The sequence below is a fragment of the Danio aesculapii genome, chromosome 18 (assembly GCF_903798145.1).
Source record: "Danio aesculapii chromosome 18, fDanAes4.1, whole genome shotgun sequence".
Taxonomy (NCBI): Eukaryota; Metazoa; Chordata; class Actinopteri; order Cypriniformes; family Danionidae; genus Danio; species Danio aesculapii.
The window spans coordinates 52,696,498-52,757,950 of NC_079452.1; the positions used below are offsets into that span (position 1 = coordinate 52,696,498).

A 61,453-nucleotide genomic window follows, 5' to 3' on the forward strand; every position below is an offset into this window, starting at 1 on the left:
CAGGAATTACCTTGACAGGAAAAGCAGACAAACGCCGCCGAAGTGAGGATGATATAGAGCCAACTGTGCTACGAGCTACAGATCTCAAAGCTTCAGGCTTCACCTCTGACACCTAGGAGGCATAAGTGGTTTAACAGAAGACTTGTGGTCTTTTTACTGTCATATACTGTACATCCATGTAGTGTGGAACTAGTGAAAACTGACCTCCAGTTCAGAAGGGACAGTGGAATAGCTGTGATGCACAGTCTCCACTGAATGATGGCTGTCGTCGCTGTCATAATCAATACCTGACATCGCATCCATTTCTGACTGAACGGAAACACCGCTATCCAAATACTTTTCAGCCCAGCACTTCACCAGGGCCAGAGTGTCATCTTCATTAGTAAAACTTAAAATAATAATAATAATAATAATAGCTTCTTTAGAAAATTATATATTACAAAATATCCACAGGCGTAAACAAACCAACTTTGTTTACTCTGTAATTGTACCTTGACAGAAAAATACACAGAGTATACAATAGAGAACATGATTACCTGCTCTGATTCATTGTACTCTGTCGAATCGGTTTCATTTTTCTGGGAAGAACTTCATTTCTTGGCGAGAGCTAAAAAAAAAAAATTAAATTAAAAGCTAATATTTTAAATGAGGTATTGTGGTGTGTATTATAATGAATTCCAGACATAGTGGTGTATTCCTGCATGACAGAAGTCCAAATATTTGATTATGGTTCAGATGACTGCAGTACTTAATAATAATAATAAAAAAAAAAAATACCAGACACACACAACTAAATATCTACCCGTCTTTTGGTGGAGGCGTTATCCTGGCTCAGAGCAGAGCGTAACCCGTCATTGCTGTCATACAAAGTTTTGTTCATTTCCCTAATGAGAAGCAGAGAAGTCAAAACTTTCATACCTTCCAAGTCAGCCAAAGTCTATTTCTTTCATTAGAACATCTGAGAATTCTGACCATTACAGAGAACAACTGCAGAGACTTACTGGAGCATTTCTATATGGCTGGAATAAGACTGGAACTCCATCACCATCTTCTTGAGGTCATCACTTTCTCTTAAGCATGAACATAAAAAGAATCATAATGCATACAATTTATTCTTTTTTTACTTTCTAGAATTTATATTTCATAAATTATTTTATTTTTTTAATTTTATTTATGATGTACTCTGAGAATTCCCAGTTCAGTCACTGCAGGATTTTGCAGGGACATTTCAATTTTATTAAAAATTAAATTTGTTGATATTTGAGCCTAAAAATTACAGATTTTTTTCAAAACCTATGGCATTCTTTAATTCTTGTGTTGTTCTGCTGTGAAAATATACACACATCGTAAAATGTTTTTTTTTTTTTACAATGTCAAATAGCATTGGACCAGGATTTCTGCAGGTTTCACCAACATTAAGACAGATTTTAGACTCAGAGGGCTAAATGCCAAGGAATTTTTCAAATGGACAAGATTTTATATTTGCCAATTGAATTATTATAAATTTAACATTTAATTAAATTAAAAAAAAAAAAAAAAAAAAGGTTGTATGGATACAAGTTGAGCTTGCTTGTTTTTACACTTTCAAATATTTAGCTTATAAATAAAAAATATTTGAAAGTGTAAAAACAAACTCGACTTGTAACCATACACTTCATCCCCCCCCCCCCCCAACATACACTGTACAATAAATAAAAAATAAATGTTTTAAAAAGTTATATAATTATCTAACTAAATCTATGCACAATGTTATTGTAAGGAAAAAGTAAACCATTACGATAAAGAAATTTAAAATGATAAAGGCTTAAAAATAAGTTAAGTTTTATTGCAATTAACTGCTGGTGTTTGTATGGGTTTTGGCCAGATTGGGTAGCTATACACGAACAAAGGAAAAGACCCGTTTAAATAATAAAAAAAAAAATAATTTACGACTTACAATGCAATATTTTAGTACATTTAAGATTGATATTTAAGACATTAAGACCCCATGGAAACTCTAAACTCGCACAAAATCTAAAAGGGACCACCAGTTTTATGGATTAAATAATCAAAATCCTTTCAAGGAGTTCACAACACTTAGCTGATGTTTGAGAATAAAGAGTGTTTGGCTTGTTGTCCCTGGAGAGAGGTATTAATATTGTTGAGCCCGGGGCTCCCTCCCGTTTGAAAGGTGAGAGGGGAGTTTCAGCTCAGGTAGGTCACAAGAACTCCCCTGCTTGTATTGATAAGAGTTAGGAATTGCTATGAGGGATAACCGATTAAGAGTTAGTCTATGATGCCACTTTGGATTAGTCAATTTAATTATGTTGCATGTCTTTGAACAGTGGGAGGAAACCCATGCAAACACAGTGAGAACATGCAGACTCTGCACAGAAATGCAGACTGGCCTGGTAAGGACTCGAATCAGTGACATTCCTGCAGTGAGGCAACAGTACTAACCACTGGGCTGTGGCGCTGCCCTATTTGGAAAAGGAGGGAGAGGAGTTGGAATGGAAGAGGGGAATTCTTCAAGATGCAGATGACTGAGGTGAGAAACGGGTTATTTGTGGCGGGTTAGGATTCATCTGATTGGCACATGTATTAGCTGATGGAGGACCAGCTGCGATCAATCATAAGCATCCTCTCGAAATGGTTTATAAATAAACTGCACTTAAGTTTCTCAGTATTTTTTTTTTGGTTTGTCAGGATTTGAGACTCATACAAAAATAAGATGTTGCATAAATATTCACTTTTAGATAAAATAAATAATTTTCATGTTGCAATGACTTGTCAACAGTTAAAGTGTTAAAAAAAAAAAAAAAAAAAAAAAAAAAAAAGCCACTATTGTGGTGTTCCTTAAAGCATTTGTAAAGTTTGTTCCATTGCAAAACTATATATTGTCTAAACTTTTTTGGGGGGTTAATTTTGTTTGAGCAGTTTACGTCTAATCAGCACAAACCCAATGAAATGAACTAAAGCATTAGTTCTGACCTCTCATGTTGGAGTTTCTGATCAGTGAAGGCATTCTTTAACCTGTCCAACTCAACCTGAAGAATGGAGACGTTCATCTGAGCTTTCATGAGAGAACCCCTTAGCTCCTCATTCTCCTGCAGAGGAACACACACAAAAAAAAAAAAAAAAAAAAAAAAAAAAAAAAAGTCACAAAAGTTGTTTGGTATTTAGGAGTACAGAATGTAATATACATGGAACAACGTGGAGCAAGATGTGTTGGTGGGTAAGCTGTGGTGCCTCTAATAAATGGTTCATAATATTGTCACTTGCTCGTATACTGCACTTTGCACGATACAGCATTTTACACAAGTTTCACGCCAAGAAACACAAACATGTGAGCTTTAGACAATATCCTATTTTACATATCTTATGATCATAAAATAAAACTTAGAGTGCTGGAATGTAGCATGTTAGGTTGATTACAATTGACTCAGATGCAAGTGTTCTGTTAGTGTGGTTCATTTGAGTAATTGTGAATGCTGCAGTTGGAGCAGAGGTGTTGCTTTAAAATGCATTAAACGGATGCAATTGAATTGACAAACATGAATAAACATTAACCCAAGACGTCTAAACAAACCATGGTGGCACAAGATGCACGTATTAATAATAATAATAAAAAAAACAGAACATGATGCCTAATCATTAAACAATACTACATCTTCTGCCTCCTCAATACTGCCTCCTTTCAGCATATCTTAGATTATAATAATTGCAGGCATCGTTTTGACTCCTTTACACATTTTGCGAGTTCTCAACTGATACAAATACATGCACACATACAGTACAGAGATCAATCAATATAATTCAGCAAATTCTATCAAAAACATTGCCATTGGTTATATGAAAAGATACATGTCAAAATATATATTTTACAAAATAGATGGTCATACAGCTTTGGAATACAACAATAATAATTTCCATCTTAGGGTAAGCTACATTAAAAGGGGGTAAAAATAAAAATAGCATATCTTACCCCACTTTCTCTAACTTTTCAAATATATCTGAAGCACAATGAATGCAGAAGAGATTGGGGAGCAGGAAAACTTTGAATAGACAGAGTCATACCTGCATCAGATCTTTAATCTGGGCTCTTAATTTGACTGAATCTTCTCTGGGGCTGTTTAACTTAGACTCCTCTTGGTATTGCTAAAATGAGACAACAAAAACATGAGAAAATATACTACATATACAACCCTGTATGTAATGATATTAAAAGGGAGAGTCCAAAACTGAAAATGTCCATTTTTCACAAGCCTGCTGTCTGAATTTCTTTCCTCTATTAAAAAAAGATATTCTGAAGAAAGCTGGAAACTGGATAACCATCATCTTCCATAGTATTTGTTTTTCCTACTATGAAGGTCTATGGTTTCCAGCTTTCTTCAAATTACTTTTCTGCAAGAAAAAAAAAAATAAAATAAATAAATTACTAAATAGTTTATTTTTGGACGAACTATCCCTTTAAAAAGTGAATCACATATTTCTCACCTTTGTGAGCCTTTCTATAGTGGTTTGCAGGTCTGCCAGCTCATTCTCATGTTTGATTTGTAGCATAGCAATGGATTCATCCAATTTCTTCTGCTCCTGTATGCACGAAACCCAAGAAGAGTGTTTTCCTTATATGCACAGGCCTAATAAAGAGGCATTTACAAGCGCTCATAGAGAAGTCTTTGTGCACACAGGTCAGACTGGCCTTCTTGTGTAGTTGTGTAGCTAAGCAAAGCTGAACCTGAAATTCCACTTTATTTACAAGACAGAATTCAAATCTCATGATCATTTAGTTCAATTATTGTCAAGATAAAAATTACTAAAAAGCTAATATAAATGAAAAAGCAGAAGGTAAAAAATCATCATCAACCTAAAATTGCATTGGCAAATACTTGCAGTAATCAAAGAAATACATTTGAAAAAAAAAAAAAAAAAAAAAAACTGGCAACTGGACAAACGACAACCATCAAACACGTTACACACTAAAAATTATTATTATTAGGACTTTAATATGGTCCTAATAAAATGTAATATGTAGTAAAGGACCAAAAACACCACATTTGAATAGCCCTAAAATATATTAAATCGGAAATGTTATTGCTTACTATTGAATTAATATGTTGAATTGTTTAACCATTCAAAAACTGTACATAAATATGCCACATCACAATCATAAATCACTAATCAATCTCTACAAACAAATTTGTCTGGCTCACCTCTTCTCTGACCCCTCGTTCTGTGTGGATCAGCTGCTGCTGCAAGTCCTCCTCCATCTCTGCTAGCTGACTGCTGGACACTTCCTCTGTCCTATTCACATCAAAACAAGACTTTCAGAATCAAACTGCAACTTTAAAAAGTCTTTTCATCCAGTAAGCGGTTTAAAACCACTAGTCTTGGTGTTAGGATATCCTTTAAATGCATCTGGGTGCTCCAACACCCAGACCTCCTAAAAAAAGAAAAGAAAAAAAAAAAAAAAAGTTCCCCTGGAGAGATGAATAACTCCTTTAAGCTACACAGTGTTATCGGATTCATCAAGTAGAGTAAACCTCTGACTAAAGGGAAGGGAGGATTGAAGGTAGGGCTCTTGAGAACTGCTACAACCATGTGAAGTGTATCTGAGGTGAAACAAACAGCCTTACGCTAAACACACAGGCCTGGACTGTGTCTCCCTGTGAAAACAGAGCACTGAAATGGCGTCCACACCTATAGAAAGAAATGAATAAATAGTTTCGAGAAATGAGCACAAGCTTAGTAACTAGACCTCCTGTTGTTTCTTTTTTTTCTTCATTATTTCCTCCTTCCATATGAAAAAACGTTTTAGAATCTGAATCCATTAAATGGTTAGAGGAAGAAAAAAATATTTCCTGAATAGGGATAAAAACCAGGCCAGTGAAGCAAGTTAAAAATTAATGCGGGCTCATTAATGCCATTTAGTACAATACAACATTGGCCAGCCCTTTTAATTCAGCAAGAACTTTAAAACTTCCAAAGGGCTATTTAAAAAAAAATAAAAATAAAAAAAAAATAATAATAATAATAATAATAATAAAAAAAAAAATAAATAAATAAAAAAATAATAATAATAATAATAATAATAATAATAATAAATAAAATGCTTAACTGCTAAATAGTTGGTCAAAATACATTTTCATTCCTTTTCTGGGAAATCAGAAATAGACAGATTGAGGTTACAAAATTAAATAAAAGTTTGGTATATTAAAATTATAAAGACATGACCAAATAAAATCTAATGTTCAGAAACACTTTATGAGAGACACTGGTGAGCATGAAATGAATGGCAAACAGGAACTTTTTTAAATATTACTAGTAGTAAAAAGCAATTGGTAGTTCATTCCACTGTGGCAACCCCCGATAAATCAGGGACTGTGGCTGCATTTCAGTCAAATTGTTTTATGTCTTTCACTCGCTAACTTCCCTCAGTCAATTAACCCTTCAGCACTTGGGAACTACTGTTGGGACATCACAATTGCATTGCATTCTGGGTCAAAATCGAGGGCATGTCCACATAAGATTCACTTATTCAATTGATGAAGTGGAATGCACTTTAAAAATGGCAGAGGGGATTCCCAGAGGGAACAAGGGAAGGGAAGTTCACAAGTGTGTCTAAATGTAGACTGGAACACAGCCTAAGCTGAACCGAAGTGAGTGAGTAAAGCAAATACATTTAGGGGAAACAAATCTGCACTTTCATTCTACAAGTATATAAAAACAACAGCTGAAACATCTGATCATGCACAAGACCTGAAATTCCCTGACATGTCAATAGGTAAGGTTTACCCTCATGAAGGTTACCTATATGTACATTATTTGATTTTGACAGCAAAAGAAAATAAACCCCAGCTCTTTTATGGGAAGCAAATGTCTATTTAACAGAATAATACACATCTACAGGCTTTTACAGACAAACTAAATTGGTGACAAGGTACAATGAATACCTGAAAATTTGTATATACAGCCCCTTTAATCAGATGCAAACTTAAAATCTACTTCATCTACTTGTGGTCTTCGTTCCATTCAACAGAACTCCTGCAGAAATCATTCAGGGACAAGCTAAAGTATTCAAAACTTACGGTAGCTTGAAGCAAAAGTTGAAAGCTATCAAAACAAGACCACTGAAGCAATTGCTGATGAGAGACGAGTATAATGTGGCACCACAGCAGCAGAGGTTTCATTACGAAATCGACCTTTTCATGATCATGTGCGGAGCAGCTGCATTGTTTTATCATTCAAAATACATTTTAGAGTTCTGTTATAACGCTGCTGTGGTCTAATATTATGCACTCTAGTGTTTCTCCATTTTCTATAAAGCCAAACAAGAAATCAAGGGTATAAGTTATTAGTATGACAACACAGGACATGGTTAGTGTCATGAGCTAAAATAGCTTTTTTTTTTCCACTGGATTAAACATTCTTCTAAACACCTGTGGTAACACAAGTGTATAAGTCAGCAAAATGTTTAACAATGTTCTAGTAGTTTTTGGAGATATATATATATATATATATATATATATATATATAAATAACAATTTGATTTAACGGCATCCGCCCTTAAATTCTCCCCTCACCTTCGCAGACTGGTCTCAAGCTGTTCACTCTCCATTCTCTGCTCTCTGATCTCAGTCACAAGAGCCCTGATGAGATCCTCAAACTGCTGCAGTAACAGCTCATCTGATGTGGAGTGGATCCCTTCATACAACTCACTCAGTGCATCCCACTGTCTGCAGACATGAGAATAAATAAGGCTGAATCAGATACTTATCAGATCATGTCTTGGCACAATTTCAAAAAAACTTTTTTGGATCCACTTTAAATGTTGACTAATGTACACACTGCATACATTTGAGGAAAAAAAAAACACACACACCACAACTCATTAACGGGAACTGCTCAGAGGTAAATTAAAAAATAAAATAAATAATAAAAAAAAAAAAAAAAAACTCGTACTGTAGCTATTGGCCTTTTTTTCCCCACTGGCATTGTTAAACATTGACAATTCTTCTAAGAACAATGTGTAGCTAAATATGTAAACGTGCCCAGCACTTTCCTTTCAATAACGAAAATGACATGGATGTCTCTGAACAAGCTCTGCAATTTCCTGATCCAATGTCAAGGGGTGAGGTTTTTAAATCTTCCTTATGACAGCTCGTTTAAAACGCTTAGACTTTAGAATTATGTAGATATAGCTTTACCTGAGACACATTGATATTACTGTACAGAATAGCTTTCTCATATAAAATATATAGTTTAAGTGTGTAGTATAAATCATGTAGTTGATTTAGTTTGCCAAAAAAAAAAAAAGTGAAATTATAAAACTCGATTTTTAGAAAATCTGACATCATAACCTTGTTTTTCAATGCTCAAGGTAAACATTAACTTCACTAAAATAATTGTGTTCACTTATTAACTAAGCAATTTGAATAAACATTAAAATAAAGACAAAAAGTGTGCATGTCTACAATAATATACTTTAGGAAGTTTGCCTTAAATGTTTAAAACTGAACTATCCCCATTGACCCAGTTAGATTGCTAAGAAAACTTATCCATTTTGTTAGTAAACGTTTACCACAATTGGGATTTTGAACTTTACAAGTGAACACATACCTTCCCAAATAAAAGGCCACATCTCCGTCCAGCGTGTTTTCAAACTCATCCCAAGCTCTTCTCTGACTATGCAAACCGTTTGCCAAAGAAGCCAGGTTGAGGGCTTCGGAAACTTCCTGAAAGCTTGATGAAAAGTCGTTAAAATTGATATAGCCGTCTCCGTCCAGGTCAAACTTGTTGAATAAAGTCCTAATCTCGTCCGCGGGGACATTAAGCTCTCGGCAAACAGTAGTGAAGTCCTCATACTCGACTCTTCCTGACTGATTCCCATCACATGCTGCGAAGAGCCTTCTGAGCTCAGCGTGGTTCATCTTTCCACTCGACGAGGACAAAAGATTGGAAAAAAAAAAAAGAAGTTATTCACACCCGTGTTTAAAGATACCGCTCCAGATAGAACAGGCTGAAGTGATAAAACAACAAAAAGAAAAGACAAAAGTGCGAAGAGGAATGAAGGCGAAAGTATTGTGGTCCGACATGTACATCACCAACAGGTGCGCCGAAAGCTGAAGCTAAAACCCGACGCAGGTTAGTTGAAGGCTAAAGTGATTGGATGATCGCTCATTAGCTATCTCACCGTGTTACAAGGTGAACTCCAGTTAGTGTTATTGGATAGCAGTGGAGGAGGTAGGCGTGCGGTATGAGTAACCAGCCCATAACAATTGTCTCTCAGTCTGACCAAGTGAACAAATATATTATGTCAAACAAGTCCACATACTGTAACCTATAAATTAGCTATTAGGATAATCTTGGAATTCTAAAAATGATAGTATAATGCATAAGGGGATACACATAAACTTGTGAGTAATTTGTGTAGCTTTGCATAAATAGTGCTGGTACAACTGACATGCTGAAAACTCTATAGTTAACAAAAACTTTATAAAACGAATATGGATGAGTTTTAGATACTTTTGACTTGCTTACTTATGTTATTAAAATCATAGATTTCAAACAAATTGCTATGCAGGATGGCACATGGCCATTCTAGTTAATATTCAAAGCTAAATAGATAAATAATAAATAAATAATTAGACATTTATTCCCACTGCCATGGTCTTTTTTTTAAAAATTTGATTTTTTTAAAGTAATGTGTAGTTATGCTTTGTTGTTTGTGTGTGAGACTATGTCTAAAGACAATTTTCTAACCCCTGTAGGATAGACAGTACAGTTTATTGAATTGAATTAGGTAGACTTCAAAATTTATGAGGAAAACATTATAAACATTTTGGTGAGAAAATTCTGTAATGAAGTGAAACATGTACATGTACAGTGATCAGTTATTAATAACTAAAAGCAAAACAAAATATGAATTTAACTTCAAGTAACTGAAAATGCTAAATGGTAAAAACTTGATTCGAGTATTTTTTAAATAATTTCCTGTTTTTTCCTTATGAATTATGTGGAATATTTACAACATAGTTTTTAGGTTGCATCTGATGTTGTTAGATTAGTGTTTGTTCTATTGGTGTGAGGTGTTTCTATAATGATGTTGAGCTGTGTGGAAAAAAAAAAAATGGGGGGATTCTTTTGGTTCATTGTCAACACAAAATTATTTTACAATGTAAAAGAGTCCTCTCCGCTAACATTGCATTGCACCTTTGGTAAATATGAGTTAAGAATTCTGTGAAAAATGCTTTACTATACCTTTGCTATACCTTTTGATCTTTTGCTCCAAATACTGAAAAAAAACATGATGTTGTTTATGGAGAGTAGAGGCTTTTTAGTATGAAAGCCTTCCCAAGAGTTTGTGGTGATGTAGGTGATGACAGATTGTATTGGAGGCTTTCTGACCGCAAGACTCGAATAACTTGTGCAGTTGCAACTGTCCACTTGAACCCTCCTCCTAACAGTTTGTCGGGACAAATAAAAATGGACATATAAAATGTATGACTGACTGTAATTTCTTAACTTTTTCCCTGATGGTGTAATTGGACATTTTGAGTGTTTTATTTTTATTACAGCCAGTTCCCATGTGAAGCCCAACAACCTTTTGCTATATTTGTATCTACTGTGATAAGTGAGTTTGGCCTGTGACATTTGCTTTGCTAGTCACCCAGTTTTTATTTTATTATACTTTATTTCTTTTTTTATCTATGGGATTATGCTTTTAAAATAATTCACATAAATTGAAAATTACAATAATTATGGCACATATATTTATTTATTTACTTATTTGTAATTGTTTACTCAAATGATAGCTTCCCTCACTCATGAAAAAAACCCCAAGTTACTTGAACTCCTCCACCTGGGGTAAGGACTTTCCTCCAACCTGGAGATGGCTACCTCTACCTTTTTCCGGTGGAGCACCATGGTCTCAGACTTGAAGGTGCAGTTTCTCATCTCAGCCGAATAACAGGGATGAAATGCAGTAATGTGGCCGATGTATTGGTCCGTTGTGGTAAAGAAGGAGCTGAGCTGAAAGACAAAGCTCTTGATTTACCGGTCAATCTACGTTCCTACTCCCACCTATGGTCATGAGCTTTGGGTCATGACCGAAAGGACAAGATCTCGGATACAAGTGGCAGGACGCTTCCTTATAGATAGGGTGAGGAGCTCGAAGTAGAGCCGCTGCTCCTCCACATCGAGAGAAGTCAGATGAGGTGGCTCAGGCATCCGTTTTGGATGCTTCTTGAGTGTTGAACAAATACCTAGGGAGGTGTTCCAGCCATGTCCCACCTGGAGGAGGCTCCAGGGAAGACCCAGGACACGCTGGAGGGAACATGTCTCTCAGCGGGCCTAGGAACACCTCGGGATCCCACTGGAGAAGCTGGAGGAAGTGTCTGGGGAGAGGGAAGTCTGAGGTTCTGCTGCTAAGACTGCTGCCCCTGCGACCCGGCCCTGGAAAAGCAGACAAAAATGAGATAAGATGAGATAATAATAATAATAATAATAATAATAATAATAATAATAATAATAATAATAATAATAATAAAACCATTTTGCAGTGTTGGGTTGCAGTTGGAAGGGCATCTGCTGCGTAAAACATATGCTGGACAAGTTAGTGGTTCATTCTGCTGTGGTGATCCCAGAATAATAAAGGGACTAAGCTGAAAAGAAAATGAATGAATGAATGAATGAATGAATGAATGAATAATATAACCATTAATAATCATTATTTGGTAATATATATTCTTAAAATTGAGTATAACCAAAATGACATCACTGGCTGCAGTCATGCTGACGTACAGTAGTGTGTGCAGTGGTTTCATTTTGTCAATTGTGCTGATACTTTATTTCCCTTCCGGGTGTGGACTGTTCTTTGTCTGCTTAAGGACATTTACCTGCCTTTGTTTGGTAATGTCCACACCACAAATTAGGCCAAACCCATCTTCCACACAACTCAAGGATTTTGTAAAAAATCTGGAAGGCAGACAGATTGGCATAAATAATAACAGTAAAGAAACTTAAAAAGTAAACAAATAACCTAAAGGCATTCCTTTCTGATTTATACCGATTGTTATTTTTATATCTCTCTGTCTGTGTCATTGTGTAAACAGTGCACCGCACCTACGTCTTAACTCAAGTGTTTACAGGATTCAGTCATAGTCACTTTTAGCTGCGTCAGATAGCACAAGTATTGACTTTATCATAATTGTATATGAGCATTGCGTTGATGTAACTATGACAATTAGTGTTTGTTTTTTTATTTAATCTGGATGAAACATGATCACAACAATTGTGGCCTGATTGTGGAGTAATAGAAGAGGACGCTTGTGTTTATTGATAGGTGTTTGGAAAGAGGAATTGTTTTTGTTTTGGACTTATTTTAAAATGATGGCAGTATTCTGGAATATTTCTGGAATTTATGACATTGTATATTTTATCTCTGCCAGCCAAATCCTTCAATTGTGTTATAAAGAGCTTGTCACCAAGTTATGTGCATTTATTTAAAATGTTTCTTTACTTTAATGAGAGGAAATCGATTCTGCCTAAACTTTATTTTGTCTTTTTTTGATAAAAAATGTGTAAAACAGACATGTCAGACGATTGTTAGATTATTCTGTATATACCTCCCCAAGATGTACATTTTTATGAAAGTATTCAAATGAAGAGAGCATTGTTATTACCTGAAAAGTATAGCATATCCAACAAAATGAGAGATGTACATTTCAAGATTTTGCATTATGTATATTCTACAAATTCCCAAATTGCTAATTATTTTGATATATCTAATTTATGTATGTTCTGCAATATACATGAAGAAACTTTATTTCACTTATTCACTCACTTAAACTTCTTTGGAATAACATTATATTTTATTTATCATCCTTGTTTAAAGATGATTTAGGTTTGTCTATAAAAGATTGTGTTTCTCTGGTAATGATCATGCTCTCGATCTTATTGTTACTTTTTTTGTGTTACTCTGTACATTTTTTATACCCAAAAATTAAGTTCCTAAAGGCAATACCTAAATTTAATACTTTCTTGCTAAGAGTTAAATCAATATTGAATCTCTTAAGCTTATTAACAATAATAAGTTTCTTAAAGCTTATGATAATCTTTTTTCTTAATGATTGAGACTTTGTAGTTTGTTTTTTTTTTCTTCTCTCTTTCCTAACTTTTTGTTATTGTATTTTCTTGTATTCAATAAAAAAAAAAAATAGAAGATGACAAAGTCTTTTACCAACAGTTGCCACACGATGGCAGCATTATTAATATACGCTTTTAGAGCTTGCAGTAAGAACATGAAAATTGAGAGTTATGTGTTTGGGAATGTGGAGGAATGTGTTTTAATGTGAAAGGGAGCCCAAGACACCTAATCTGATCATTGTTATCGGTAGATTCAAGAATCTATTTCACAGGCCTACATTTTAAATTTACAGAATTCATTGACTGAAATGTCATTCCTTGTAACGATAAAGTCTACAGTATCATACAAAATATAAAAACATTTACACTACCGAGTCAAAATTTTGGGGTCAGTAGGATTTTTGAATGTTTTAAAATAATCTTCTCCTGCTCACCAAAGCTGCATTTACTTCATCAGAAATACAGCACATTTTGTAAAATTGTGAAATGTTATTGCACTATAAAATAAGTGTTTTAAAAGTAGATTATTATTTAACTTAATCATTTATTCCAGTGATTTCAATGATGAATTTTCAGCTTCAGTCTTCAGAGTCACATGTTCCTTCAGAAATCACTCCAATAATAATAATAATAATAATAATAATAATAATAATAATAATAATTATTATTATTATTATTATTATTATTATTATTATGGTAATATTAATAAAATAAATAATGGAGTAATAATTTAATTTGAAACTACATGCAATAAGTAATAAATAAAATGTAATAATTACATATTTAACAATTTAACATTTTTTTTTTACATTTAATAAATGCTGCCTTGATGAACAGAATACTTTAAAAAAATATATTAAATAAAATTAATAATTAAAAATAAAACTGACCCCAAACTGTTGACCGGTAGTGTATGTAAAAAAAATCTAATTAACATTAAATTGAATACTTAATACATGTGATTTTAAATCTTTTATCTTAAATCTACGAATTTGTCAGCATGACATTTTTAAAAATGTTAAATATATTAAAACTTATTATCATCATTACTTATTATTTTATAGTAGAGCTCAGAATGTTCAGCTGGATGTCAGTGGAACATTATTTTCACCCATATTATGACGCTTTATTTTATTAATAAGATTAATTCTAAGATTAATAATTATGTTTTTTTATTATGATTTTAATTTAATGCACTGAAAATAGAACACCCCATCTTTAACCCATACACAAAAATCAGTGATTTTATGTCTTTTATTTAAAAAAATTAAAATTAAAGTGCTTTTATGTACATTATAATAAAAACAACAAAAAACAGTAGTGATGTATAATACAAAAAATACATTTCACAACGTTTTTTTTTATACATTGGCAGCAAAATGTACAAATACACCTTTACATTAAAGTTTACAAGACATTAACTTACAATAGGTCAGAGCATCTTGGTGCGCCATTATAAAGAATGTATCTGAGGATTGAAGAGTATCCGACCACCGCAGTCCAGCAACTCTTATGTCTGAGTCAGTTCAGCACTGAAATATGTGACTATGACCGTCTATACATGACTAAACCTACTGCTTGTAGATAGCAGCCGATGTACAGTGAAGTTTTCACATTGTCTAATCGGTAAAACGACACTCTAGTGATAATAATCAGATGCTTTAATGGAAAAATGTAATTATTTTTGCATGATATTTTGATAGTGATAATTAAACAGAGGTCTGAGTATATGCATAAAACAGATATAATACAAATGCATTTGATCTTTTTTTGTGCTTTAAATATTTTCTGTAAGGATTTGTGTGTGTGTGTGATTGATATATTTATATATATATATATATAAAATGGGACCTCTGTAGATATTAATCAGCACAGTGGAGACATACCCTCGCAGTGGACTGTTGCACAGATGACCATTCAATATACAGTGGTTTGCGACTTTAAACGTACTAGTTAATTCTATACTGTGTAGTCCACCAGAGCAGACATGCATGTGAGGTTTGCGTTTTCGTTCACGTCTTCGAGTCTACAAGAGTGTGTGCATTTGCTTTCCTGCACAACCTTTGAGTCACAAAATCTAGCTTGGAGGCATTAACAAAACCACTGAGTTTGTACTTTCTGCAGCAACGTCATGGGAATATTCACTCCCAGACACTTTCACATCAGACCCTTCGCCACATTCTGTGCAAATACAACAGAAACCAATTAAATAAAACAACGAAAATGCATTCTGGTTAGAAAGACAAAGCAGAATGTCAAAACTACCTCCCCCATACACATACACATGTACAACTTTGTTTGCAAAGTCCGTCAGATTTGTAAAAGTAAATGTTCTGCTATCAAACATTCAGCATGAATTTAAATAAGACACTGAAAGAATCATTTCGGAACACTTTCAATCAATACGTAACTACATTCACAATACAAATGATCTGTAGAGATCGATGGCGATGAACTATTACACACTCGGGTGGTGCAATATACAATGCTCGTCTTTGGGAATCGTGTTGACTGTGGAAATGCGGTTTGTAAAAAAGTATTATTATAATTATTTTACTCTGTGTGTTCTTAACTATACATGTGTACATGAATCCTTACTGTGTGTGGACGCTATGCTTGCTTACATTTGTGTGTCTTGTTTAGTTTTCATTCCCAAGTAGTGTACTGTTTGAAATCGCACCAGTACGACACTCCTGACTGTTTCATAAACACATTTGTCATCGCTCCCATCCGAAAAACATCTGTTAGCCTGCTCCGACTTAAGGTGTTTTAGTGAACATGGCACTTTTTCATGGAAAAAAAAATCTGCTGGTCACTTTTACACTCTTCAGGAGCATAGATCTAATAGCATAATATTGGCATGTAAAGTCTTCTGTCCGAATGTCTGAGAGAAGTACACTTTCGAGGCAAGAGAACAGAGCTCTTGAAAGATCCGTATTTGTCAAAAATGGTTCACTAAAATCTTTTGGCACAACAACCAATTTAGGTAAACAATATTCAAGACACGTTTGGTCACATCCGTTGACAGCATTTGCATAACTGTAAGTGATAGTCATGCTGAAATAGAAATTTCTGCAATCATTTACTCGCCCTCATGCTGTTCCAAACCTGACTATCTTCCATAGGACACAAAGGGAGATAGTTTGACGATTTCTTTTTTATACAAACTACTAAAATATATGTCCAAAACAAATACACAAACAGTTTGGTACAACATAAAGGAGAGTAAATGATGAGTGATTTGTTTTGTTATTTTTGGGTGAACCTTCCTTTTAATTAAAAACAGTACAGTGGTTCTCAACCAGGGTCCATCAAGACGGCTTAAAATGCTTGAAAGATTAACATTTCATTAGCGTTAAATTAAGGCAATACATACTACAGTAAGAATCAGTTTACAGTGCTCAGCATATTTAAGTACACCCCTCATGAATCTATCTTTTAAATTCATATTGTTAATAGGAAGCTATACAATATTATATTTGTGCATATACATTAGATTAGTCAGTGCAGAAGCCAAATCTGGAGCTTATCTAACAAAATAACATACGATAATAGTCCAAAAACTAGTACAGCCAAATGTATATGTTCTAGAAAAATATTAAATACAAATTTAAAAATCAAGAAAAGCAAAAAAAATGGAAAAACTTAGTGAAAATTTTGTAGGTTGTCATTTATTTTTGCAATATTTTGATTGAATTTAATTGTATTATTTTTCAATTTCTAAATATGTTTGGTGACTAAAATATTATTTTAATAAATATATCTGTTAAATAAATCTGTTTTGTTTAAATGCACCAAAATACATTGCCTTTATTCACTGAGAAACTGATAAAAATATTCATTTTCAAAATGGAGTGTACTCAATTATGCTCAGCACTGTAAATGTATCACAATTAACCCCATTTATATTTTGTCTCCGATCAACCTGAATTCCAAAAATTAAATAAAATAATTAATAAATCTGGAAATGAGAAAGCATTATTTCAGAAAGAGAACTCATGACTCATGAGGTTATGCTGTGGAAAATAGGTACTTAGAAAAATAGTGACTTAGAGACTTTGTTTACACCTGATATTACAGTGGATTTTACATTTCTCTTTATACTCAGCTTTTTAATCTTTTTGAAGTTTATACTTGGATTTTTAAAGTCTATTTTGTCCACTTGTTTCGATTACTTCTGTGGACGGATGTTCTTTTGATCTAATATTTCAAATACGTTTGAGCAATTTACAAATAATGACAATGAAAACAATTGAAAACAATATAGAGAATATCAGCTTTCTGTTTTGCTCCAATAGGTACAAAACTACATCGTTTAAAACAGGACTGGTAAGAGAACGCTGTGCTTTTTTTTTTTTTTTTTTTTTACAAAATCTCAGAGTTAAACTGTAAGTTTTAAATCCAATCTGGTTAGCATTTTTTCAACAAAATGCCCTGTAATGTTTAAAAATTAGTTCATTATGCAAAGAGGAGTTTGTATTGGCTGTTTGAATGCATTTGACCGCTTGAGTGTTCATACTAGAAAAACAATAAATAAGCCTGCAGCTAACTCTCTGCAACTCTCACAAGGTCGTCCACTGAAGCTAACGTTGCTGTTGGAAGGGGTGTTAGTGAGACAAGCAGGGGGCGCTTAATCTGCGGTCTGTGTGGGTCCTAACGCCCCAGTATATTGATGGGGACTCTATACTGCTCAGTGAGCGCCATCTTTTGGCTAAGACATTAAACCTGAGGTCCTGACTCTCTGTGGTCGTTAAAAATCCCAGGATGCCCTTTAAAAAAAGAGTAGGGGTTTAACCCCAGCATACTGGCTGAGTTTGCCCACTGGCCTCTGTCTATCATGGCCTCCTAATCATCCACATATCATAATTGACTTCATCACTCTGTCTCCTCTCCACCCATCAGCTGGTGTGTGGTGTGAGGTCTGGCGCAATATGACTGCTGACGTGTCATGCAGGTGGATGCTGCACATTGGTGATGGATGAAGGGATTCCCCCCAAAAATGTGTAAAGTGCTTTGAGTGTCCAGAAAAGCATTATATACATGTAAGAAATTATTAATAATGGTTGAATGCACGGTTGAAGTGGTCAAAATTCTCATGAGGAAACGTACCATTTTACATATTGTCAGAAAAAAGTCGAAGCAATAAATAAGTAAATAAAAAGTATGATATGAAAAGGAGGTGTGCCACTAAATGTAACCCGCCGGTCCTACACCACCCAACCCGCTCCGATCAAGGATCAAACCGGAGACTTTCCACATAGGTGTCGGTTGCTCTAACAAGGAGGCTAAAGACCATGTCCTCTAGCGTCTGTCGCCAGAGCACCTTTAGAGGTCAGAGGAGGGAGGTTTACCTGCGCAGTACTTCACTAACTGGCCTCAGCTACACAAACCATACCTGCCAACACTCCCGTTTTTCCCGGGAGTCTCCCGTATTTCAGACCCATCTCCCGCCAATCTCCCGTAATGTTCTGTCTCCGGGAAAACTCCCTCAATTCCAACCCAGCAACCCCCCCACTTTTTGGTTCAGTCCCTATGTGCACCGAACCCAACGCGCAACCATCTTCACACCGCTCCCGCTCTTCAGTTCGCGCGCACCTCTCGCCCCGCTTCACTTAGCCCGCACCAATAAACCCCCTCCCCCGTTCTTCACTTCATGCGCACCAGGATAAATTCTCCCAGATTTTATGATCTGAATGTTGGCAGGTATGTACACAAACACCATCCCTAAACCTAGCCCTCATTAAGGGGATGAGCAAATCATACTAAAACTGTACAGATGTGATTGTACAAATTCAAACGAATCAGTCACTAAATTAAAAGATATGAATTATCATTGGTATTTCACATCGTCCACTTGTGATTGGTTTTGCAAAACTGTATCTTAGGTGTAAACATGGCCTTAGAGTCATAATGGCTGAGAACCACTGCTTTAAATGATCTATAACTCTTATTACTGATTGCAATTGATTTCAGTTGGGGGAATAAAGATCAGAAACATTCACATTTCTGTATCATCAGAATGTCATTTTTTGCCTTGGACATACTCCTAGTATTGCTAACATGCCTTCTTTGGAGTCCTCTACACACTGAAACCCCACAGCGGGCTCTTTACACACCTCAATCTCACTTGCATACTTGATTTAACATGTGTGTACCTCTGAGAAGCTGTGTGGAATACTGAGGTCGTGGCATCACTTATTGTACTAGGACAGCTGTGCTGTTTGTTAGCTCTCTACATAATGCTTCTCCTTTAAGTGATTTGCATAGTATGCCTGCTATATGTGCTGAGGTTGTGATGATACACTGCGCTTGAGGTTTGGCATAAATCATCAAAGCTTCACTACACCTCAGAGTATTATGTTGAAATGTCAGCTAATCATCTCACGTCAGGCACTATGTTTAGCACAACTAAAATTGGACTTTTCGTCTTCTCGTTCGCAGGACGGCCAACTCTACGTGGGATGAGATGGGAGCATGACAGGTTAGTGAACCCTGAGGGCATCGTATTGCTTTCACTCAGATGCCACCAGACATTTTGGGACGGACAGGTGCTGGGCGGGACGACTGGAACGGCGTGCCTCGCAAAATGCCCATCGTACTGTACTATATACCTTGCGTCCCGCTCGCCGTGGCTCTGGGTGCTTCACAGACTTGGCAGTGACTGAGAAATGTGAACAGATCACCAAGACAAAATGAGAGGAGACAAAGTGCAAAATAAAACCCAGTGATGGTTACGTTTCCAGTCGATTTTCAGTCTGTCCCTCTCATGGTGCTGTTCAGTTCAGAGGCCACTATTTTTTAACAGTCTTCCCAATATCGACTTAAACAATGGAGTCTTTAATCTCCGAACCTAGTCGTACCCGAGGCCGCGGGCAAGTGGGTGATATCTCCACATGGCTCTCCTTTAAGTTAACAGTCAACAGTCTCTTTTCAGATTCGGAGAAGCTCTTGCTGTTTTCGGGAGAGGAGCACTCGTGGGTTGGAGTGCTACAGATGTAGTTGTCATTAAGAGTCTGGTAGCCCTTGTGGTCAGACACTGAGGGCGGGATGTTGTTGCCGTTTAACGGAAGGCTTTCCGTGTGCTTCCCTGGAATTCGCGGCTTCTTCTGTTGCATGTTAGGACACTCGCCTTCCTTCAACATGGACTTCATCCTATCTCGATTCCTGTACGCCACAAAAAGTGACAGCACCACTAAGGAAAACACAAGTAAGGCACACACAACAATCAGCTCATTCCAGTATGTTTTGGTTTTTTGTGGTGACCACGTTTCGCCAGGTAGAATAATGGCCTCTCCTTGGGTCACCTGCTGTGTTCTGGAACGCCCAGTCAGGGTGGTGCTTTCGTGCTCTGCTTTAACGCAGTAATTGGCCAGAAGTTGCCGATAGTTGCCTTCTTCGGACCAACACGCGTAGTTTTCCTGCTTGTCCACTTGGGCTACAACCACCAGGCCGCCATCAGGACTTGGGTAGACAAAACGTTCGGCGGTATCACTGTACTCCCATCGTCTAGCAGCTAAATTGGATCGCAGTTTGCAGGGTAGAACTGTAAATGTGTTTGCTGGGATTTCTACCACATGGCACGCTGGAACACCTGTGGGTCAGATGGTTTTATTAGTTACTAATAAATCAAACATTTAAACTTGCATGTTTCCAAACCACCGTGCAACCCCTTCAATTACTTGCAGACTAACAGCTTGTTGCGAGAGGCGGTATGTAAATGCCATAGTGCTTTTGTAACAGGCACAGCTTGCCTAAGCCTCATGCACTCGGTGCTACTTTGTGGTTGGTTGAAAACAAAGTCTTCAAATATTGAATCATGCTGAGTTTAGGTGTTCAAAGCATGGCTGTTACTCACGTGGTCTTCCTGAACGGGGACTGGACATTTTGCAAATAGCAGTGTTGGCATCTTCTACATCTTGTTGCCATTGACTAGAAAGTAAGAATCAGAGTTATGGCTCAAATTTAATATTTATAAAAAGAATTACTTCAAAAGATACAAAGGTTTAGGGTTAGTAAGTTTTTTTTTAAATGAACATAATACTTTTATATGGCTAGAATGCATTAATAGCAACATGTTTCATTATCTTTTGGGTTCTCAGCCCAATATTGTGTAAAAAAAAGAGAACAGATCAAATTAATATATAGTTATCTGTATTGGCAAATACCAAAAATGATCTACAAAAAAGTTCTAAAAATGTTCTACAAAAAGTGGTGTTTGTGCATATCTAATTTTAAATAAATTATTTCTATTTAATCTGTAAAAATATATATCTAAATGAAAATTATTAAATCTTAAACTGTCCTGATTATAATAAATATAATTATATGTTAATGCTGTCAAATAGAAATAATATGGTTCATTCAAAATGCAGAGAAAAAAAGCCAGATTTTTTTTTATAGTTTTAAAAATATTTTTAAACATATATTTGTTTCAAAAGTGAAAAAAAAATGATAGATTTGATTAATTCTGTAATAATGATTAAGTTTAACTGTCCTGATTATAATAAATGTAATTATGTTTTAATGCTGTCAAATTGAGGTAATATTGCATTCAAAATTCAAAGAGAAAAAAGCCTGAAAGTCTTAATTAAAAAAATATTTTTAAATATCAGTAAAATTTTCATGTAAATTTGGTTGATATTTAAAATATTACGGTTGAAATCCACGATATTTATAAATGTATTACTTACATTTATATACTCTGATGTTTATTCATTTTTTTTTCATTTCAATTTAAAAATGTTCAATATATGTTAAACATATATTGGTTTCAAAATAATGATAGCCTTTTATTCATTCTGTAAAAAAAAAAAAAAAAAAAAGGCTGAAAATAATTTAAATATTAAAGTGTCCTGATTATGACACAAATAATTATATGTTAATGCTGTCAAATCTAAATAATATGGTGCATCCAAAATGCAGACAGAAACAAGCCTGAAAGTCTTAATTAATGTGTGTCAAGGACAAACAAAAATCTTTTTAAATATCAGTAAAATTTAATGTAAATTTGGTTAATATTTAAAATATTATGTTTAAAATCCATGATATACAGTTGAAGTCAGAATTATTAGCCCCCTTTGAATTTTTTGTTTCTTTTTTTAATATTTCCCAAATAATGTTTAACAGAGCAAGGATTTTTTTTACAGTATTTCCGATAATATTTTTTCTTCTGGAGATTGTCTTATTTGTTTTATTTCGGCTAGAATAAAAGCAGTTTTTAAATTTTTGAAAAATTTTTTTTTTTTTCAATAGTCTACAGAACAAACCATCATTATACAATAACTTGCCTAATTACCCTAACCTGCCTACTTAACCTAATTAACCTAGTTAAGCCTTTAAATGTCACTTTAAGCTGTATAAAAGTGTCTTGAAAAATATCTAGTCAAATATTATGTACTGTCATCATGGCAAAGATAAAATAAATCAGTTATTAGAAATGAGTTATTAAAACTATTATGATAAGAAATGTGTTGAAAAAAAATCTCTCCGCCACAGAAATTATGGAAAAAGATAAAGAGGGGGGCTAATAATTCTGACTTCAACTGTATATAAAATAATAACTTACATTTATATACTCTGAGGTTTATAAATGATTTTTTTCATTTCAATTTTTCTATATTTTTATATATTTATATTATATTTGTTTTAAAATAATATTAGACTCATTAGTAGATTTCCTTTTGTTTTCTTTTTTCCTGTCGTACTTGCATTCATGCATTTTCTAAACTTGTTAATATACTGACTGGTGTGCATGCAGTAGTTCAACAAGTAACATAAATATACTAACCTCTTAGCGGACGCATGCTTGACAATAGAACACTGCTTCCCTGTCCAGGCGCAGTAAGGGTCTCTAGACAGCACGCACTCTCCACAGCTCTGGTAGTTGGAGCAGTTGGCAAGAGGGATTTCCACCAGCCCGGAATAGCTGGACACAAACAACAGTCCCTGTAGGAAATGCAAACACAACAGAAATGAGACACCTTCTTAAAACAAACAATCATACTTCCAGTGCAGAAAGCAGCTTGGTACACATACAGCAAATGCTAATAGATGATAATTGTAGTGACAGCGGTATTAATCCTTTTAAAATAAATCCTACAATGTAACACATAGACAGAGTAGAGTATAGACAGAGCAGACACTGTTTGTTTCCCATCTGTTCGCTTTTCCCAAGAGAGAAAACATGGACGCAATTATCTCCTTTCCAGGCCTCTATATCTCTACAGCTGAAGGGTCTCTTTGTCGGCCACGCAGTCATTTCAGTAAAGCATTACGTTCTCCAGTGTGCATAACAAGTACAAAGAATGTAAATGAGTTTAAGAAGGAAATGAAGTACCTTCTCATCATCTAGTTCGATGTGCTGTACGGATTGAGGCTCAGGGAAAATCACCAGCTCTTCAATGATATACATCTTGTTTTTAACGTTGATGGCTTTGTGGATCCTGCCGTCATCTAAAACATAAGCCAAAGTGATGTGAGATGATGTGCTTGAGGGCTTGGGTCATTTTGTTGACATGCTGCAAGTGGAAAGTGGCTTGTTGCCATTCAGCAAGGCTAAGAAATGAAGTCTAGCTTAGTGGGAAATGAAGAGAACACTTTGAAGCTGGCAAGAAAAACAAGATTCTTTGTACTACGCACTATTTGATGCATACATTTGAAGTCCTCTAAATGATCAATAAGACGCTGAAAATCCGGTTACATAAAATCTACTAATTGGTTTCTGCCCTCTGATACTTTTCAAGCAAGTAAAAGAGCTTTTGATAAACTCTCGTTCTTATTAACTGGAAAAATGTCCACCTTCAGGTCGTGGTTCACTGAGTTTTTAAAAAGTATACCTTTATAAAAAGAATATACAGTGGGTGACACTTTAAAAGGAGCATTACTGCCTTAGTCATACCGCCACCGCACTAAAGGAGTAAAGCCTCTTTCTAGTGCACACGACAAGCGACAGCCCGGAAGTCATTCATTTCCAATGGAAAGTAGTCCAGGAGCTGCATGGAGTTCCGATCATCTCTGTATGCTGAAAATTTGGATCCGAATTGAGCTGCGGATACATTGAAATATTTGAACTCCTGCGAGTAGAACGTATGAGACTGGCCAACCAGATGTGATGTATTTCAGTGTTGTCCAAGTAGGTCCATGATCGGAACTCCACGCAGCTCCTGGACTACTCTTCATTGGAAATGAGTGACTTCTGGTCTGTCGCTTGTTGTTTGTCGCGTGCAGTGGAAAGGCAGGCTTGAGAACGTGTTTTTAGGTATAACCAGCAGGGACGGGATGCAATAGACAGAAATATAAAGTAGCTGTAAAAACCCTGCTACTTGTGAATGAAGGTGAAATAATGAGACAAAGTATTATAATTCCTTCATTAATCATTAAACACTTGTTAACAATCTTTATTATCATTATAAACGTGTTAAGTGAAATGAGGATTCCTTTTGGAAAGTAAAATTACAGAAATAAAAGACAATTAAAATGAAAGTACAAAAATACATACATACAAATAAGTAGACCTCAATAAATGAATAAATAAAGCAGTGTTTTAGCCTAAATATGTACAGTGTTTGTTGTTTTAAAGTGATAGGACTAAGACAGTCATAAATACGTTTTTTCATTCATGTTTTCATTTACATTTTCATTGTTGATTATATTTTGAATCTAATTTTGTCTCAATTATTGTACATAAATAATACATGTTTTTTATGTCATTAGTACTATTTTAAGATGAACAAGTCAGAATTATTCAGAATTATTTTATATTTTATTATAATATAAAAAATTATAAGATTTTTTAACACATTTCTAAACATATAGTTTATATTTATATAATAACTCATCTCTAATAATGATTTATTTAATCTTTGCCATGATGACAGTAAATAATATTTGACTAGATATTTTTCAAGACACTTTATACAGCTTAAAGTGACATTTAAAGGCTTAACTAGGTTAATTAGGTTTACTAAGCAGGTTAATGTAATTAGGCAAGTTATTGTATAATGATGGTTTGTTCTGTAGACTATCGAAAAAAATATATAGCTTAAAGGGGCTAATAATTTTGACCTTAAAATGTTTTTTTAACAAAAATTAAAAACTGAATTTGTTCTAGCGGAAATTAAACAAATAAGACTTTCCCAGAAGAAAAAAAATTATCAGACATACTGTGAAAATTTCCTTGCTCTGTTAAACATCATTTGGGAAAAAAAAAATTTAAAGGGGGGGCTAATAATTCTGATTTCAACTGTATTTCAGGCTTTAAAAATATATTTATTGAAGGCATAGTTCTCCCATTAATTTAAATTCTGTCATTTGTTTTTCCTATTTTCCTGAAGTCAATAGTTACAGGTTTTCAGCTTTATTCAAAATATCTTCTTTAGTGATCAACAGAAGAAAGAAACTCAAAAGTTTGGTAAATAGTAAATAGAGAGTTATTGTTGATTTTTGGGGTGTATATCTAATTATTTAAATAGCCTCTTGTTATTAAACTTAACATTACTTTTGTACATAATAATATTGTTAATATATTAATTAATAATAATAATTTTTTGCACTTTTCATACAAATTTTACTTTATAAACTGATTTTCATCTTACTTTTTGGCTGTAAATGTCACAGTTTTTCAGCAGTGTTACATGGTCCTTCAAAAATCACTTAATATACATGTTATTATAAAAATGTGATGGATAGACAGATGAAAAAGGTGCATTATATCTGTACAGATTAACCAGCTTGTACTGTCCACTCTTCATAATACTTTACCTTTTCCTGATTTGATTAAGGTAATAATGATTTGGAACACCGTCTATTGTGAAAAGCGCTATACAAATACACTTGAATTGAATATGCTGAGAATGTTACACTCCATATGCATATGTGCTGGTGTAAGTGCTCACCTGTGCCAATGAAAAGCACATCATAGGTCTTGTGGAGAGCCTGTACTCTGTGCACAGCGAGCTGCGTGTAGCGCACATTTCGTTTCAGCAGCAGAGGCTGACTGCGAATCACATTATCCATGAGGAAGTGGTCTTTCACAAAGTTCAGGACTCTATCAGGCATGTGCAGGGAAGAGGAGATCCCTTGGGCTCGGGCCGTGTTAGTGATGCACTGTGGGAAGATGGAAAAAAATAGATGCCTCAGAAACACTGCACTGTGTCTCTGCCTGTCTCATGGCATCTCTGACTCAGTGATACTTGGTGCGCTTTTTTATGTTGTTAGGCAACGACTGAATCAGCTGGGTATTTTGCCAGTGTCGCTGTTGATAATACAGAAATCCCAAGTGTCCCGGAAGTTCCGGGAGTCTCCCGCAAATGCATAGAGACTCCCGGATGCCCGCAAATGAGTGATAATCTCCTGGAAATCACGCGTCTCCCTCCCGGTCCTCAAATAAGTCGTGCACCCTTCTCACCCCTCACCACCGGCTCCCTCCTCACTCTTCAGACACGTTGTGCGCAAGAAACAAGCCAATCCATACCTGAAATATGCTAGCCTATATGTAGTTATAACTGTTTCAAACTTTATATTTATATATTAATATAAATTAAATATTTATATTTTTATACCAGCCAAACAAAAAGAAATTATTTTCTTCAGAAGACAAATATAATAAGAAACACCGTAAAAAATCCTTGTTCTGTTAAACATCGAGACAGATTTAAAGATCAACACTTTTACAAGAGGGTTAATAATTTTGCCATCAACTGTATATCTTGGGGAAACAAAATGAATTCAAAAACTACAGAAAGAGTGCTGTTGAAAGAATGGTTGGGCATTGATACATTGATATTATTATTATTATTTTAAACACGTTTCAGACTCTGTACTGTTCTGTTCTCATCTACATGCTTTTGAACAAAGCATGACACTTACGGCTCCAGGTCTGGGTTCTGGCACTGGATGGTTGTAGGTGTACCACTGCTGCGTCTCGCGATTAACTTCCCGGTAACGTCCATTAAACGCCTCTTCAACTTGGTCCATGGTGAAAGCACATACAGCTGAGCTTCCTGAAGCACCTTTGTACCTGCACACAAACACACCATTCATTACATTCAGTCTGCATATGCATAATCCCCAGACAGTGATCCACAGTCTTACTGTTTCCCTGCGTTAAAACACATCATACACTCTATAATTCAAATGACACTGAAAATAAAAAACTGAAAAAAGTTACCATTGACTTCCATAGTATTTGTTTTCCTGCTAAGTGAATGGTTACAGCTGTCTTCAAAATATCTTCTTTTGAGTGCAACAGAAGAAACTGGTAAAGGTTTATAATAGTGCTGCACAATACTGGAAAAATTGCGATATACAGTTAAAGTCAGAATTATTAAACCCCCTTTGAATTTTTTAACATTTTTTGAAATATTTGCCAAATGATGTTTAACAGAGCAAGGAAATTTTCACAGTATATCTGATAATATTTTTTCTTCTGAAGAAAGTATTATTGTTTTATTTCCGCTAGAATGAAAGCAGTTTGGAATTTTTTAAGCACCATTTTAAGGTCAAAATTATTAGCCCCATTAAGCTATATATTTTTCAATAGTCTACAGAACAAACCGTCATTATATAATAACTTGCCTAATTACCCTAACCTGCCTAGTTAACCTAATTAACCTAGTTAAGCCTTTAAATGTCACTTTAAGCTGTATAGAAGTCTTGAAAAATATCTAGTCAAATATTATTTACTGTCATCATGGCAGAGATAAAATAAATCAGTTATTAGAGATGAGTTATTAAAACTATTATGATTAGAAATGTGTTGAAAAAAATCTCTCCATTAAACAGAACAGAAATTTGGGGAAAAAAATAAAAGGGGTTAATAAATAAGGGGGTTTAGTAATTCTGAGTTCAACTGTAAATATTTTTTCTGCATTATGCGATGTTGCTATTTGACTTTATTGCTATATAAATTCAATTTCACCGGATGAATTGAATTGCTCTATTTGGAAAGTGATTAATTTAGACTGATTAAAATGATTTTCTAGGGGAGTGAATCATGCTTAAAATATAATAAACAAACTATAATCAGGGGTGTCACGGTGGCTCAGTGGTTAGCACTGTCGCCTCACAACAAGAAGGCTGCTGGTTCGAGTCCCGACTCGAACCAGCAACCTTCTTGCTGTGAGGCGACAGTGCTAACCGCTGAGCTACCGTGACACCCTATCACTAACTTTTTTCCTTCGGCTTAGTCCCTTATCAGGGGTCAGGTTTTGAAGATAGAAATTCTATGTATGTTCTTATTTTAAGGTTTAGTGAAGATGGGTCATCGTCATTGACCCAAAGTGTGAACAGTGTATATAGAATTATAAGACAACAGGAATGTTACAACACATGCGAATGATAACCACTCACACTCCTATAGTTAAATTCTGGCAGTGGCTCCACAAATCTCCTGTTTTCTGTTCTGTGGCTCGTGCTTAACTATAATCTTAACATATACATTCAATATTTCAGATCCTGCAGTGGGTGACTATTGCAGATATTCACATCGCGATATGTGATGCTGAAACAATATATTGTGTTGCCCTATAGTTTATAACCATCTGATCACGAATAATAGAGTGTAAATTATTATTTTTAGGTGAAACTATCCCTTTAAAAACACAGTTACAGACCCCTTAAAAATCAGACTGCACACAAAATGCAAAGAAGTCTTTAACATAACAGGTGCGTAGGCTATCTGAGTCTCGCTGACATCTCCTGCCTGTCCTGTATGGTTTGCTCCTATGCTAATGCACTCCAATCAATAGCCACAACTCCCACACTAAGTACAGCAAAGGGAGTCTGGTTGAATGCCAGGCCGGGTTCAATCACTGAAATGGAAACTGAATTTCTTTCTGAAAGGTTTAAGTACACAAACATACTGTTGCATGATAAAGCGTATATGTTACCACTGTGAGGTGAAGACTCCGTAAAACACGGTATTCTTCCAGTCTTCTTTGCTGGGCGTCAGTACAAACATGTCTTGGATGATGTTGAAGGGGAAGCCATCGTCAGGCAGTGAACACAGAAGTTGGGCTTTTAGAAAGGTCGTCCATTTCTTCTGAAGAACCCTCTCTCCACCTTTATCACCCTGTGACAATACATACAGAAATGAGGGTTATTTTGTTGTTGTATAATATTATAAAATTCTGTGATGTATTGATATTTTGAATGGGATTAACTTTTATTAATATTGTAACATTTTATTCATTTTAAATATGTTTTACAATTAGATTTTTAATAACAAATAAACACACAAAAACAGCTCAATGTTACACTGAAAGAAATGACTTTTCAATGTGGTAAAATCTAATAATTTACTCTCATAATTTTTTTATTGTAATATTAAGTGTCAAGGATAACTAGAATTTCTAAGTAAATATTTTATATTTACACATTTACTTCATGTCATAAATGAAACGAGTGGAAAGAGTTAAATATTAATATTAATTTACTTGTAATATTTAAATATTTTCTAATCATTGCAAACTTAGTAATATTAAGTAAATTTAATAATTGATATGTCGTAATGGATGTGTAGTTCCCAGAATGCTTTGCATGGGACTGAATTAAGAGTAGAATATTTTGAAAATAAAGCAATCTTAGGTGTTTAAATTAGAGAGAAAGACTTGTTGGAGTTTATTATCATTAGTTTAAAGAGTAAGAAGAGTTTTGAGTAAGTGCTTTTAGTTTTGTGGTTACACCTTTCAGAAGAGTAGCTCTCATGCTTTGGAGCTTGGCATTTTTTTCAACATGAATGTTCGATGCTTCACTCAAAGAGCCATAGCTATGCTAACGCTAATTCTGAGATCAGTAAGGATTTTTGAAGTAAATTTGCTCTTGGGTTCAATTCGCTTAACTAAAAGTGAATAACAAATTCCAAGTCAGTGGAAATGTGTGTTTTAATTAAACAAGTTATGACCATAGACTGTAAAATATATGGACGGAGCATCCATGGCGTCACTCATAGGTTTCTGAACACTGCAAAAGAAGCTACAAGTAGGCGCGGCCAACCGTCGCCATTTTGTTCGCGCGTCATCGCACCCACGGCGGGATACCAAACAGGAGCAAAGGAGTGAGCGGAGCTACAGACACCTGCTGGCAGACAGACTTAAAGCTACGTTCACACCGGGCTTTGTGTGTGCGAAATTCTGTCGTGCGTCGCTGCGAAAAGGGGCGGGATTAAACAAGATGATTAGACATTAAAATAGCAAGCGATTGCTTCATGTTTTAAAATTTCTGTCCAGAGAGGTCGTGTTTTGATCCTCGATTGGTCTCATGCAGTCAAGTGATGCGATTTTGCAGGTTAGAGTTCACCAAGCTTGAACTTTGCACCGCAGCAACCTGCGAAACTTAATGCATGACCCCGCGTTTCCGGTCTGACGTATTCGTGTGCGTATGAATGGAAGTCTATGGGAAGAAAGTCAAGTGTGACCGCACCTTTACTTTGGGAGAAACGCTTGATACTTTATTACCTGCGACTCGTTGTGTTCTGACCACATGTGCTTGGCTGTGCACTATATCAATAAAGTGTTTGGACTTTTCAAAACACTGTAGTAATACATTGAAGCCACTAAACATTATTCTTATGACATTTTTCTACAGGAGGAAAACGCGAATTACTTCCAAACACTTCAGATATAGTCTGTGTTAGTAAATGCAAGACTATTGATGAAATCCAGCATAACACTGTATGATAATCTAAGCTAATCAATCTGGCACATTCTGGAGTGCTTTACGGGTCTAAAGAAAAATATTAATGATAAATGATCTTAAACAAATACATTTATAGAGATGGTATTTAAGTGTATAACTTTACTCACATGGGGAAACGGAGGCCATGAATGGTTTGTGAGCACAATTAAGTGCACACAGCATCCCATATCATCTGATAATTGTAAGAAATAAGTCCAAAAGGCAGCTGACTGTGTAAAGCTACATAAAACAAACAAAAATACGATGAATATGCCGAGATCAGTGGCTAATCTGCCGGATTCAGCTGAGGTGAAGTAACACGACCAGCGAGACCTAGCTGTCACTCAAGTGGCCACGCCCTTAATTATGCAAACTTAATATAACCTAAAATAAAGGTAATGGCTGAGTTATAAAAAAATTCACCCCCCTCACAGTTGTCATGGAGGGTAATATTAGCTATATGAACCAAAATCGTTCTTTGTACCAGGCTGTAAACACCTTTTTTTCTGCTGTAAAATTGGCCATTCTAACAGTGGGCTTAATTACAACTTGCTCTATTATGGAGCCAGGACTAGCGAATTTTGATGAATTGCAGTTTCAGTTACTTCCGTGTTGGCTTCCGAGGGAGAGCGGGAGGTTGCCACTTGGTTATGACAGATACACTACTTTGTAACAAATAAAATTTATTTAAATTATTAAAAAAACAAAAAAAAAAGCAGTGTTCCTTTTGCTAAAACATGAACTTGACATTACCTGATTAATTTGAATAAATATAGACTCAAAATAAATTGAAAGATAATCAATCAACTTTTACTTTCTTTAATTTAGGAGTGCTAGACTAAAAATGAAGTACATTTTACATGATATTCACAAGTTAATTGTATCTGATATGAGAATGTAAAACTTACTTGAAATTTGTTAGTGCAAATTGTTACGAGGATTTTTTTAAGTAAATCTTAAGAGTAATTTTTTTCAGTGTACTGTGTATTTCATTATCATTAAAATTTAATTTTAATTTAATTTTATTTTAGTAACTATGTGCTTGCCGTTTTTTTCTACTTTTTATTCTTGTATAAAAATGTGTACATACAGTGTGTACAAATGTGTACAAAATATATTTGATATTTGAAATATATGTGATGAATTACGTAGTGATTTTACTGTACAGTGGACACACTACCCCTACACACATTTCTGTCCAAACGGCTTACAAAAGTTGATTTTCAATATCTTTATAAACATAATAAACAATAATTAAACTTTAATAATACTGTTTAACTTAACCATATAATTACTTAACTATACTACTAACTCGATAAAAATGAATAGTGTAGTTTAGGGCTGCACAATTAATCGAAAAAAGATAGTGATCTCGATTCGACCTCCCACACGATCTTAATCCAGCATCTCTACAATTCAGCCAATTATATTTTCAAGTATTATTTGCATGTAGCCCTTTGTTTTTTTTTCTCTCTCTCAAAATGACAGCAGCCATGAAATGAACTGCACTCCGGCAGTGAAAGTGAAACCAAAAGCGCGCACATCACTTAAATGATCGTATCACAACTTAGAGTTATAATTACGGCAAGCATTTGATATGTTTTTTTTCTTTCATAGCAAAGACAGAGTTTTGTGCATGAGAAGAAATGTTTAACTACTCTAGTCTAACGCTGAATATAATGCAAGATGATAATGACAAATGTCTCATTTTACCAGTGAAAAAATGGTTTAATCCTATTGTCAATGGCAGATTGCAAGCATATGTCTCAAACACAATAATTCTACTTCCGAATTATGAATATTTGTATTCTGATGTCATCACTTTGTGCATTAATGACCAGGACAAATTTTAAAGTCTATTCAAGTCCACCATTCTAAGTCTATACAAAGCATTTTAACCAACACATAAGCCTAATATTATTATTGTTACATATATATTACATATTATTATTAATATTACATATTTACCATATGTTTGAGAAAGACAATAATAATAGCCTACTTACTCATATTAACTTTTATTTACATATTGATTTTTAAGCAAAAAAAAATCTGATTTTCATTTTAGCCTGATTGTGCAGCCCTGTATTTAAGTATTTCTATTTTTTATATCACTTTAAAACTGAACTCAGCTTTTTTCTTATTGCACAAAGCAGTTACAATGGCATGTTCATGACTTTGATTCCCATGAAAATCTTTAGTTAAGCTCTAAGTGTGAATGTAACAAGATGAACGTATATGCAAATACTTGTTATGACAATTTCTGACCACAAGAGGGAACTAAAGGCTGCTGTCTGTGCCAACAAACTGGTGCATCTGCCAATGGAAAGGCTGATCAACATTGAGTGAAATCTGTTACATACTCTCTTACGTAAAGATTTAGAATTGGACAGGGACTGCAGCCTCTATCACATGTTGCGCATTAAGTGAGTAGAGCAGTGTGTTTTTCTGATTGGGGCCCTGAGGAAGACTTTGACTCTGGTTCTTATAAGCGAGGATAATTTAAGGATTTAATGTCCGTCAGAAGAGAAAACACAGCCAGTTATGAGAATGTACCCATTAGTGGATAAAGTTATGCATCTGTTTTGTTTTTAATGTAACATAATACTTAAATGGATAGTTTTACCAAAAATTAATAAATAAATAAATACAAATTCTGTCATCATGTATTTATCCTCCGTTTGTTCCAAAACTTCTTGTGTTTATTTCTTCTGTTAAACAAATATGAAGATATAGTTGGAAGGAAACAAAACTGCTATCGACTTTTATAGTATTTTTTTGTTTGTTTTGTTTCTAGATGTCGGTGGCTCAACCCCCATACACACACACACACACGCACACACACACACACACACACACACACACCACACAACCACACACACACACACACATTCTTTAGAACAACTTATTTTGTATTCAACAGAAGAAATACATTCAATAGTTTAGAACGACTCGAGTGTGAGTGAAAGGTGAGGACTTTTTCATCTCTTTAAGTTTATGTTATATAATGCAGAGAATGCCCTTCTTACTTTGAGATTTTTTTTGTCTGTTTCTAGTCCCAATATCAAACATTCAGAAATCTAGAAGCATTTTCAAAACAAGCAAATGTAATGATTTGTTATGCAAGTCACAGATAAGTGCCCACCACGAGAAAAGATCCCATAATTTCGGAAATATCAACCTCTACCAAATGATTGAATGCGGTTTATGGTAACAGTACAGGAATTAGCTACATATAGTATGAAAATCTGACCATATAAAGCGTTAAGAACAATTTTATTTTTTAAAAACATTCAAAATAAACATTTTGAAACTAAATCATCTTTATTTTTTGAAGTTTTTTTTAAACAATAAAACTAAAATTAAGTTTAGTATTGCTACAGGATTATGTTTGTGTGATTTTTAATTTTTTTTTTCAATGCTGTGGTGTAAACCATTATTTAAAACAGTCATTTTTTAATGACCTTAATAGTCACTTATTTAAAACAGTCAAAACATGGCCAACCATTTGGTAGAGCAGGCAGTTAAAGGGTTTAAACAAATGAAATAATCTGCCAGTGGGGTAAGCAAAATAGTATAAAACAGTCCTTATTGTGCTTATCCTATTGGCAGATTATTTTGCGTGTTTTAATAAAAATCTTGCTTAATTTTGACTTCTTTTTAGAAATGAAAACCATTTATTTTTTTCACTTCTCTATAAACTGCTTCTTAATTGAGATTTTTTATAGATATTTATACTATAAGCAAGACCAAAACCTTTAAGTAAGAAAAGCTTTTTTATGGGGAGTATAAGTCTAAATCTTCTTTTCATAAACAAACTTTTCTTATTGCAGTTCAGTTCAAGCCAAATTTGGTGCTCATGTATGTATACAACGACACTGCTGAACTCCTGAAGACAAGTTGAACTAAATGTAACACAAATATTAGTTTTAAAACCGAATGGCCAACATGATCTAAAGAGAAAAAGACATTTAGAAAGTCATTAATATCAAAAGGAAGGGATGCGGGATAATAACCCTACAGGTAAAGAAGAACAAAGCCACACCATGAATCAACTAAATATTTTTTTGTTTTTCAGGGCAGCTTCAAGCAGAACTTCATACGAACACCTGAAAAAACAAATGGTCAGAGAGATCAAATCAAAGCTGAGAAGTTTGAAAGAAAGCAGGACAGCGAAACAGACAAATGTGAAGCTACAAATGTCCTGAACGACCAGCCAGAGGTATACGTAAAGCAGAGCTCCCAATAGCACCATATTTATTCATCCATCTCAGCTGTTCTCCAAAGAAAATCAGCTTTCCTCTAATTATAATATTATTGTAATCCAGCACGCAGGGACAACGCCTCCTTTTACCAGCAGGACGGCAACAACACATTCCAATAAAACCTTTTAAAGGGGAAACTCCTTTATTCATCGAACAGCAGAGTTTTGGCAATGTGAAACTACAGCTGAAGGCCACATGCTTTTCACCTCATTTTATTAGGCAATTTTATAGTTTGATTTCCCAAGTCTAAGATCCTGTCCTTGAAATATGTTAAAGCTAAGTCCTAATGGGGATTGGGGCAAGAATCAAAAATCCTTTAATGCAATTATTTATGTGTTGTAATCTGTTGTGGATGTACAAATGTATTGTCGATGGAATCTTTTAGCATTGCAAATGGTTGGGGAGACAGTATTATTCTAAGAGCATGCAATAGTTTTGCCATCTGCCCTTAAATGCTCAAGCTATTTAAATCAGAATGGATTTCTGATGGGCACATCAATACAATAGAACTGGTTTGAAACTGGACTCAAACAAAATAGTTTCTTGTTAGTTAATGTTATTGTTGTTTTGTGTACTCATTCTTTTATTGGCTTAACAATTTTAAGAACAATTTTTTTGAGCTAAAACATCTTCATCAATTTGACAACACACACGCATGCAAATTCAGAAATGCGTTACAAATTGCTCAAAAAGTGTCAGGGTGCCCTAAAATGATGACACCGGCTTGTTCCATCTTTAGAGTTGGCGCCTGTTGTCAGATATCTGAGAGGTCCCTCCGAGAACATTTGCATGTGTGACAATTTGCGTTGTGTTTGTCAAAATGTGAAAGATGTTTTCCTCAATTTGTAAGTGTTTTTTGTATTTGCATTGTGTTTTTTTTACTTTTTAACTTGGAGCGTAATTGAGCTCTCTCGGCCACTGTACTTTTTCTCTATAATCCCATGATGGTCACTAAAAATTGTACCCGTATCATTTCAACACTAGGGCTGAGCGATATTGAAAATAAAATTATCACAGGTATCATGTTTCATATCATTCCATATCGATAATAATTGAATATTGTTTTAACAGTAATTTAGGAATATTAGGATTTTTTTTTTGGTTCATTAACCAGTTAATTTTAATTTACCAACATTACTGAGGCAAATAGTTTTAATGGTCAAAACAAAAATATTTAAAGAAAATATCTGATCTCTTTATGATAAAATAAACATAAGTGTTAAAAGAGACTCTTCAACTTGATAACTAAAATGTTACAAGTGTGTGCAAAGAGTAAATACTGAACAATTAACAGCAACATTTAAGGTGTGAATAATAATGATACAGTAAACCTCAGCACTCTGTCAACAACACAAATTATGATAATCAAATCTGAGCTTTTCAAGCAAAGCGAACCAACCATCATTATTCAAATATATATAACAACATTACAAATTGTGAGTTGATATGCCTATATACCCCCTATTCTAAAAAAATCTTTCAGATAGTGGCTGGGATGCACAAGAAAAGAAACCAAAAAGCCACTCTCGTGACATCCTTACATCCTTTATTATGTACAAAGCTTCCTCACTGCTGCTAATAAGGCACTCATATTCGCATGTGGTTGTTATTCTGACCTGAAGTGACAAGCGTGTAGATTCCTTGACCATTTACAATGGGCTTTGCGCTCGCGCTCCCCTGGCATCTCTCATAACTAGGTGACTATCAACCATTTTCTCAGCGGATGACAAACGGACAAATCATTGCTGCAGCTCTAATGCAAGTTTATGGAGGAAAAAGTAAAAGCACTGCAGTGTTTGGGTCCGCGCTGTGTTTGTCTGAGGTAATTAGTCTGCCGTTATTACTGAAATGTGTATTTTCCATAAAAAGTGCGAAGCAGATTGGTTAGTTTTAACTAACATGAATTGTGGTGCGCATGTGGCATTCGGAAAAAGTTCAGATATTGTCAACAAGGTGCAGCTGGAAAATGCGTGCGGTTCACATTGTGGGCCGCTTACACCATATGCGCGTAGCTCCCATATGAGCTTTGTGCAAGGTCACGCGACAAACTTACAAACTTAATGACAACTTGCAACTCTAAGCTTATTAGCCTTGCTTCCAATGCGTGCGCTCAGCAGACACATTTTAAATAAAACTAGAACGCTTCATACCGAAATTACATACCGAATCTTTTTTTTAATCAATACTGACAATGGTGTTCGGTCAATAAATACCGAGCTTCAACCGATTTTATCGCCCAGCCCTATTCTACATGCATCATTTTAAAATGACTAATCTAATCCGTGACCAGAAATTTTATCAAATGCATTCTACTTAAATGACAGTTAATGTTTAATAGACAGTATAATACGAAAATTTTGTTGACTTAGTAAATAACTTTTTGGAAGAAAAACATTCTAGACATCATATAATGAATGTGAACGAGGATTTAGAATCTGTTGCTGTGTCCTAAATGGCACACTATGCACTTATGTACTATGCATTTATGCACTTACACACTCAACAGCATAGTATTTGTATGTAGTGTCATCCCAAATGGAACACTAATGTTTTTTACCAGTGGAAATTCAAACCCTTTCCCTGATGACATTTGATAGTTGCCAAATTAGTGAAATAAATGACCTAACTACCAAATAATACCTGCCATGAGTATAACCGCATGCACCATCTGGAGACGGCATAATTCACTATCGTAGGAGAATTGTGCTTTCACAATCTATAATAAATAAAGTAATCCAACGTTCAGTGCCAAAGCTCCGCCCCTTCTGCTATGTTAGCAAAGCGGTGACCGTTGAGTGCGTGAAGTATCCAACATTCCACACTTCATTTGATGGTGGGCGTGTCTGAAGTTGATGCTGACGTTGATCGTCACAGCAGCAGCAGCAAATTATAAATTAGGTCTGCAATCGGCTACTGTCTGTGCTGGGGATATTTGCATATAAAGCGATCTGATTGGCTGAGCTTCCCAACTTCTACAGCGAGCAACGCCGCTATAAAGCGCCACAGATCGGATCCAACAATTCAGTCTGGCACACATTGACACTGGTGTGAATGGGGCGTAACTTGATAAGTTGTATCATCTGGTCATCGGGATGGGGTATTTAAAGTGCACTTAATCTTTTTAAAATAAAAGAATATTTCAGTATGAACGCACCACTTACACTATTTATACTACAAAAATGGCGTAGAATAGTGCATACGTATAGAATTTAGGACGCACCACATATTTAGGCAGAATCAAAGTAATCACAAGGCTCCAGGACTAATTGGACCCCTAGACCACAAATCCAGTGATATGTATAATTTACGGAAACTGAAATTCTTACATCATATGAAAGCTGAATTAGGAACGTGTTGTTCCAATAGGACAATATTTGGCTGAGATACAGCTAATTGAAATCGTATCTGAGGGTGCAAAAAGATCTACAAAGCAATTCACCTTTAAAATTGTCGAAGTTAAATTACAGTGAGCAACAGCCTTATGGGCAGTGTCACCAAATATTCAATGAGCTTGATTCCTGAATCGCAGACTTCTCCCTTATTTCTCCAGTCTTCACTTTCTGTCAATATACTGACCCTGTCATTTAAAGCCCAATATTTAAGCCAAATTTAAATTTAAAGCCAAATTTAAAGCCAAATTTAAATTTAAAGCCAAATTTAAATTTAAAGCCAAATTTAAAGCCAAATTTAAAGGCAAATTTAAATTTAAAGCCAAATTTAAAGCCAAATTTAAATTTAAAGCCAAATTTAAATTTAAAGCCAAATTTAAAGCCAAATTTAAAGGCAAATTTAAAGCCAAATTTAAATTTAAAGGCAAATTTAAAGGCAAATTTAAAGGCAAATTTAAAGCCAAATTTAAAGCCAAGTTTAAAGGCAAATTTAAGCCAAATTTAAAGCCAAATTTAAATTTAAAGGCAAATTTAAAGGCAAATTTAAAGCCAAATTTAAAGCCAAGTTTAAAGGCAAATTTAAAGCCAAATTTAAAGCCAAATTTAAATTTAAAGGCAAATTTAAAGCCAAATTTAAAGCCAAATTTAAATTTAAAGGCAAATTTAAAGCCAAATTTAAAGCCAAAAATGCCAAAACGACATTACAAGAATGTAATATTTGCTTTTAATGACCCTAAAGTCTAATTAAACAAAGGAAAGCACTGCACCAGCTTCCACATACTTTTTGCCATTCACTCCAAATTTGAAATCAAAGGATTACAGCTTCTGCTCATTGTCATTCTGAGTGTAAATAATATGGTACGCTTTCAAATCCAAACCCCAGGCGCTATTCAGAAAGAATCTTGAAACAATAATGAACTGTTGCAGAACGTAAACGGATAGTCTGACATGCATCACAGTTTCCACTGGAGTTTGACATGGTCATCAGTGCAAAAGTGCACCAGTATCCATATTGAACTGACACTTGATTGGAGGTGAGTTAGAAGTCAACAAGAAAAGAAACCAAAATCCGAGAGCGAGCGAGCGAGCGCACGTCGTTCTCAGACTTCAGAAGCAAGACAAGAAGCCAAATGAATCTGCAGATGTTGCACTCCGATCATGCAGCATTCAGATCAGACAGGGTCAGATGGGGCAACTTAAAGACTCTCTTAAAATTCAGATCACTCCCTCGCGCACAAACACACTGCTTTGAGATGAAGAGCACAAGCAGAGGAAAGTAAATTTCGGAAAAGGCAAAGATGTGATAGGAAAGGACTTGCGCACTGGCCTGTGTTCATTGCTTTGTTGCGTGTTGCATCACAAAACGCACAATAATTAAGTCAACTAATGGGCTTTGCAGGAGTCATTACATTTGTTTACTATACAAGATGAGATAAGATACAATACCCAGAAAATGCATGCATATAAACACAATCCTTTCCCCGTGGCTGGGCTCTAGTGGATCTGGCAGAGGAAATATGGGACATTCTAAAAAGGGAACCTGGGATAATGTTTAAGGTACTGGATGCAAATAAGCAGGCCACATTCCCCTGGCATGGCAACTATTTAACTGTCAGGAGGCATTTCATGCAGCCTGTGTGATAATCCATATTACAAGGCAGGAAGACAGGAGAGCGTGAACCTCCTATCGGCTGCCACTTGGTAAATTAGCTGCTGTGAAAACGGAAAGCATTAGTTAATTATGCTTAGTGAAGCTGGTTCGAAAAGCCTTCATGAATGAGCCACATGTCAATCTGTGAACATTTCAATTCAGCACTGTCATCACCAAGTTTGAAAATACCAAGAGGCCGAAGTTAGCATACGTAGCACAGCTAGTCATAGCTAGCAGTCTTTAAATACACCATGGATGCAATTCTTTTTCTCAGTTGACAGCAATTTAAAAGTGTGTAATCTGGATTGTGTAAATACTGTCAGAATAATTATTCTGGTACAATTTTGTACAACACTAAACTAAAATATCTTTAACATTGTGAAATATCACTTTTAGACAATTAGTTGGTCTATTTCTGGTCCTCTAATTAAAAGTTGTATGTTGCTCTCTTTGAATTAATGTTTCAAACAAATTGATGGAGGGAATAATTAAACAACTCACAGTGTGATTAGTTTCATCCTGAAAGAGGCAGTGGTTTGAAGGAATCAGTTTAATCAATTATTCAACGACTCTCTCATTCAGACAGGTGATTGTCTTGTGTCAAATGGGTTGTTTCATTGAATCGACTGCGTAAATGATTCAACGGCGTACTAATAAAGAAAGTAACTTGATTATTCATAGATGACTCAACTTATTGGGCCCTATCATACACCTTGTGCAATAAGGTGCAATACCTTGATTTGTTGCTATTTTTAGACCAGCTCAACTCTAGTTTTCACCTTTTCAACCACATTTTTAGCAATAAAAAATCTAAAATATATGAAATAGCAAGTCCGATTGCGCCACCTTGTGGACTCATGGGTGTGCTGGTCTTTGAAGGAGGTGTGTTAAGGCGCATTGTTGTCGCCTTGCTATTTGTTATTAATTAATAGTGAGTTAGCTGTTCTATTTTACATAAGGCTATAAAGGAGGAATTTTAAGAAACCTCTTGGGTGAAAGTAAAATTTCCCAGCAAGTATAAGAAAGTTTACAGTGTGGCTTTCAACAATTGTTTTGGTTTTCAAAACAACATCCTTAAGTGCATATTACCTTGGAAAAGCAATAGGAACTTAAATCATTCCAAAACAATGATGATACATGGCATGTGAAAAAAAAAAAGTGACAAATGTCTTCACACTTTTTTAAAAGTGCAAATATCAATAACATCGCAATATTTGGACACCAAAAAATATATATATATTGTTTTTTATTATGTGAATGTACAATCTCAAAAAAAAAAAAACATAAGGGGCATATACATCAAAATAAAATTATATAAATTGACAAATTTCAGTTGTTAAAAGCCTTTTTAGTTCTAAAGAGATTTAAGTAATTCTGCATTTCAGTAACCAAAATAGATTGAAAAAATGTTTTTTAAAAAAAGGTTATAAAACCAAAAGGTGTTTGGTTTGCAAATTTGCATGTATATAAAATTTATTACGGTGATTAAGGAATATATTTCATGTAAAGGATCTATTTTATAAATGAAACATTTTCCCATAGTAAGGGGTCTTATATCAGCATTCTCAATTGCAAAACGGGAAAGTCTGCATTGCCAAAATAAGTGAACTAGGGACTCAGGGTGTTGCTTACAAATGGAACAATTAGTATCAATATCGTTTTGTATTATATTAAAGAGTATTTACTGGATATGTTTGATGAATTTTAAAATGAAACTATCTTATTTGTAATTATGTAGCTATTTGGGATGAGCATTTCCCCCCCCAATGAATATCAGGAACAAAAGAATTCCAATAAAAAAGTAACAATTGGAACAGACACAACCATTTAGAACAAACAGGATATTGATTTGTTTGAAAATGCAGAGAAACATTTTCCTACCATTGTCGAAGGATCGGGGATGCCCTATCATCACAGTTTACTACTTGTGGATTAATGGCGGTTGGCAGACCAACTTACATGGTGCATTCCCGCCACCTACTGGATAGGAGTGTGAAGCGCATAATGTTGGAAAAAAGCATGAGAACAATATATTAACACACAACACACACAGTTTAATCCTGCTACTGCATAGATATGCTGCTCCTGTACCTGACGTCACACCTCCAATCAGATGTTTGCTGCTTCCTGTGAGCAAAAAGAGATCTCGCGATGCTGTGGTGGATTCATCCAGAGTGAGTTCAACGACAGACAGGGAAGGTATCGGTTTGTTGGTTCGGCAATAAAATAGCGGCCCTTTGGGTGAGCTAATCTGAAAATTCTACTAAACTGAACAAAAATGACGAGTGAGTATATAAACGGATCTCACTTGCGTTATTAATTGCAGTATTTGGTTGTCATACGTAACATAAGAGGTTAGAGTAACTTTGAGGCGGATTGGCTGATTCAAATTTAAACTTAATGGCTGACACTTTAAAGTTAACGTTAGTTGATGCAGTTATGTTTTCCACCGAGTTCAGCACATTTAATTAACGCTATACGTGTCATCACGTTAAGTTCACATGTTAGTATCACCGTAACTCTTGCATATTACAGCGCACACACCCCCTTCAGCTTTGACAGAGCTAGTCGTAAAAACAGTATACTGTAGTCATTTCCCTTATTAAATCTCTGGAAACAAATGTGATCATTATTACGCGTTATTAAATACGATTTTTTTAAGGTTGGCATGTTTTGTATCATGTGTTACTGTATGTTGTTAGTGACAACAATGTTCGAGCAAAGAGGCAAGCAGAACGCCACCTGTTTTATCAACACAACGTGTAGTTGTGGGTTGTTGTCCAAAATGAAATTATGCTAGATTGTAATTCAAATTAAATAACAAATAAAATATTGCTATATTGTATGAACAATTAGCGCTGGACGATATTGGGGGAAAAAAAAAAAAAAAAAAAAAAGTTTACATTACCATATTTTTTCCCTGCAATACATATTGCTAAGATACAATTGAAGTCAGCATTATTAGTCCCCCTTTGAATTGTTTTCTTTTTAAATTTATGTGATGTTTAACATGTTCACAGTATGTTCGATAATATTTTCTTCTGGAGAAAGTCTGTTTTATTTTGGCTAGGATAAAAGCAGTTTTTATTTTTTTAAAAACCATTTTAAGGCCAAAATTATTAGCCCCAATTAAGCAATACTTTTTCCAGATAGTCTACAAAACAAACCATCGTTATACAATAACTTGCCTAATTACCCTAACCTGCCTAGTTTACCTAATTAACCTAGTTAAGCCTTTAAAAATGTCACTTTAAGCTGTATAGAAGTGTCTTAAAATATCTAGTCAATTATTATTTACTGTCATCATGGCAAAGATGAAATAAATTAGTTATTAGAAATGAGTTAAAAAACTATGTAAAAAATGTGTTGGGAGGGACTGTTAAACAGAAATTGGGGGGAAAAAAATAAACAGGGGGGCTAATCATTCTGACTATCTATACATGTATAAATGTAATATATTGCAATAAAGTTTCACCAGATGACAACTCTCATTGCAATGATTTTGGGGAAGTGAAAAATTTATATAATTTATTATATAAACAATACAGTCAAACATAATGGAGCAAATCATTAGGTGTGGTTAATAAAGATTTATTTTATTTAACAATTTATATGAAGACTGTTGTTAATTGTTAAACTTCTTTATGCTCTATTAAAATGCTTACATAGGCAGAGGCCTTTAAGCACAACAGAGTGAAAGTTAATTATCTACATGTGTTTTCATTCTCCACAAATCTCATGTGTTTGGACCTGTGGTTCCTGGTCATCCATAATCCTGGACTCAACATTGAATATTAATATAATATTTCAGACACTCAAATTAGGATATCCATGCTAAAACAACATAGTGTAGCCCTATAACCAGTTAAAGTTGAATTTAAGTTGATTTAACACTAAATGCTCCTCTTGAAATATGACCAATACAAATTTGTACGATTTTAAGCCAAAAACATTTATTAAACTTAAGTTTTGGGTCAATTTGACCACATATTTGAACTAAATAAAAATGAGATTTCACATTTGATTGTGAATTTAATATTTTGTGACTGCCTTGTCTAAGTCTTGTAATTTATATTAATGTTATATTTTTGCAAGTGTGGAATTGCAATAATTAATTACATGTCTTTTGTAATATAAAAAGTATACACACAAAATGATAAAAGCAGTTGGCTGCAACAAAAATGTAGTCCTGTGTATAAAAAAAAAAAAAAAAAACCCGACAACAATACCATCCTTAGCATTTTTCAGGACATTAAGAAATGAAAGTAGGGTTATGTCCATGAACATGATCGAAAGTGTAGAAATTTAGTCCTTGAAATATGGTTTAGTAGTCGGACCAGATCACTTAAACATCATGTTTTTAGGAGGAAATCAGCGTGAACTTGCTCGCCAAAAGAATGTCAAAAACACAGCGATATGCAAAAGGGCAAGAGAAATGATGGGTTATCTGCTGCTGCCAGGAAGCAGAGGTAAGCTTTAATACACGTATACAACTTCAACTAGATACAGTTATGGGACATTTAACGCCACATTTCATACATTATTTTCCTTTATAGAGATGCAGAAATAATGCAACAGAAGCAAAAGAAAGCCAATGAAAAGGGGGATTCTAAAGCCAAATAGTAGACAAACCCTCTGGATGGATCCAAGGAATCTTAATTATTAATGCCAGAAGTCTATAGTGGGGTTTTGGTCTTGATTCAGCAACGCCTTTGTTGGTACTTTCCATTGTATTGCACCGGTTTAGGTCAATTGGGTCTTTTACTTTACTGTGTACTCACTGTGTTGATCTCGCTTTTCTTGATCAGTATTTACCATTTAAGAAACAACAGAAAACATCTTGGAACCACAAACTTCCATTTTTATATCCCATTCCTTGTCATCAACTTGAAATGGTTCAATAAAAGTGTAGCTCAAATCAGAGTTTGGTCTAAAGCAGTGTTCTTTGTGTTGTATAAAAGACTTCCAGACCTTAGATTTGCACTTAAATTTAAAAGTTTTATTTTTACATCAAAATCAGTCACAATTATTACAACATATAAATAATAAAAAAGAAAAACTGAACCCTGAAGTGATTTGATCATTTGTAGGCAAATGCACAAGTATACATTTGATCAGTGTGCTTGAAAACACCAATGATGCACACGAAACATCCAAAGCGGTCTAAAATGGCTTAAAAATTACAATTAATAATCATAAAAAAAATAGGTTTTATTAAACTTTTTTTTTCCTAATAAAAAAAAAACGACTCACAAACTGCAATAATTATTTAAAAAAATTGTTAGCTTAAAGTACTGACATTAAAATAAAGTTAAGACAAGTAAACAAGACTTAAACTCCGCAGCAGTTGCTCAGGGTCTTCCTCCGTTTGTGAAGACTCAGTTTAACCTGTGACTCTGACCTCCGGCCCAGTTTAACATGTTTCTTTACTTCTCTGTAATGATGATTCAGAAGACATTAAAAACCTTTAAATTGAAGCACTGTTGGAATAGGGCTTTTCACACTGAGCTTAACCCTGGGACAAACACATATTTTGGAAACTTATTCTGAAGAGAATGATTTTATGCAGTGCAATATGAAAAAGGAGAATGTAACAGCTGAAGTTCTTTTAAGCTACATGTACATGGCTGTAACCTTACATAGCAGCCAACAGTATGGTAAAAAGGTCATGTAACAAGTAAACTGGTCACATGCTGCCTTCCATTTTTATTTATTTTTTCTCACACCAATGTTTTTTATAGCCATTTTCATGGAGCCATTTATTTGATTTAAGAAATCAATACATTTGCCTCAAATCCATAAAAATAAATAAAATTATAACAGACAATCTGATAAAACTGCTCCATATATAAAGATCTGACAAAAAAATGAATTGAATAGATCAAGATTACATTATCTAATATCGTAGGATCACACTCCTACAGTTAAACAAAACGGTTTAATTTTTACTCCGATAAATTGAGTTGGTTTGAACCAACTAAATTTAAGCACAAGATGGAGAGTTTGTTTAGCCACCATGCATGGTAACTTGTGCTAGAGTACATGGCTAACCTGTTCTAAAGCAGGTTTTACACTGGGTTACAGATCACAAACCCAAACTTTACCAATCAGCTGTGACTAAAGCAACATGTAAATATCTGATTCAACAATGCCTCTCCCAGACCCATGTCTATTTTTGCTCCAAAATAAGCCGTCAAGCAAAAGCGTTTGGACAAAATAAAATAGAATTTGCTGTTAATAGTTTATGAATTATATATTCAGATTAATATTTGACCATTCAAAACTGTATTAAAACAAAGTTTAAAATTTAAAGCTTTTAAAATGACCGAACTGTGTGAACCCATGTTAGATTTTCTTGTTTCAGTTGATTTGCATTCAGAGTTTCTTTACGTTGCCTTTTCCAAACATGCTCCATCTGCAGCTAACATGCAGCACAAATATTCAAATAAGCCCAGGGTTTGCTTATACACGGTGTGAAACTTGAAGCAGGATAACCCAGGATGTTATCTCAAGTGTGAAAAGCCCTCATGATATGAAGGGTATCTTACCTTGCTAAATGTAAAACTGCCTCAATGACGTTTGTCCCCTCTTTAGCACTTGCCTCGCAGAACAGGGCATTATAATTCTGTTATAAACAATAGCCATTACTATTGACACAATGTTTATTATGCTCTTTACTAACAAATGAGTCAAAACTGACCATAGCAAGCTTTTCTCCATGGATAGCGCTCACACAGCTTCCCTCTGGCCTCGCTGCCCTCAGATCCACCTTGTTCCCTATTACACACATTGGGATGTCTTCATCTGTTGACTCCTGTGCAAGAAGTGATAACATTTGTCATGAACAAACTCATGGTGAATTTGATTTTCAAACACCTTTAGGTCAGTGATTTACAGCATTCAACTGAATTTAGATCAAAAATAGATTTCAAATGAGCAAGACGCCATAATGTTGTTGTTGTTGTTCCCAAAATGTCAATCATTTCAATTTGGGAGAGAGTCATGTTCACACAAAAATAATGGGATTCAGTCTTGAATTTAAATATGGTGGTCATTCTAGAACTCCTGAGTATACGTGACGTTAAACAACAAATGAAACTGCTGCAGCTAAACAAAGTTATGCCAACTGTGCGCTAGTTTAAAGTTCCGAGCTTGTACATAGAGGCTAAAATGCGCACACATCTTATTCTCCGCCTACTAGTGGACGCAGCCATTTGAATCTTTTTGGCTCGAGACTTCCGGTCTCATTCAGTTCCATTCATTTTAGAGGTTAAAAACAGCTCGTTCTGCTGCTTGATGTTGCAAACTGATATTTTCCTTACTAGATTATTCTACTTTATGTATACTACCATATAATATTCCTAGTCATTTCTCCCATAGGCAACTGAATCAGAAGTTCTAAAAAAAATAATAAAATAAAATGCAAAAAACGAACACACTTCCGCATTGTAGAATAAGGTCAATTAACCACAGTCAAGGCTAGCAGCAGTGTTGCCATTTTGAGCAGTTTTGAATGCATTTTTGCGGGGTTAAAAAAAAAAAAAAAAAAAAAAAACAAAGGACATAGGCTAGTGAAAATTTGGTTAGTTTTGCAACGTAACGCCTGCCCCTTGCAACATACTGAGTCATAAACACCCCCCCCACACACTTAGTGTGGTTTCCAGATGACTGGGCGGGTCTTTTTGCATTTCGGCGGATTTCAGTGGCAACACTAACATATTGCATCTCATCCACGTGCAAGTTATTTTCAATTATGAAGCCGGACTTACTCACGCATATTGAGAGCGACACGCACTCGTTCCAGGCGTACAAAGTTGAAAACATTTTTACATGCCATAAAAGGTTGCTGCTAAAGGATCAACCTAAAATCTAATTTGATGCAGCAACTGCAGGATCCAATCCAGGTTTGCACGCTCAAGTAAAATTGCACAAGTTAAATTCCATGACAAAATTACTTGATAAACGTTGGTAGGAAAATATTAAGGGTGTCAGAACCAATGATGTAGCAGTGAGAATTGTGCATGGCTTTTAGTGTAATGTAAAATGTGTTTAGTTAGATGAGTTAAATAATAATTTAAATTTTTATGCATAAAAGCAGATAACTGCAATTCAAGTTACTATTAGCCTTATATTGATAACATTAATATATTATTAAAAATTATAGAAATATATTGATTCATTTTCTCTGTACGGTTATTCATTTTCCAAAAGGAAGCTATACCGTTTTTTTTTTTTTTTTTGCTTTCAATTTCACCGTTTCTGCTCTGGTCCAAAAAGAAAAGCAAAACAAAATGAAAAAAAATAATTAAAATAAATAAAAACTACATTCTCTTTACAAAGGAAATACTTCTATAATACCTATATAAATACTAATGTAGCTTAGATTTACATTTGACAATTACTATTTTTTTTTTTATTATTCATTGTTCAGTCATTTATTGTCAGTGTAAAATTACTTGTTTAAATGACAAAAACTGTCACTTAAGTCTGAAGAGTAGTAGACTGATGTTTGTTTTTATTATTTTGTGCTGTATTATTTAGTTACTGTGCAATAAACACTTTAAAATGTATACAAGGAGTTATGCGATTTTTCTAAACTAGTAGCGTTTTAAAAAAATGCATAACCGTGAAACTGTGATTATTCCTCAGACTATAATCATTGCATTCCTAACAACAATCGATGTAAAGTACGTGTAAAAATACAAAAAAAAAAAAAAAGGGGGAGGGGATTTGGGTGGCGTCGCTGTACCCGGATCTGTTCCACCCATTCACGGACATTCAGGAAACTGCTTTCAGATGTGACATCATACAGTAGCAACACGCCATGTGCTTTGCGGAAATATGACCTGGCAATGCTGCGGAATCTGAAATAGAATACATTTAATAAATATCAAAGGTTGGGGATGTTCTTTTTTCTTAGAGTTGAGGCAAAATTCATAATATTTTATCGTATTAATAATTATACAAAAGTGGATTCTAAAGTTTAAACCGTATCAAAAAGGGGACATTTTCCTAATCTAGAAATAAAAGGTGTACAACTAGCAAAGAAAATATCCATGTTTAGACATTAACTATGCATGCGTCCAATTGGTTAGGCATAGGGCGATAACTGTTTCAAGGTATACTGCGGTATGGAAAAGCAGAGTTGTTTTTTTTTTTTATTTAAAAAAAAAAAAAAAAAAGGATTTTCTGCTATACCGTTCAAGGTATGTGTAAGGTTTTTTTTTTTTTTTTTTTTTTTTTTTTTTTTTTTTTTAAGGAAACAGTATTTTCCAATAGAAAAATATCTAAAAATCCCATTTTAAAATCTTAAAGAAATCAGTGTTTTTGAAACTAAAAGACAGCAGAAGTCAATGTTTCCTTTTCATTATTCAGCCTGACATGTTGACTGTGAAACCAATATTTTAAATGTTTCTCTAGATAAAATATATTGTTAAAGGCGAAATGTTAATTTACCCAGGTATTTAAAAAGAAATCTTAGAGCAGTAAATGCAAAACCCTGACACTGTGATATTTTTTATCCAAGGTCATCATGCAGTCAGAATTTTATACTGGCCCATGCTTACAACTGGTTATTAAATAAAGCACATATTGTACCTTTCCTGTCCAGCGGTGTCCCAGATCTGAAGGTTTGTTTTTTCGCCATCTACAAGCATCTTCTTAATTTGAAAATCAACACCTGCAAGATTCTCCATCATTACGCTGTATTCATATGGTAACATTAACACACTTAAGAAAAACAGCATGGTTGTATGTTCTCACCAAGAGTGGTTTGTATATCCCCTCTGAATTCATTTAGACTCAACCTCAGTAAAAAGCTGGATTTTCCTGACCCGGCATCTCCAGCCAACACCAGACGGTACACTGGAGCCAGATCTTGTGTCTCAAGCAAATCTTCTTCATTTTGCTATAGAGAACAGTTGTATGGTTAGACAGATCTACTCTTTGCTTTGGGATGATACATCACACTGGTTCTGAGCCACTTTGACTACAAAGCTCCCCACTTCCACGGTTTAATTATCATTTATGTTTACACATTTAAACTTAAGGCAACGGAAAATCATTTAAGTATACTGTAGAGATGATTACTCTGAAGATCAACTCAATTCAGAGCATTATGCAATCTGAAATTACATCGATTCAATGGTCTATTCAGACCCCCTAGTTTTTCACATACATTGTGATTTAAAAAAAAAAAAAAAAGATTGTGCTGGTAATCCCCAGACATTTGCAGACAATTTTTCGATTTAAAAATAAATAATTTCTATATTAGGTAGCCAACTATGTTAGGTGTGCAATCTGACAAATCATAAATAAAGCTTTTTATTTTGGCCTCTTAAGACAAGATCGAAAACAGTAGGGATAAAGCAAAAGGAAGGTTGTAGAACCCTTTATTTTTATATATTTTTTACTCTCTCAGATTTCTCCAGAGCATCTGACATCATGTACCTCACTCAGGACATGCGTTAGGGCTTCCCCTACCGTAATAAACCTAAAACACGAATTTCCGTAAAACTCGTCAATGGCAATGAATCATTCTCTCGTTAAACAAAAGCATTTGATTTGACGCACATCATATCAGCCTTACATGCAAGTCACAAATAAATTTAATTTGAAATTTATTTATGAGATTTATATTTTGTGATTATTTTGCGTTTAAATTATGAATTTTGCCGGATAGCAAAAATGTGCGCCTTTGTTGATTTTGCGATGGATTCAGCCATCACAAAATTGCTAAAAACGAGGGGAGTCTGCATATTAATCCTTACTACTATGATCATAGCAAACATTCAGAGCAGCTGACAGTTCTGAAGCATAATCTTCTTCAGTCTTTTCAACCAAACAGCGTTTCAAGTCAAAGTATTAGAATAAAGTTCAGTTTAAATATACTAAATTACCTTTCAAAGTAATGAGTCACTGGATCACTCAATCCAGCTGCCATTTATAGAAATTATTGAAGTGATTAATATTTTCAGTCTCAGAACCTCAAGTAAACTTATTTCGGCAAGTTAGTTCCAAGCAATTTTAGTTTAAAAGACATCAACATACAGTAGATGTCTTTGCTAAAACAAGGGTAAACTCTGGTTTTAGATTAATATAATAATAATAAAAGATTAGTCAAATAGACAGACTTCGTGTAGTCAATAATTCCAATCTATTTGATTACTAGGGTATTTTTGGACTACAGTTAAACTGACAGTCCAAATTTAGCCTTTTAGCCAATATATACACACGTTTGGATGTCTATTAGACAATGATTGCAGTTTAGTCAAAACAAAAAATTATACATTTAAAAAAAAAAAAAAAAATTTAGTATTCCCGATACATTCAAAATCCTACAACTCCTTATTCTAATATTTACCTATTTTCAGATCAACTAGGAAGTAAACAGGAATTACCTTGACAGGAAAAGCAGACAAACGCCGCCGAAGTGAGGATGATATAGAGCCAACTGTGCTACGAGCTACAGATCTCAAAGCTTCAGGCTTCACCTCTGACACCTAGGAGGCATAAGTGGTTTAACAGAAGACTTGTGGTCTTTTTACTGTCATATACTGTACATCCATGTAGTGTGGAACTAGTGAAAACTGACCTCCAGTTCAGAAGGGACAGTGGAATAGCTGTGATGCACAGTCTCCACTGAATGATGGCTGTCGTCGCTGTCATAATCAATACCTGACATCGCATCCATTTCTGACTGAACGGAAACCCGCTATCCAAATACTTTTCAGCCCAGCACTTCACCAGGGCCAGAGTGTCATCTTCATTAGTAAAACTTAAAATAATAATAATAATAATAATAGCTTCTTTAGAAAATTATATTACAAAATATCCACAGGCGTAAACAAACCAACTTTGTTTACTCTGTAATTGTACCTTGACAGAAAAATACACAGAGTATACAATAGAGAACATGATTACCTGCTCTGATTCATTGTACTCTGTCGAATCGGTTTCATTTTTCTGGGAAGAACTTCATTTCTTGGCGAGAGCTAAAAAAAAAAATTAAATTAAAAGCTAATATTTAAATGAGGTATTGTGGTGTATTATAATGAATTCCAGACATAGTGGTGTATTCCTGCATGACAGAAGTCCAAATATTTGATTATGGTTCAGATGACTGCAGTACTTAATAATAATAATAAAAAAAAAAATACCAGACACACAACTAAATATCTACCCGTCTTTTGGTGGAGGCGTTATCCTGGCTCAGAGCAGAGCGTAACCCGTCATTGCTGTCATACAAAGTTTTGTTCATTTCCCTAATGAGAAGCAGAGAAGTCAAAACTTTCATACCTTCCAAGTCAGCCAAAGTCTATTTCTTTCATTAGAACATCTGAGAATTCTGACCATTACAGAGAACAACTGCAGAGACTTACTGGAGCATTTCTATATGGCTGGAATAAGACTGGAACTCCATCACCATCTTCTTGAGGTCATCACTTTCTCTTAAGCATGAACATAAAAAGAATCATAATGCATACAATTTATTCTTTTTTTACTTTCTAGAATTTATATTTCATAAATTATTATTTTTTTAATTTTATTTATGATGTACTCTGAGAATTCCCAGTTCAGTCACTGCAGGATTTTGCAGGGACATTTCAATTTTATTAAAAATTAAATTTGTTGATATTTGAGCCTAAAAATTACAGATTTTTTTCAAAACCTATGGCATTCTTTAATTCTTGTGTTGTTCTGCTGTGAAAATATACACACATCGTAAAATGTTTTTTTTTTTTTACAATGTCAAATAGCATTGGACCAGGATTTCTGCAGGTTTCACCAACATTAAGACAGATTTTAGACTCAGAGGGCTAAATGCCAAGGAATTTTTCAAATGGACAAGATTTTATATTTGCCAATTGAATTATTATAAATTTAACATTTAATTAAATTAAAAAAAAAAAAAAAAAAGGTTGTATGGATACAAGTTGAGCTTGCTTGTTTTTACACTTTCAAATATTTAGCTTATAAATAAAAAATATTTGAAAGTGTAAAAACAAACTCGACTTGTAACCATACACTTCATCCCCCCCCCCCCCCAACATACACTGTACAATAAATAAAAAATAAATGTTTTAAAAAGTTATATAATTATCTAACTAAATCTATGCACAATGTTATTGTAAGGAAAAAGTAAACCATTACGATAAAGAAATTTAAAATGATAAAGGCTTAAAAATAAGTTAAGTTTTATTGCAATTAACTGCTGGTGTTTGTATGGGTTTTGGCCAGATTGGGTAGCTATACACGAACAAAGGAAAAGACCCGTTTAAATAATAAAAAAAAAAATAATTTACGACTTACAATGCAATATTTTAGTACATTTAAGATTGATATTTAAGACATTAAGACCCCATGGAAACTCTAAACTCGCACAAAATCTAAAAGGGACCACCAGTTTTATGGATTAAATAATCAAAATCCTTTCAAGGAGTTCACAACACTTAGCTGATGTTTGAGAATAAAGAGTGTTTGGCTTGTTGTCCCTGGAGAGAGGTATTAATATTGTTGAGCCCGGGGCTCCCTCCCGTTTGAAAGGTGAGAGGGGAGTTTCAGCTCAGGTAGGTCACAAGAACTCCCCTGCTTGTATTGATAAGAGTTAGGAATTGCTATGAGGGATAACCGATTAAGAGTTAGTCTATGATGCCACTTTGGATTAGTCAATTTAATTATGTTGCATGTCTTTGAACAGTGGGAGGAAACCCATGCAAACACAGTGAGAACATGCAGACTCTGCACAGAAATGCAGACTGGCCTGGTAAGGACTCGAATCAGTGACATTCCTGCAGTGAGGCAACAGTACTAACCACTGGGCTGTGGCGCTGCCCTATTTGGAAAAGGAGGGAGAGGAGTTGGAATGGAAGAGGGGAATTCTTCAAGATGCAGATGACTGAGGTGAGAAACGGTTATTTGTGGCGGGTTAGGATTCATCTGATTGGCACATGTATTAGCTGATGGAGGACCAGCTGCGATCAATCATAAGCATCCTCTCGAAATGGTTTATAAATAAACTGCACTTAAGTTTCTCAGTATTTTTTTTTTGGTTTGTCAGGATTTGAGACTCATACAAAAATAAGATGTTGCATAAATATTCACTTTTAGATAAAATAAATAATTTTCATGTTGCAATGACTTGTCAACAGTTAAAGTGTTAAAAAAAAAAAAAAAAAAAAAAAAAACCACTATTGTGGTGTTCCTTAAAGCATTTGTAAAGTTTGTTCCATTGCAAAACTATATATTGTCTAAACTTTTTTGGGGGGTTAATTTTGTTTGAGCAGTTTACGTCTAATCAGCACAAACCCAATGAAATGAACTAAAGCATTAGTTCTGACCTCTCATGTTGGAGTTTCTGATCAGTGAAGGCATTCTTTAACCTGTCCAACTCAACCTGAAGAATGGAGACGTTCATCTGAGCTTTCATGAGAGAACCCCTTAGCTCCTCATTCTCCTGCAGAGGAACACACACAAAAAAAAAAAAAAAAAAAAAAAAAAAAAAAAAGTCACAAAAGTTGTTTGGTATTTAGGAGTACAGAATGTAATATACATGGAACAACGTGGAGCAAGATGTGTTGGTGGGTAAGCTGTGGTGCCTCTAATAAATGGTTCATAATATTGTCACTTGCTCGTATACTGCACTTTGCACGATACAGCATTTTACACAAGTTTCACGCCAAGAACACAAACATGTGAGCTTTAGACAATATCCTATTTTACATATCTTATGATCATAAAATAAAACTTAGAGTGCTGGAATGTAGCATGTTAGGTTGATTACAATTGACTCAGATGCAAGTGTTCTGTTAGTGTGGTTCATTTGAGTAATTGTGAATGCTGCAGTTGGAGCAGAGGTGTTGCTTTAAAATGCATTAAACGGATGCAATTGAATTGACAAACATGAATAAACATTAACCCAAGACGTCTAAACAAACCATGGTGGCACAAGATGCACGTATTAATAATAATAATAAAAAAAACAGAACATGATGCCTAATCATTAAACAATACTACATCTTCTGCCTCCTCAATACTGCCTCCTTTCAGCATATCTTAGATTATATAATTGCAGGCATCGTTTTGACTCCTTTACACATTTTGCGAGTTCTCAACTGATACAAATACATGCACACATACAGTACAGAGATCAATCAATATAATTCAGCAAATTCTATCAAAAACATTGCCATTGGTTATATGAAAATACATGTCAAATATATATTTTACAAAATAGATGGTCATACAGCTTTGGAATACAACAATAATAATTTCCATCTTAGGGTAAGCTACATTAAAAGGGGGTAAAAATAAAAATAGCATATCTTACCCCACTTTCTCTAACTTTTCAAATATATCTGAAGCACAATGAATGCAGAAGAGATTGGGGAGCAGGAAAACTTTGAATAGACAGAGTCATACCTGCATCAGATCTTTAATCTGGGCTCTTAATTTGACTGAATCTTCTCTGGGGCTGTTTAACTTAGACTCCTCTTGGTATTGCTAAAATGAGACAACAAAAACATGAGAAAATATACTACATATACAACCCTGTATGTAATGATATTAAAAGGGAGAGTCCAAAACTGAAAATGTCCATTTTTCACAAGCCTGCTGTCTGAATTTCTTTCCTCTATTAAAAAAATATATTCTGAAGAAAGCTGGAAACTGGATAACCATCATCTTCCATAGTATTTGTTTTTCCTACTATGAAGGTCTATGGTTTCCAGCTTTCTTCAAATTACTTTTCTGCAAGAAAAAAAAAATAAAATAAATAAATTACTAAATAGTTTATTTTGGACGAACTATCCCTTTAAAAAGTGAATCACATATTTCTCACCTTTGTGAGCCTTTCTATAGTGGTTTGCAGGTCTGCCAGCTCATTCTCATGTTTGATTTGTAGCATAGCAATGGATTCATCCAATTTCTTCTGCTCCTGTATGCACGAAACCCAAGAAGAGTGTTTTCCTTATATGCACAGGCCTAATAAAGAGGCATTTACAAGCGCTCATAGAGAAGTCTTTGTGCACACAGGTCAGACTGGCCTTCTTGTGTAGTTGTGTAGCTAAGCAAAGCTGAACCTGAAATTCCACTTTATTTACAAGACAGAATTCAAATCTCATGATCATTTAGTTCAATTATTGTCAAGATAAAAATTACTAAAAAGCTAATATAAATGAAAAGCAGAAGGTAAAAAATCATCATCAACCTAAAATTGCATTGGCAAATACTTGCAGTAATCAAAGAAATACATTTGAAAAAAAAAAAAAAAAAAAAACTGGCAACTGGACAAACGACAACCATCAAACACGTTACACACTAAAAATTATTATTATTAGGACTTTAATATGGTCCTAATAAAATGTAATATGTAGTAAAGGACCAAAAACACCACATTTGAATAGCCCTAAAATATATTAAATCGGAAATGTTATTGCTTACTATTGAATTAATATGTTGAATTGTTTAACCATTCAAAAACTGTACATAAATATGCCACATCACAATCATAAATCACTAATCAATCTCTACAAACAAATTTGTCTGGCTCACCTCTTCTCTGACCCCTCGTTCTGTGTGGATCAGCTGCTGCTGCAAGTCCTCCTCCATCTCTGCTAGCTGACTGCTGGACACTTCCTCTGTCCTATTCACATCAAAACAAGACTTTCAGAATCAAACTGCAACTTTAAAAAGTCTTTTCATCCAGTAAGCGGTTTAAAACCACTAGTCTTGGTGTTAGGATATCCTTTAAATGCATCTGGGTGCTCCAACACCCAGACCTCCTAAAAAAAAGAAAAGAAAAAAAAAAAAAAGTTCCCCTGGAGAGATGAATAACTCCTTTAAGCTACACAGTGTTATCGGATTCATCAAGTAGAGTAAACCTCTGACTAAAGGGAAGGGAGGATTGAAGGTAGGGCTCTTGAGAACTGCTACAACCATGTGAAGTGTATCTGAGGTGAAACAAACAGCCTTACGCTAAACACACAGGCCTGGACTGTGTCTCCCTGTGAAAACAGAGCACTGAAATGGCGTCCACACCTATAGAAAGAAATGAATAAATAGTTTCGAGAAATGAGCACAAGCTTAGTAACTAGACCTCCTGTTGTTTCTTTTTTTTCTTCATTATTTCCTCCTTCCATATGAAAAAACGTTTTAGAATCTGAATCCATTAAATGGTTAGAGGAAGAAAAAATATTTCCTGAATAGGGATAAAAACCAGGCCAGTGAAGCAAGTTAAAAATTAATGCGGGCTCATTAATGCCATTTAGTACAATACAACATTGGCCAGCCCTTTTAATTCAGCAAGAACTTTAAAACTTCCAAAGGGCTATTTAAAAAAAATAAAAATAAAAAAAAATAATAATAATAATAATAATAATAAAAAAAAAATAAATAAATAAAAAAATAATAATAATAATAATAATAATAATAATAATAAAATGCTTAACTGCTAAATAGTTGGTCAAAATACATTTTCATTCCTTTTCTGGGAAATCAGAAATAGACAGATTGAGGTTACAAAATTAAATAAAAGTTTGGTATATTAAAATTATAAAGACATGACCAAATAAAATCTAATGTTCAGAAACACTTTATGAGAGACACTGGTGAGCATGAAATGAATGGCAAACAGGAACTTTTTAAATATTACTAGTAGTAAAAAGCAATTGGTAGTTCATTCCACTGTGGCAACCCCCGATAAATCAGGGACTGTGGCTGCATTTCAGTCAAATTGTTTTATGTCTTTCACTCGCTAACTTCCCTCATAGTCAATTAACCCTTCAGCACTTGGGAACTACTGTTGGGACATCACAATTGCATTGCATTCTGGGTCAAAATCGAGGGCATGTCCACATAAGATTCACTTATTCAATTGATGAAGTGGAATGCACTTTAAAAATGGCAGAGGGGATTCCCAGAGGGAACAAGGGAAGGGAAGTTCACAAGTGTGTCTAAATGTAGACTGGAACACAGCCTAAGCTGAACCGAAGTGAGTGAGTAAAGCAAATACATTTAGGGGAAACAAATCTGCACTTTCATTCTACAAGTATATAAAACAACAGCTGAAACATCTGATCATGCACAAGACCTGAAATTCCCTGACATGTCAATAGGTAAGGTTTACCCTCATGAAGGTTACCTATATGTACATTATTTGATTTTGACAGCAAAAGAAAATAAACCCCAGCTCTTTTATGGGAAGCAAATGTCTATTTAACAGAATAATACACATCTACAGGGCTTTTACAGACAAACTAAATTGGTGACAAGGTACAATGAATACCTGAAAATTTGTATATACAGCCCCTTTAATCAGATGCAAACTTAAAATCTACTTCATCTACTTGTGGTCTTCGTTCCATTCAACAGAACTCCTGCAGAAATCATTCAGGGACAAGCTAAAGTATTCAAAACTTACGGTAGCTTGAAGCAAAAGTTGAAAGCTATCAAAACGACCACTGAAGCAATTGCTGATGAGAGACGAGTATAATGTGGCACCACAGCAGCAGAGGTTTCATTACGAAATCGACCTTTTCATGATCATGTGCGGAGCAGCTGCATTGTTTTATCATTCAAAATACATTTTAGAGTTCTGTTATAACGCTGCTGTGGTCTAATATTATGCACTCTAGTGTTTCTCCATTTTCTATAAAGCCAAACAAGAAATCAAGGGTATAAGTTATTAGTATGACAACACAGGACATGGTTAGTGTCATGAGCTAAAATAGCTTTTTTTTTTCCACTGGATTAAACATTCTTCTAAACACCTGTGGTAACACAAGTGTATAAGTCAGCAAAATGTTTAACAATGTTCTAGTAGTTTTTGGAGATATATATATATATATATATATATATATATATAAATAACAATTTGATTTAACGGCATCCGCCCTTAAATTCTCCCCTCACCTTCGCAGACTGGTCTCAAGCTGTTCACTCTCCATTCTCTGCTCTCTGATCTCAGTCACAAGAGCCCTGATGAGATCCTCAAACTGCTGCAGTAACAGCTCATCTGATGTGGAGTGGATCCCTTCATACAACTCACTCAGTGCATCCCACTGTCTGCAGACATGAGAATAAATAAGGCTGAATCAGATACTTATCAGATCATGTCTTGGCACAATTTCAAAAAAACTTTTTTGGATCCACTTTAAATGTTGACTAATGTACACACTGCATACATTTGAGGAAAAAAAAAACACACACACCACACTCATTAACGGGAACTGCTCAGAGGTAAATTAAAAAATAAAATAAATAATAAAAAAAAAAAAAAAAAAACTCGTACTGTAGCTATTGGCCTTTTTTTCCCCACTGGCATTGTTAAACATTGACAATTCTTCTAAGAACAATGTGTAGCTAAATATGTAAACGTGCCCAGCACTTTCCTTTCAATAACGAAAATGACATGGATGTCTCTGAACAAGCTCTGCAATTTCCTGATCCAATGTCAAGGGGTGAGGTTTTTAAATCTTCCTTATGACAGCTCGTTTAAAACGCTTAGACTTTAGAATTATGTAGATATAGCTTACCTGAGACACATTGATATACTGTACAGAATAGCTTTCTCATATAAAATATATAGTTTAAGTGTGTAGTATAAATCATGTAGTTGATTTAGTTTGCCAAAAAAAAAAAAAGTGAAATTATAAAACTCGATTTTTAGAAAATCTGACATCATAACCTTGTTTTCAATGCTCAAGGTAAACATTAACTTCACTAAAATAATTGTGTTCACTTATTAACTAAGCAATTTGAATAAACATTAAAATAAAGACAAAAAGTGTGCATGTCTACAATAATATACTTTAGGAAGTTTGCCTTAAATGTTTAAAACTGAACTATCCCCATTGACCCAGTTAGATTGCTAAGAAAACTTATCCATTTTGTTAGTAAACGTTTACCACAATTGGGATTTTGAACTTTACAAGTGAACACATACCTTCCCAAATAAAAGGCCACATCTCCGTCCAGCGTGTTTTCAAACTCATCCCAAGCTCTTCTCTGACTATGCAAACCGTTTGCCAAAGAAGCCAGGTTGAGGGCTTCGGAAACTTCCTGAAAGCTTGATGAAAAGTCGTTAAAATTGATATAGCCGTCTCCGTCCAGGTCAAACTTGTTGAATAAAGTCCTAATCTCGTCCGCGGGGACATTAAGCTCTCGGCAAACAGTAGTGAAGTCCTCATACTCGACTCTTCCTGACTGATTCCCATCACATGCTGCGAAGAGCCTTCTGAGCTCAGCGTGGTTCATCTTTCCACTCGACGAGGACAAAAGATTGGAAAAAAAAAAAGAAGTTATTCACACCCGTGTTTAAAGATACCGCTCCAGATAGAACAGGCTGAAGTGATAAAACAACAAAAAGAAAAGACAAAAGTGCGAAGAGGAATGAAGGCGAAAGTATTGTGGTCCGACATGTACATCACCAACAGGTGCGCCGAAAGCTGAAGCTAAAACCCGACGCAGGTTAGTTGAAGGCTAAAGTGATTGGATGATCGCTCATTAGCTATCTCACCGTGTTACAAGGTGAACTCCAGTTAGTGTTATTGGATAGCAGTGGAGGAGGTAGGCGTGCGGTATGAGTAACCAGCCCATAACAATTGTCTCTCAGTCTGACCAAGTGAACAAATATATTATGTCAAACAAGTCCACATACTGTAACCTATAAATTAGCTATTAGGATAATCTTGGAATTCTAAAATGATAGTATAATGCATAAGGGGATACACATAAACTTGTGAGTAATTTGTGTAGCTTTGCATAAATAGTGCTGGTACAACTGACATGCTGAAAACTCTATAGTTAACAAAAACTTTATAAAACGAATATGGATGAGTTTTAGATACTTTGACTTGCTTACTTATGTTATTAAAATCATAGATTTCAAACAAATTGCTATGCAGGATGGCACATGGCCATTCTAGTTAATATTCAAAGCTAAATAGATAAATAATAAATAAATAATTAGACATTTATTCCCACTGCCATGGTCTTTTTTTTAAAAATTTGATTTTTTTAAAGTAATGTGTAGTTATGCTTTGTTGTTTGTGTGTGAGACTATGTCTAAAGACAATTTTCTAACCCCTGTAGGATAGACAGTACAGTTTATTGAATTGAATTAGGTAGACTTCAAAATTTATGAGGAAAACATTATAAACATTTTGGTGAGAAAATTCTGTAATGAAGTGAAACATGTACATGTACAGTGATCAGTTATTAATAACTAAAAGCAAAACAAATATGAATTTAACTTCAAGTAACTGAAAATGCTAAATGGTAAAAACTTGATTCGAGTATTTTTTAAATAATTTCCTGTTTTTCCTTATGAATTATGTGGAATATTTACAACA

The 61,453-nt window shown here is 34.6% G+C and overlaps 3 protein-coding genes across 3 annotated transcripts in view; all 3 read right to left on the reverse strand.

Annotated features, from left to right (window-relative positions):
* Nucleotides 1–9,180, reverse strand: part of zgc:162879 (ras and EF-hand domain-containing protein) — a 15,614-nt gene extending 6,434 nt beyond the window's left edge. The window contains exons 1-11 of the mRNA XM_056478426.1: nucleotides 8,599–9,180; nucleotides 7,563–7,715; nucleotides 5,193–5,283; nucleotides 4,477–4,572; nucleotides 4,057–4,137; nucleotides 2,971–3,086; nucleotides 1,002–1,070; nucleotides 803–884; nucleotides 537–607; nucleotides 205–388; nucleotides 11–112 (exon numbers count right to left, since the gene is read on the reverse strand). Of these exons, the coding sequence (XP_056334401.1) occupies nucleotides 11–112; nucleotides 205–388; nucleotides 537–607; nucleotides 803–884; nucleotides 1,002–1,070; nucleotides 2,971–3,086; nucleotides 4,057–4,137; nucleotides 4,477–4,572; nucleotides 5,193–5,283; nucleotides 7,563–7,715; nucleotides 8,599–8,909 (1,356 nt within the window). The 5' untranslated portion in view covers nucleotides 8,910–9,180. The remainder of the gene's footprint in view (nucleotides 1–10; nucleotides 113–204; nucleotides 389–536; nucleotides 608–802; nucleotides 885–1,001; nucleotides 1,071–2,970; nucleotides 3,087–4,056; nucleotides 4,138–4,476; nucleotides 4,573–5,192; nucleotides 5,284–7,562; nucleotides 7,716–8,598) is intronic.
* A 10,310-nt stretch (nucleotides 9,181–19,490) lies between these two features.
* Nucleotides 19,491–42,071, reverse strand: LOC130245387 (semaphorin-4B-like). Its single transcript, XM_056478050.1, has 8 exons — nucleotides 42,063–42,071; nucleotides 29,013–29,194; nucleotides 26,992–27,142; nucleotides 26,019–26,229; nucleotides 23,462–23,577; nucleotides 22,913–23,070; nucleotides 20,981–21,054; nucleotides 19,491–20,716 (listed from the first exon to the last, which is right to left on the reverse strand). The coding sequence occupies exons 1-8, from the start codon at nucleotides 42,069–42,071 to the stop codon at nucleotides 19,947–19,949; spliced, it is 1,671 nt and encodes a 556-aa protein (XP_056334025.1). The 3' UTR covers nucleotides 19,491–19,946.
* Nucleotides 42,072–45,080: 3,009 nt separating this feature from the next.
* On the reverse strand, nucleotides 45,081–60,628 carry LOC130245720 (ras and EF-hand domain-containing protein-like). The gene is given in 18 exon segments (XM_056478479.1): nucleotides 45,081–45,537; nucleotides 46,652–46,728; nucleotides 46,804–46,917; nucleotides 48,853–48,967; nucleotides 49,701–49,782; nucleotides 49,866–50,010; nucleotides 51,503–51,604; nucleotides 51,697–51,795; nucleotides 51,798–51,879; nucleotides 52,026–52,096; nucleotides 52,285–52,366; nucleotides 52,484–52,552; nucleotides 54,443–54,558; nucleotides 55,524–55,604; nucleotides 55,942–56,037; nucleotides 56,655–56,745; nucleotides 59,013–59,165; nucleotides 60,046–60,628. Coding segments are annotated over 18 exon segments (1,989 nt in total). The 5' UTR covers nucleotides 60,357–60,628; the 3' UTR covers nucleotides 45,081–45,434.
* Nucleotides 60,629–61,453: the final 825 nt, after the last annotated feature.

Excerpts from the sequence above, each read along its gene's own strand:
- LOC130245387 (XM_056478050.1), bottom strand. Across the intron at positions 23,578-26,018 it reads TGTGCTTTTCATTGGCACAG|ATGACGGCAGGATCCACAAA; the intron begins GTGAGCACTTAC and ends CTTATGTTTTAG. Across the intron at positions 23,071-23,461 it reads TCGAACTAGATGATGAGAAG|GGACTGTTGTTTGTGTCCAG; the intron begins GTACTTCATTTC and ends CATTTCCTACAG.